The following is a 60,554-nucleotide window of genomic DNA, read 5'->3' on the forward strand; positions in this document are numbered from 1 at the left end:
TTATTATATTGTATGACACAGCAAACAAGATAGATATGCTGGATTTCGTATCACAAAATCACATGTCGAACACTTCCCAAGTGTCTAGGACTGTGTGATGATATTATTATTATTATTATTATTATTATTATTATTATTATTATTATTATATTGTATGACACAGCAAACAAGATAGATATGCTGGATTTCGTATCACAAAATCACATGTCGAACACTTCCCAAGTGTCTAGGACTGTGTGATGATATTATTATTATTATTATTATTATTATTATTATTATTATTATTATATTGTATGACACAGCAAACAAGATAGATATGCTGGATTTCGTATCACAAAATCACAAGTCGAACACTTCCCAAGTGTCTAGGACTGTGTGATATTATTATTATTATTATTATTATTATTATTATTATTATTATTATTATTATATTGTATGACACATCAAACAAGATAGATATGCTGGATTTCGTATCACAAAATCACAAGTCGAACACTTCCCAAGTGTCTAGGACTGTGTGATGATATTATTATTATTATTATTATTATTATTATTATTATTATTATTATATTGTATGACACAGCAAACAAGATAGATATGCTGGATTTCGTATCACAAAATCACAAGTCGAACACTTCCCAAGTGTCTAGGACTGTGTGATGGTATTATTATTATTATTATTATTATTATATTGTATGACACAGCAAACAAGATAGATATGCTGGATTTCGTATCACAAAATCACAAGTCGAACACTTCCCAAGTGTCTAGGACTGTGTGATGGTATTATTATTATTATTATTATTATTATTATTATTATTATTATTATTATTATATTGTATGACACAGCAAACAAGATAGATATGCTGGATTTCGTATCACAAAATCACATGTCGAACACTTCCCAAGTGTCTAGGACTGTGTGATGATATTATTATTATTATTATTATTATTATTATTATTATTATTATATTGTATGACACAGCAAACAAGATAGATATGCTGGATTTCGTATCACAAAATCACAAGTCGAACACTTCCCAAGTGTCTAGGACTGTGTGATATTATTATTATTATTATTATTATTATTATTATTATTATTATTATTATTATTATATTGTATGACACATCAAACAAGATAGATATGCTGGATTTCGTATCACAAAATCACATGTCGAACACTTCCCAAGTGTCTAGGACTGTGTGATGATATTATTATTATTATTATTATTATTATTATTATTATTATTATATTGTATGACACAGCAAACAAGATAGATATGCTGGATTTCGTATCACAAAATCACAAGTCGAACACTTCCCAAGTGTCTAGGACTGTGTGATGATATTATTATTATTATTATTATTATTATTATTATTATTATTATTATTATTATATTGTATGACACAGCAAACAAGATAGATATGCTGGATTTCGTATCACAAAATCACATGTCGAACACTTCCCAAGTGTCTAGGACTGTGTGATGATATTATTATTATTATTATTATTATTATTATTATTATTATATTGTATGACACAGCAAACAAGATAGATATGCTGGATTTCGTATCACAAAATCACATGTCGAACACTTCCCAAGTGTCTAGGACTGTGTGATGATATTATTATTATTATTATTATTATTATTATTATTATTATATTGTATGACACAGCAAACAAGATAGATATGCTGGATTTCGTATCACAAAATCACAAGTCGAACACTTCCCAAGTGTCTAGGACTGTGTGATGATATTATTATTATTATTATTATTATTATTATTATTATTATTATTATTATATTGTATGACACAGCAAACAAGATAGATATGCTGGATTTCGTATCACAAAATCACAAGTCGAACACTTCCCAAGTGTCTAGGACTGTGTGATGATATTATTATTATTATTATTATTATTATTATTATTATTATTATTATTATATTGTATGACACAGCAAACAAGATAGATATGCTGGATTTCGTATCACAAAATCACATGTCGAACACTTCCCAAGTGTCTAGGACTGTGTGATGATATTATTATTATTATTATTATTATTATTATTATTATTATTATATTGTATGACACAGCAAACAAGATAGATATGCTGGATTTCGTATCACAAAATCACATGTCGAACACTTCCCAAGTGTCTAGGACTGTGTGATGATATTATTATTATTATTATTATTATTATTATTATTATTATTATTATTATATTGTATGACACAGCAAACAAGATAGATATGCTGGATTTCGTATCACAAAATCACAAGTCGAACACTTCCCAAGTGTCTAGGACTGTGTGATATTATTATTATTATTATTATTATTATTATTATTATTATTATTATATTGTATGACACATCAAACAAGATAGATATGCTGGATTTCGTATCACAAAATCACAAGTCGAACACTTCCCAAGTGTCTAGGACTGTGTGATGATATTATTATTATTATTATTATTATTATTATTATTATTATTATATTGTATGACACAGCAAACAAGATAGATATGCTGGATTTCGTATCACAAAATCACAAGTCGAACACTTCCCAAGTGTCTAGGACTGTGTGATGGTATTATTATTATTATTATTATTATTATATTGTATGACACAGCAAACAAGATAGATATGCTGGATTTCGTATCACAAAATCACAAGTCGAACACTTCCCAAGTGTCTAGGACTGTGTGATGGTATTATTATTATTATTATTATTATTATATTGTATGACACAGCAAACAAGATAGATATGCTGGATTTCGTATCACAAAATCACAAGTCGAACACTTCCCAAGTGTCTAGGACTGTGTGATGGTATTATTATTATTATTATTATTATTATTATTATTATTATTATTATTATTATATTGTATGACACAGCAAACAAGATAGATATGCTGGATTTCGTATCACAAAATCACATGTCGAACACTTCCCAAGTGTCTAGGACTGTGTGATGATATTATTATTATTATTATTATTATTATTATTATTATTATTATTATATTGTATGACACAGCAAACAAGATAGATATGCTGGATTTCGTATCACAAAATCACAAGTCGAACACTTCCCAAGTGTCTAGGACTGTGTGATATTATTATTATTATTATTATTATTATTATTATTATTATTATTATTATATTGTATGACACATCAAACAAGATAGATATGCTGGATTTCGTATCACAAAATCACAAGTCGAACACTTCCCAAGTGTCTAGGACTGTGTGATGATATTATTATTATTATTATTATTATTATTATTATTATTATTATTATATTGTATGACACAGCAAACAAGATAGATATGCTGGATTTCGTATCACAAAATCACAAGTCGAACACTTCCCAAGTGTCTAGGACTGTGTGATGATATTATTATTATTATTATTATTATTATTATTATTATTATTATATTGTATGACACAGCAAACAAGATAGATATGCTGGATTTCGTATCACAAAATCACATGTCGAACACTTCCCAAGTGTCTAGGACTGTGTGATGATATTATTATTATTATTATTATTATTATTATTATTATTATTATTATTATTATTATTATTATTATATTGTATGACACAGCAAACAAGATAGATATGCTGGATTTCGTATCACAAAATCACAAGTCGAACACTTCCCAAGTGTCTAGGACTGTGTGATGATATTATTATTATTATTATTATTATTATTATTATTATATTGTATGACACAGCAAACAAGATAGATATGCTGGATTTCGTATCACAAAATCACAAGTCGAACACTTCCCAAGTGTCTAGGACTGTGTGATGATATTATTATTATTATTATTATTATTATTATTATTATTATTATTATTATTATTATATTGTATGACACAGCAAACAAGATAGATATGCTGGATTTCGTATCACAAAATCACATGTCGAACACTTCCCAAGTGTCTAGGACTGTGTGATGATATTATTATTATTATTATTATTATTATTATTATTATTATTATTATATTGTATGACACAGCAAACAAGATAGATATGCTGGATTTCGTATCACAAAATCACATGTCGAACACTTCCCAAGTGTCTAGGACTGTGTGATGATATTATTATTATTATTATTATTATTATTATTATTATTATATTGTATGACACAGCAAACAAGATAGATATGCTGGATTTCGTATCACAAAATCACAAGTCGAACACTTCCCAAGTGTCTAGGACTGTGTGATATTATTATTATTATTATTATTATTATTATTATTATTATTATTATTATATGTATGACACATCAAACAAGATAGATATGCTGGATTTCGTATCACAAAATCACAAGTCGAACACTTCCCAAGTGTCTAGGACTGTGTGATGATATTATTATTATTATTATTATTATTATTATTATTATTATTATTATTATTATTATTATATTGTATGACACAGCAAACAAGATAGATATGCTGGATTTCGTATCACAAAATCACATGTCGAACACTTCCCAAGTGTCTAGGACTGTGTGATGATATTATTATTATTATTATTATTATTATATTGTATGACACAGCAAACAAGATAGATATGCTGGATTTCGTATCACAAAATCACAAGTCGAACACTTCCCAAGTGTCTAGGACTGTGTGATGGTATTATTATTATTATTATTATTATTATTATTATTATTATTATTATTATATTGTATGACACAGCAAACAAGATAGATATGCTGGATTTCGTATCACAAAATCACATGTCGAACACTTCCCAAGTGTCTAGGACTGTGTGATGATATTATTATTATTATTATTATTATTATTATTATTATTATTATTATTATTATTATATTGTATGACACAGCAAACAAGATAGATATGCTCGATTTCGTATCACAAAATCACAAGTCGAACACTTCCCAAGTGTCTAGGACTGTGTGATATTATTATTATTATTATTATTATTATTATTATTATTATTATTATATTGTATGACACAGCAAACAAGATAGATATGCTGGATTTCGTATCACAAAATCACAAGTCGAACACTTCCCAAGTGTCTAGGACTCTGTGATGATATTATTATTATTATTATTATTATTATTATTATTATTATATTGTATGACATAGCAAACAAGATAGATATGCTGGATTTCGTATCACAAAATCACATGTCGAACACTTCCCAAGTGTCTAGGACTGTGTGATGATATTATTATTATTATTATTATTATTATTATTATTATTATTATTATATTGTATGACACAGCAAACAAGATAGATATGCTGGATTTCGTATCACAAAATCACAAGTCGAACACTTCCCAAGTGTCTAGGACTGTGTGATATTATTATTATTATTATTATTATTATTATTATTATTATTATATTGTATGACATAGCAAACAAGATAGATATGCTGGATTTCGTATCACAAAATCACAAGTCGAACACTTCCCAAGTGTCTAGGACTGTGTGATATTATTATTATTATTATTATTATTATTATTATTATTATTATTATTATTATATTGTATGACATAGCAAACAAGATAGATATGCTCGATTTCGTATCACAAAATCACAAGTCGAACACTTCCCAAGTGTCTAGGACTGTGTGATGTATTTTCGGATGATGCGTGCAGATCCCAGTAGGGTGGCCTTATTATTATTATTATTATTATTATTAATAATAATAATAATAGATTTCTATCCCGCTTTTCTCCAATGGGTGGGATTCAAAGCGGCGTACAACATATAAAATTCATACAAATACACCAGACAGCAAGACATAATCAGTTAAAACATCAGAATGATGAAAAAAACACAGAATTATAGAATCACAGAACCATATAACAAAATAATCAGAATTGTAGAATGAAAGAAATATAGAACCACAGAATGAATAGAGAATCAAAGGAATCTAGAATGGTAGAACCAGAGAATCTTAGAATTAGAAGAGATCATAACGGCTTCCCTTAGACACTAGACTCCTATGGATGCAGCCTAGAATCGTATTGGCTCTTTTCGCTGCTGCACCACACCCTTGGCACATGTTCAATTCTTTTCACGTGGACTGTTTTCAAGCCAGATCGAGGCATAGCTGTAATGATATTGGTCATAATAATCTTGCCCCTTCCAGTAAGGGGCAGTAGAGGTGAGCAAGAAAAGCAACCCTCCTTGAATTGCATCTCAAAGGTTTAATTAAGCAGTAATTGCTTGCCAAATGCTCTTTGATGAGAACCATCCGTCCCTGAGGAGCACTTAATTTTATTCCAGAAGACAAGACGGTAAATAAGACTTGTCTTTGGGCTCCCAAAGATAAATAATAGGCATCACGGTTGTTATCCCTGACTTGAAATAATTAAAGGCCATAAATCTTGTGTGGCAAAGGATTTCCTTCCCCCTCCCTTTTGGCCAATTTCCCTCCCTTTGGATATTATTTAATTCCCGGCTGATTAAGGAGTAATTATTGCCCATTTACTGCTTGAGATGCAAGAAATATTTCACCCATCGGACAAAAAAGACATGCACTGGCTGCATTTTGAACTCAATTTGCCGCAATTGAAGCAATGGGCGAGAGAGAAGCCGGGACATTTTAAACAAAGCTGGAAATGTGGGATGGCAGAGAATTACTAGGAGCTTCAAAATCTTCTCTACCTATCTGGGGAGAGAGGTGGTCTAGAAATAAAGTTTTATTATTATTACCGTATATACTCGAGTATAAGCCGACCCGAATATAAGCCGAGGCACCTGATTTTACCACAAGAAAAACTGGGAAAACATTGACTCCAGTATAAGCTGAGATACCAATGAAATTACATTAATTGAGGCCTCAGTAGTTTAAATGTTTTTGAATATTTACACAAAGCTCAAATTTAAAATAAGACTGTCCAACTCTGATCAAATCATTATTTTATTCTTCTTCAATGTAAATGTGCTTATGTATCCTTTTAATAATAATAGAGTAAAATAATACATGTAATAATAATAATCTATATATATAAAAGAGTGATGGAATCCTGGCGACCGACAAAACAACAAAACTAAACACCCCACAACCTCGAAAATTGATAGCACAACCCCTCATCCATACCTCTAGGTTGATACAACAAAAAGAAAAGAAAAATAAAGTCCCAATTAGAGGGAGAGGAATAATTCCTTTCATCCAGTTCCTGCCTGTTAGAAGGCACTTGGTCTCCTAGCAACCCACTCAGCCCAGGGGACAGGCAGAGTTAGGCCTCACTTGGGCCTCTTCCACACTACCTATAAAATACAGATTATCTGATTTCCCATACCACCATACTTCGCCACAGCAACGCGTGGCCGGGCACAGCTAGTATATTATAATTATAATAATAATATTATTATTATAAGCCAACCCGAATATAAGCTGAGGCACCTGATTTTACCACAAGAAAAACTGGGAAAACATTGACTCCAGTATAAGCCGAGATACCAATAAAACTACATTAATTGAGGCCTCAGTAGTTTTTGAATCTTTACACCAAACTGTAATTTAAGATATGACTGTTCAACTCTGATCAAATCATTATTTTCATCTTCTTCGTTTTTTTAATATATATATTTTATTGAAGTTTTACCTTATAAGATAGAGTAAATTAACATCGAAAGAGTGAGAACATTTGATTGTATAGAAAGTGGGAAAACTGAGATTTAAAAAGGATCAAAAAGGGAGAGAGAAAAAAAAACCAAAAACAAAGCTTAAATGTCCATATTTATATAAAAAAGAAAAAAAATCTGAACAAATGGCGATATAAAAATGCAAAGTACTTGGCAAATGTAAATGTGCTTATGTATCCTTTTAATAATAATAGAGCAAAATAATAAATGTAATAATACTAATACTAATACTAATAATAATAATAATAAAGAATCAGTACAAGAAAACCGCACTACAAACTAGAGCTGACAGCTGGCACAAGAACACATTGCATGGAAAACAACAGGAAAAACTCAGAAACCAGTGCAGGTGGTCCCGGTGGTGATGGGCACACTGGGTGCCATGCCAAAAGATCTCAGCCGGCTTTTGGAAACAATAGACATTGACAAAATTACGATCTGCCAACTGCAAAAGGCCACCCGACTGGGATCTGCGCGCATCATCCGAAAATACATCACACAGTCCTAGACACTTGGGAAGTGTTCGACTTGTGATTTTGTGATACGAAATCCAGCATATTTATCTTGTCTGCTGTGTCATAATAAAATAATAATAATAATAATAATAATAATAATAATAATAATAATAATAATAATACATCACACAGTCCTAGACACTTGGGAAGTGCTCGACTTGTGATTTTGTGATACGAAATCCAGCATATTTATCTTGTCTGCTGTGTCATAATAAAATAATAATAATAATAATAATAATAATAATAATAATAATAATACATCACACAGTCCTAGACACTTGGGAAGTGCTCGACTTGTGATTTTGTGATACGAAATCCAGCATATCTATCTTGTTTGCTGTGTCATAATAAAATAAAAATAATAAATGTAGTGAAATAATAAACGTAATACAGTAGTGTCTCACTTATCCAACATAAACGGGTTGGCAGAATGTAGGATAAAGCAAATATGTTGGATAATAAGGAGGGATTACGAAAAAGCCTATTAAACATCAAATTAGGTTATGATTTTACAAATTAAGCACCAAAACATCATGTTTTACAATAAATTGAAAGAAAAAGCAATTCAATACACAGCAATGTTATGTAGTAATTAGGGTATTTACGAATTTATCACCAAAACATCTCAATGTATTGAAAACATTGACTATTAAAAGGCAGACTGCGTTGGATAATCCAGAATGTTGGATAAATGAATGTTGGATAAGTGAGACTCTACTGTAATAGAGTAAAAAATAAATGTATTAATAATAAAAATAGAGTAAAATAAATGTAAAAGTAACAATAGAGTAAAATAATAAATGTAATAATAATAATTAATAGAGTTAAATAATAAACGTAACAATACCAATAATAATAGAGAAAAATAATAAATATACCATATATATTTGGTCCTGATACATCAGGGTTGCAACATTCCCACTTGCCACCAACAGACAAGAGTTCTTTCTCCCATTTTGGACATTCCACAGATATATAATCCTCATTTGCCTAGATAATAATAATAATAATAATAATAATAATAATAATAATAATAATAATCTTTATTTATATACTGCTCTGTCTCCTCAAGGAAGTCAGGGCGGCTTCCAGCATGATAAAAACAATACAATGCAATACAATACACATAACTAAAACCATACAAAAATATAAAATAATACAAATAAAAACAAAAATGCATGACATACAATCCAAGATATAAAAGTAAAAACTGATAACAAAACTCCCCTGATTGGCCAGTTAGTTTCCAACAGACCTCACAACCTCTGAGGATGCCTGTCATAGATGTGGGCGAAATGTCAGGATAGAATGCTTTTGGAAAATGGCCATACAGCCCAGAAAACTCACAGCAACGCAGTGATTCCAGCCATGAAAGACTTTGACAATACAATATAGATCCAGCCTAAAACATTTCAAAGGGTAACAGCGACCTCTGCCGGACATAAAGACAGAAAATTGAAAGAAAAAATAAAATCCAAGGATCATAAAACCAGAGTTAAAATGGGGCATTAGTCCAAGCGTCTTTCATTGTACTGTTGTTTGTGTTGTTTTGCCAGATCAGTGATTAAATAGCAGTCTCTTGCACAAAGCTAAAAGTAGAAACCTTAAGTTAGCACTATTTGTTTGTTTATGTATTTATTTATTAGTGACATTTACTGTATATACTCGAGTATAAGCCTAGTTTTTCAGCCCTTTTTTTAGGACTAAAAAAGCCCCCCTTGGCTTATACTCGGGTGAGGATCCTGTTTGGCTTATATTTGGGTCAGCTTATACTCGAGAATATATGGTACATTTATTATTTTTCTCTATTATTATTGGTATTATTACATTTATTATTTTACTCTACTATTGTTGCTACTATTACAAAATCACAAGTCGAACACTTCCCAAGCTTTTAGGACTGTGTGATGTATTATTATTATTATTATTATTATTATTATTATTATTATTAAAACATTTATTATTTCACTCTGATATTATTTTATTGTATGACACAGCAAGATAGAATAAAATAATAATATCAGAGTGAAATAATAAATGTTTTAATAATAATAATAATAATACATCACGCAGTCCTAAACGCTTGGGAAGTGTTCGACTTGTGATTTTGTGATATGAAATCCAGCATGTCTATCTTGTTTGCTGTGTCATACAATAAAATAAAATAAAATAATTAAATAAATAATAATAATAATAAACGTTATTTATATTTATTATTTCACTCTGATATTATTATTATTATTATTATTATTATTATTGCATTTATTATTACTCTATTCATTATTACATGTATTATTTTCCTGTATTTATTATTATTATTATTATTATTATTATTATTATTATTATTTTACTCTATTATTATTAAAAGGATACATAAGCACATTTACATTGAAGAAGGTGAGAATAATGATTTGATCAGAGTTGGACAGTCTTATCTTAAATTTGAGCTTTATGTAAATATTCAAAAACATTTAAACTACTAATGCCTCAATTAATGTAATTTTATTGGTATCTATTTTTTTCTGAAATTTAACATCCTTGGCTTATAATGGAATCAATGTTTTCCCAGTTTTTGTGGTAAAATTAGGTGCCTTGGCTTATATTCAGGTCGGCTTATATTCGAGTCTGTTCTTACTCTTGCTACTTGGTCGTTATACAGATCCCTCAAGAGATAGACAAGGTGACTTGGTTTCCCCATACCACCAAGAACTTGCCACAGTGTATTACGATCCACACAGTTAAAGGCTTTAGAATAGTCAATAAAATAAATATTTTTCTGAAACTCTCTACCTTTCTCCATTATCCAGTGGATATCGGCAATTTGGTCTCCTGTTCCTCTGCCTTTTCTAAACATAGAGTCTACATCTGGCATCTTAGGGGTTGTGAAGTTTGTTGAAAACTAGGCAAGTGGGGTTATATATCTGGAATCTGTGGCAAAAGGAGGCAATTTTTCTGTTATCACCAACAGCAAATGGTTCTGGAACATGGCCATACAGCTCAGAAAACTAACAGCAGCCCAATGCTGCATTGATGTGGATAGAAATTTAATTTATTTATTTATTAGCAACATTTATATCCCGTCCTTCTCACCCCGAAAGGGACTCAGGGCAACTTACAAGTTATATTTAAATACAATATATTATATTATTAGCATAGTACTATATAAGCATTGCTATATTGTACTATAACAGTATATTGTAATATTATTAGTAATATTACATGTAATATAAATATATAATGATAATATATAATGAGGCCAGAGTGAAGAAGGAGGGGGTCAAGAAGACATCATACCAACCTGAGAGCAACATGCTATGCTAATTTATATATATATATAAATTTATAATAATTTATATATATAATATATAGTATATACATATAATATTGATAATATTATAATGGAATACAGTATTATACCACTAATAATACAATATAATAATATTAGTTATATATTATATATTAAATGTAATATTACTAATAATATTACCATATAATGATATAGTACAATATAGTAATTTAATGCTTATATTGTGCTATGCTAATAATATATTGTATGTTCATTTGATTTGTAAGCCGCTCTGAGTCCCCTTCGGGTGAGAAGAGTGGAATAGAAATGTAGTAAATAAATAAATAATTATAATTGTGTATTATTAAATTGTATTACATCATAATATTATTATAAATATTATATGTATATACATTATATTATATTATTAGTATATCATAATATGAGTACAATAGAGTCCTAATTATCCAAGCCTCGCTTATCCAAGCTTCTGGATTATCCGTCATTTTTGTAGTCAGTTTTCAATATATCGTGATATTTTGGTGCTAAATTCGTAAATACAGTAATTACTACATTGCATTACTGCGTATTGAACTACTTTTTCTGTCAAATTTGTTGTATAACATGATGTTTTGGTGCTTAATTTGTAAAATCATAACCTAATTTGATGTTTAATAGGCTTTTCCTTAATCCCTCCTTATTATCCAGCATATTCGCTTATCCAATGTTCTGCTGGCCCGTTTATGTTGGATAAGTGAGACTCTACTGTATATATAATTTATAATAATTTATAAATATATAATATATTGTATATACATATATTGATAATATTATAAAGGAATACAATATTATACCACTAATAATACAATATAATATTACTTATATATTATATATTAAATGTAATATTACTAATAATATTACCATATAATGATATAGTACAATATAGTAATTTAATGCTTATATTGTGCTTTGATTTGTAAGCCGCTCTGAGTCCCCTTCGGGTGAGAAGAGCAGGATATAAATGTAGTAAATAAATAAATAATAAATAAATAAATATAATAGTGTATTAGTATTATATTGTATTACATAATAATATTATTATAAATATTACATGGATATACAATATATTATATTATTAGTATATCATAATACGAGTACGTGGGAGCCCCGGTGGCAAAGTGTGTTAAAGCGGTGAGCTGCTGAACTTGCAAACCGAAAGATCCCAGGTTCAAATCCCGGGAGCGGAGTGAGCGCCCGCTGTTAGCTCCAGCTCCTGCCAACCTAGCAGTTCGAAAACATGCCAATGTGAGATCAATAGGTACCGCTCAGGCAGGAAGGTAACGGCGCTCCATGCAGTCATGCCAGTGGCCACATGACCTTGGAGGTGTCTATGGACAACGCCGGCTCTTCGGCTTAGAAATGGAGATGAGCACCAACCCCCAGAGTCGGACACGACTGGACTTAACGTCAGGGGAAAAGCTTTACCTTTTCAATATGAGCACAGTAGAGTATCACTTATCCAATTTGATGTTTAATAGGCTTTTCCTTAACCCCTCCTTATTATCCAAGATATTCGCTTATCCAAGGTTCTGCCGGCCCGTTTAGCTTGGATAAGTTAGACTCTACTGCATAATGTGATATTATATTATATCACTATATTGCAAGTCACTCCTGGTGTGAGAGAATTATGTATATATATCTATATATATCTATATATATATATATATATAGATTACATGAATATTACAATATACTACAATGTCAATTATATATATGTATTACATGATATTCTAATCTATATATATTGTATGTGATAATATTTCATACTGTAATATATATAATACAATATCATCATATAATTGGTTGCGATATTAAAACATATAGTAGAGTCCCACTTATCCAAGGCTCGCTTATGTATGTAAATTTAATTTGTAAGCCGCTCTTGAGTCCCCTTCGGGGTGAGAAGGGTGGGATATAAATGTAGTAAATAAATAAATAAATAAATAAATAAATAAAATGCTTATATTGTGCTATATTAATATGTACAGTAGTCTCTCACTTATCCAAGCTTCGCTTATCCAAGCTTCTGGATTATCCAAGCCATTTTTGTAGTCAATGTTTTCAATATATCGTGATAATTTGGTGCTAAATTCGTAAATACAGTAATGACAACATAGCATTACTGCGTATTGAACTACTTTTCCTGTCAAATTTGTTGTATAGCATAATGTTTTGGTGCTTAATTTGTAAAATCATAACCTAATTTGATGTTTAATAGGCTTTTCCTTAATCTTTCCTTATTATCTAACATATTTGCTTATCCAACGTTCTGCCGGCCCGTTTACGTTGGATGAGACTCTACTGTATATATATAATATATCATATCATGATGTTGTAATATATATAATTTATTATTATATCACTATATTGCAATATACTGTAGAGTCTCACTTATCCAACATAAACGGGATGCTTTTAACTAATAGTGGTTGTTTATATCCAAGGTGTTCCCTGCTTAATTTTTAATAATGTTGTACTTACTTGGTTTTATCTTGTTTTTAATTATGTTGGTGCTAATCTATGAAATATGTAATATTTGAAGGGCATATTCTGACATTGATATTTGCAGCATTTTAATGTTTTATATAGGGTTTTAATGGCATGTTTTAAATTGTATTTGATGGTCTGGCTTTCGTGTATTTGTTTGTTTGTCTTGCATGCGAAAGACCTATGGTCTAAGCATTAAATAAATTTGGATTTGGATAATTACTGTATTTACGAATTTAGCACCAAAATATCACGATTGGAAACACTGACTACAAAAATGTGTTGGATAATCCAGAACGTTGGATAAATGAGTGTTGGATAAGTGAGACTCTACTGTATGTATGTATATATATATATATATATATATATATATATATATATATATGTTATAATATTATATCATGATGTAATTTTTTTGTGTATATGACTGAAAAAGCCCCCCTCGGCTTATACTCGGGTGAGGCCCGTTTAAGTTGGATAAGTGAGACTCTACTGTATTATATAAAATTGCTTCCTTTTGTCACAGATTCCAGATATATAAACCCCACTTGCCTAGTTTCCAACAGACCTCACAACGCCTAAAATTGCTGACATAGATGTGGGCGAAAAGTCAGGAGAGAATGCTTCTGGAACATGCCTATACAGCCCGGAAAAACTCACAACAAGCCAATGTACAATATAGTAATTTATTGCCAGCCTTGTGCTATGCTAATAATATATAATTGTATGTAAATTTAATTTGTAAGCCGCTCTTGAGTCTCCTTCGGGGTGAGAAGGGCGGGATATACAGTAGAGTACTGTATTGTACTATAACAGTATATTGTAATATTATTAGTAATATTACACGTAATATATATAATTATTCCAGTCATGTCTGACTCTGTGTATTATTATTACATTGTATTACATCATAATATTATTATAAATATATGTATATATACATTATATTATTAGTATATCATAATATGAGTACAGTAGAGTCTCGCTTATCCAATGTTCTGGATAAGTGAGACTCTACTGTATTATATAAAACTAGCAGTGCCCGGCCACGCGTTGCTGTGGCGAAGTATGGTGGTATGGGAAATAAATATTGAGGAATTGGTGATAGTTAAGGTAAAGGGTAAAGGTTTTCCCCTGACATTAAGTCCATTATAAATGGGTTATATAGCTGTGTGGAAGGGCCTTGAGTCTACACTGCCATATAATCCAATTAAAATCAAATAATCTGTATTTTATAGGCAGTGTGGAGGAGGCCTAATTGAGGCCTAAGTCTGCCTGTCCCCTGGGCTGAGTGGGTTGCTAGGAGACCAAGTGGGCGGAGCTTAGCCTTCTAACTGGCACTAATTGGATAAAAAATTTTTTCCTCTCCCTCTAATTAGGACTTTATTTTTCTTTTCTTTTTGTTGTATGAACGTAGAGGCATGGATGAGGGGTTATGCTGCCAAGTTTAGTGTTTCTGGGATGTGTAGTTTTGTTGTTTTGTCCGAGGCCGAAATTTCATTACCCTTTTATATATATAGATTGCCTCCTTTTGCCAGATTCCAGATATATAAACCCCACTTGCCTAGTTTCCAACAGACCTCACAACCCCTAAGATTCCTGACATAGATGTGGGCGAAACGTCAGGAGAGAATGCTTCAGCCCGGAAAACTCACAGCAAGCCAATGCTGCATTGATGTGGATAGAAATTACCTCAAGTCTCAGTAGAAGTGCAAAAAACTAAACAACTGTCTCAATTTGTTGGATAGCTCGATTAATTAGGCGGGAAATAAGGATAAGGCCTGTGAGGTCTCTCAGCCTGAAATGACAGTAGTTGACTAGGCCTCTTGGAGGTGTCTCATCCATAAACCTGCAAAACAATGAAGCCTGAGCTCTCCTTCGAAGCCAAAAGGACGCAATTGACTCTATAATATTTTGGATACATCAGGAGTCTTTCAAAATCCACCTAATGTCACGGAGCTGGGCCTCGCTCTTTCTTTCTCTCTCTCTCGCTGCCTCAAGTTCCTCACAGTGGCCAGAGTCGCCACGGCGCATGCGCGCTCCAACCTCCGTCCCCTCCCCTCCCTCAGCAACACGCGCCCTGCCAACGCCGAAAGTCCCCGCCTCTCCCCGCGCTCTGATTGGCCGCGCTGCCTCCCTCGCGCCCAATCCCGCCCCTGCGTCAGAGCTCGCGCTGGGCCCCGCCCCCTTTTTTTTTTGGTTTGAGCCACCCCCCTCTTTTCTTTTCCTGAGGGGAGAGGCGGGGCTTGTTCGCCGTCAGCCAACCCGCGCCGCCCAGGGCGCCTCGCGCTCGCCGCCCCATTGGCCGAGGCCGCCGCCCGTCCGCGGGTTCGAGAGTGAGTGTGTGTTGTGAGGAGGCGAAGGCGGCGTCGGCGAGGCTCGGTCGGCGGCGCTGGGGGCTGCGTGAGGCGGCGGGGCCGAGCAGGCGAGGCCGAGGCCTGGGGCGAGGCCTAGTCCGTTTCTCCTGGCCTGCCTTCCTCCCTCCCTCCCGCCGCTGCCGCCGCCGCCGCCATGACGCTGGAGTCCATGATGGCCTGTTGCCTCAGCGACGAGGTGAAGGAGTCGAAGCGCATCAACGCCGAGATCGAGAAGCAGCTGCGGAGGGACAAGCGCGACGCCCGGCGGGAGCTCAAGCTCCTCTTGCTCGGTGAGGCCGCCTCTCAGGCGGGTGGGAAGGAAGGAATTTATATTTGTATAAATTTATATAAAATACATTTAAGGATATAAATGGATTAAATAAATAAATAATTATAAATAAGGAAGGAAGGCCCCAAGTACGTTGCCAGATCTGACATTTTATATAATATAATATATATCTGTATGTTTTAATATCGCAACCAATTGCATGATATATATTATAATATGATATATTATCTCATATTATATATAGAGAGATTGGAATAGAATATCATGTAATATATGTATATAATTGTCATTGTAGTATAATATTGTACTATTCATCATGTAATATATATATATATATAGAGAGAGAGATTATCTCATAATTTTCTCACACCAGAAGCGACTTGCAGTTTCTTATATGATGATAATGTATTATATATATTATAATATGATATATGAAGGTTGCCAGATCAGACATAATACACATACACACATATATATGTATGTTTTACTATCGCAACTAATTATATGATGCTATTGTATTATATATATATTACAATATAAGATATTATCTCATATTATACATATAGATTAGATAGAATATCATGTAATAGATGTATTGTCATTGTAGTATAATATTGTAATATCCATCATATAATCTATCTATCTATATAATTATATAGATATTATATATACAGTAGAGTCTCACTAATCCAAGCTAAACGGGCCGGCAGAAGCTTGGATAAGCGAATATCTTGGATAATAAGGAGGGATTAAGGAAAAGCCTATTAAACATCAAATTAGGTTATGATTTTACAAATTAAGCACCAAAACATCATGTTAGACAACAAATTTGACAGAAAAAGTAGTTCATTACACATTAATGCTATGTAGTAATTACTGTATTTATGAATTTAGCACCAAAATATCACGATATATTGAAAACATTGACTACAAAAATGGCTTGGATAATCCAGAACGTTGGATAAGCATGTGTTGGATAAGTGAGACTCTATTGTATTACAATACGATATATTATCTCATATTATATATATAGATTAGAATATCATGTAATAGATGTATATAATTGTCATTGTAGTATAATATTGTAATATTCATCATATATCTCTCACACCAGAAGCAACTTGCAGTTTCTTAAGTCACTCCTGACACAAAAAATTACATCATAATATAATATAACATATATATATATATATATATATATATATATATATATATATTTTGCAATAATGATATAATATCACATTATATATATTACAACATCATGCTGTAATATATCATATATATGATATATTCGGCCCCTCAACAATCTGAGGGACCATGAACCTATATACTGTATGTATGTTTTAATATCTCAACCAATTATATGATGATATTGTATTATATATATATTACAATATGATATACTATCTCATCTTGTATATATAGATTAGAATAGAATATCATGTAATAGCTGTATATAATTGTCATTATAGTATAATATTGTAATATTCATCATGTAATCTCTCTCTCTCTCTCTCTATATATATATAGTAGAGTCTCACTTATCCAAGTTAAAAGGGGCCGGAAGAAGCTTGGATAAGCGAATATCTTGGATAATAAGGAGGGATTAAGGAAAAACCTATTAAACATCAAATTAGGTTATGATTTTACAAATTAAGCACCAAAACATCATGTTATACAACAAATTTGACAGAAAAAGTAGTTCAATACGCAGTAATGTTATGTTGTAATTACTGTATTTATGAATTTAGCACCAAAATATCATGATATATTGGAAACATTGACTACAAAAATGGCTTGGATTATCCAGAGGCTTGGACAAGCGAGGCTTGGATTAGTGAGACTCTACTGTATAAATATATATAGATTAGAATATCATGTAATAGATGTATATAATTGTCACTGTAGTATAATATTGTAATATCCATCATGTAATCTATATATATAATCATATAGATATTATATCTATAAATATATATAGATTAGAATATCATGTAATAGATGTATATAATTGTCATTGTAGTATAATGTTGTAATATCCATCATGTAATCTATCTGTATATATAATTCTCTCACACCAGAAGCGACTTGCTGTTTCTTAAATGATGATATTGTATTATATATATTACAATATGATATATTATCTCATATTATATATAGATAAGATTAGAATATCATGTAATAGATGTATATAATTGTCATTGTAGTATAATATTGTAATATTCATCATGTAATCTATATCGATAGATTCATAATTCTCTCACACCAGAAGCGACTTACAGTTTCTTAAGTCACTCCTGACACAAAAAAATTACATTATATTAATATTATATTAATATTATATACAGTAGAGTCTCACTTATCCAAGGTCCTGGATTATTTTTTCAATATATTTTTGGTGCTAAATTTGTAAATACAGTAATTACTACATAGCATTACTGTGTATTGAACTACCTTTTCTGTCAAATGTGTGTGTGTGTGTATATATATATATATATATATAGAGAGAGAGAGTCTCACTTATCCCAACACTTATCCAACGTTCTGGATTATCCAACACATTTTTGTAGTCAATGTTTTCAATACATCGTGATATTTTGGTGCTAAATTCGTAAATACAGTAATTACTACATAGCATTACTGCGTATTGCACTACTTTTTCTGTCAAATTTGTTGTATAACATGATGTTTTGGTGTGTAATTTGTAAAATCATAACCTAATTTGATGTTTAATAGGCTTTTTCTTAATCCCTCCTTATTATCCAAGATATTCGCTTATCCAACGTTCTGCCGGCCTGTTTACGTTGGATAAGCGAGACTCTACTGTATTACAATATGATATACTATCTCATATTATATATATAGATTAGAATAGAATATCACGTAATTGCTGTATATAATTGTCATTGTAGTATAATATTGTAATATTCATCATGTAATCTCTCTCTTTCTCTCTCTCTCTATATATATACAGTAGAGTCTCACTTATCCAACATATACGGGCCGGCAGAACGTTGGATAAGTGAATATGTTGGATAATGAGAGATTAAGGAAAAGCATATTAAACATCAAATTAGGTTATGATTTTACAAATTAAGCTCCAATACATCATGTTTTACAACAAATTTGACAGAAAAAGCAGTTCAATACGCAGTCATGTTATGTTGTAGTTACTGTATTTACAAATTTAGCACCAAAATATCACAATATATTGAAAACATTGACTACAAAAATGGCTTGGATAATCCAGAACCTTGGATAAGCGAGGCTTGGATAAGTGAGACTCCATTGTATATAGATTAGAATAGAATATCATGTAATAGATATATATAATTGTCATTGTCATGTATATAATTGTCATATTACAATGTAATACAATATTATACTACTAATAATATAATAATATTAATTATATATTATATATTAAATGTAATATTACTAATAACATCTATATATATAAAAGGGTAATGAAATTTCGGCCTAGGACAAAACAACAAAACTACACATCCCAGAAACACTAAACTTGGCAGCACAACCCCTCATCCATGCCTCTATGTTCATACAACAAAAAGAAAAGAAAGATAAAGGCCCAATTAGAGGGAGAGGAATAATTGTTTTTATCCAATTGCTGCCAGTTAGAAGGCTAAGCTCTGCCCACTTGGTCTCCTAGCAACCCACTCAGCCCAGGGGACAGGCAGAGTTAGGCCTCACTTAGGCCTCTTCCACACTGCCTATAAAATACAGATTATCTGATTTTAACTGGATTATATGGCAGTGTAGACTCAAGGCCCTTCCACACAGCTATAGAACCCATTTATAATGGACTTAATGTCAGGGGAAAACCTTTACACTTTACCTTAACTACCACCAATTCCTCAATACTTTATTTCCCATACCACCATACTTCGCCACAGCAACGCGTGGCCGGGCACAGCTAGTTACCATATAATGATATACAGTAGTACAATATAGTAATTTAATGCTTATATTGTGCTATGCTAATAATATATTGTGTGTACATTTGACAATGTGATTGCTGTTGCCCACTTCTGGTCTAAAACTATTTTGTTGTTTGTGATTTCTTTATTTTATCGCTTTTAAACTTATTTATTATGCAATGCTTTTGACACGAAATAAATAAATAAATTTGATTTCTAAGCCGCTCTGAGTCCCCTCTGGGATGAGAAGAGCAGGATATAAATGTAGTACATAAATAAATAAATTGTAGTATAATATTGTAATAATCATCATGTAATCTATATATAATTCTCTCACACCAGAAGCGACTTGCAGTTTATTAAGTCACTCCTGACACAAAAAAATTACATTATGATATAATATTATAAGACATATATGTATTGCAATATAGTGATACAATAACACATAATATATATTACAACATCATGGCATAATATATCATATATATATTACCGTATCATGATAAAATATTATATCATATACATATAACAGTATCATGATATTTTTATATATATATATATATATATATATATATCATGATATACTGTTATGTACAGTATGTATGTTTTAATATCGCAACCAGTTATATGATGATATTGTATTATATATATTACAATATGATATATTATCTCATATTATATATATATATAGATTAGAATATCATGTAATAGATGTATATAATTGTCATTGTAGTATAATATTGTGAATATTCATCATATAATAGATAGATAGATTCTCTCATAATTCTCTCAAACCAGAAGCGACTTGCAGTTTCTTAAGTCACTCCTGACACACAAAAATTACATCATGATATAATATTATATACAGTAGAGTCTCACTTATCCAAGACTCGCTTATCCAAGGTTCTGGATTATCCAAGGCATTTTTGTAGTCAGTGTTTTCAATATATCGTGATATTTTGGTGCTAAATTCATAAATACAGTAATTACAACATAACATTACTGCATATTGACTTTTCTGTCAAATTTGTTGTATAACGTGATGTTTTGGTGCATAATTTGTAAAATAATAACCTAATTTGATGTTTAATAGGCTTTTTCTTAATCTCTCCTTATTATCCAACATATTCACTTATCCAACGTTCTGCCGGCCCGTTTATGTTGGATAAGTGAGACTCTACTGTATATATATTACCGTATCATGATAGATTATATCATATTATATATATACACATACATGTAGAGTCTCGCTTATCCGAGCCTCGCTTAACCAAGGTTCTGGATTATCCAACGCATTTTTGTAGTCAATGTTTTCAATACATTGTGATATTTTGGTGCTAAATTCGTAAATACACTAATTACTACATAGCATTACTGCGTACTGAACTACTTTTTCTGTCAAATTTGTTGTTAAATGTACATATATTACCGTATCATGATATAATATATCATATGCATATAACAGTATCATGATATAATATTATATATATATATATCAATATCATGATATAACGTTATGTACAGTATGTATGTTTCAATATCGCAATCAATTATATGATGATATTGTATTATATATATTACAATATGATATATTATCTCATTATGTATATATAGATTAGAATATCATGTAATAGATGTATATAATTGTCATTGTAGTATAATATTGTAATATTCATCATGCAATCTATCTATCTATCTAATTCTCTCACACCAGAAGCAACTTGCAGTTTCTTATAAGATGATATTTGTTTATTATATATATTATAATATGATATATTATCTCATATACAGTAGAGTCTCACTTATCCAAGCCCCACTTATCCAAGCTTCTGGATTATCCAAGCCATTTTTGTAGTCAATGTTTTCAATATATCGTGATATTTTGGTGTTCAATTCGTAAATACAGTAATTACAACATAACATTACTGCATATTGAACTACTTTTTTGTCAAATGTCTCGTATAACATGATGTGTTGGTGTTTCATTTGTAAAATCATAACCTAATTTGATGTTTAATAGGCTTTTTCTTAATCCCTCCTTATTATCCAAGATATTCGCTTATCCAAGCTTCTGCCGGCCCGTTTAGCTTGGATAAGTGAGACTCTACTGTATATAGATTAGAATATCATGTAATAGATGTATATAATTGGCATTGTAGTATAATATTGTAATATTCATCATGCAATCTATCTACCTAATTCTCTCATACCAGAAGCGACTTGCAGTTTCTTATAAGATGATATTTGTTCATTATATATATTATAATATGATATATTATCTCATATATATAGATTAGAATATCATGTAATAGATGTATATAATTGTCATTGTAGTATAATATTGTAATATGCATCATGTAATATATATATATATATATATATATATATATATATAAAATTCTCTCACACCAGAAGCGACTTGCATTTCTTAAGTCACTCCTGACACAAAAAAATTAATAATAATATACAGTAGAGTCTCACTTATCCAACGCTCACTTATCCAATGTTTTGGATTATCCAACGCATTTTTGTAGTCAATGTTTGAAATATATTGTGATATTTTGGTGCTAAATTCATAAATACAGTAATTTCTACGTAGCATTACTGCGTATTGAACTACTTTTTCTGCCAAATTTGTTGTCTAACATGATGTTTTGGTGCATCATTTGTAAAATCATAACCTAATTTGATATTTAATAGGCTTTTCCTTAATGCCTCCTTATTATCCAACATATTCGCTTATCCAACATTCTGCCGGCCTGTTTATGTTGGATAAGTGAGACTCTACTGTAATATTATGACATATATATTGCAATATAGTGATATAATATAATATCACATTATATATATTACAACATAATGATATATATATATATATATATATATATATATATATATATATATATATATATCTCACCACATCATGATAGAATATTATATCATATACATGTATTACCGTAACATGATAGAATATTATGCCGAAAGACCTTGGCCAGCACTTAAAAACCATCGGTGCTGACAAAATTATCATTTGTCAGTTACAAATGGCTCACGGGGAGATAGGGCGGGATATAAATAAAGTTTTATTATTATTATTCCTTTTTAAAAAGCCAGTTTTGGACAAATGGGTCCTAATTCCAGAAGGATGCAATTAATCATTTACATTGTGGTAAACAAAGACAATTATTTGAATATTATAGGAGGATATATACTTACATAGCACACATATAGCAATTACCCACGTCTCTATAGATGCTTTCCAAAACCATTTAGAGTTGACCATTTAGGATATATATTGTTTGAATGCTATGGCAAAGAACTTCAGTTTCTGCCTTTGTCAGCTGATCAGAGTGAACCTTTGCTTTTCTTTTGATTTTATTAAGAGTAGCTAAAGAAGGCAGAAACTGAAACATCTTGTCATAATATTTACAGGACTTGGGGTTTTCAGTAATTAAATATATGCATATGTATAGCTCTTTCACACATATATATTCTGTCTTTTTCTTATGCTTTCATATTTCCTTGTTCATATGTTTTCCATTTAGTTCCTATATGGGTGTGTCTCTTTTTATCCTTGTATGTTAAATAAATACATGCCTGCTTTTGCATTGAATGATATTTTCCTCATTGATTCCTGTGCCATGTTTTCTTATGTTTCCTGCTTACATTATACATTTATGTAGCTGTTTCTTATTTATGTATCTTTTTATTTGCTTGTCTATTTACATATGCCTTTGTTGTTTATTTATGAGAGATGCTTGCTTTCCTATTAACCAGTGTTCCTCATCTATTGCTATTAGCTATTTCCTTGCTTTTCCTAATTCCATTATATATGCCTAAATCCAATTATTAAGTCCAATTAGAGTAAATTCATTGGATTAAAGAGATTTACATTCAGGACTTATTCCAATTCAGCAGTTGATTCAGTGTAATTACTTTCGTTGCGAAAAGCGCTTGGATATACAGTAGAGTCTTGCTTATCCAAGCTTGGCTTATCCAAGGTTCTGTATTATCCAACGCAGTTTGCCTTTTAGTAGTCAATGTTTTTGTAGTCAATTTTTCATTAAATTGCGAAATTTTGGTGTTAAATTCATATATACAGTAATTATTACATAACGTTATCGTGTATCATGTTGTAAAGCATGATGTTTTGGTGCTTAATTTCTAAAATCATTAACATACTGTATATACTCAAGTATAAGCCTAGTTTTACAGCCTTTTTTTTTAAGACTGAAAAAGCCCCCCTCGGCTTATACTCGGGTGAGGGTCTTGGTTGGCTTATATTTGGGTCAGCTTATACTTGAGAATATATGGTACATTTATTATTTTTCTCTATTATTATTGGTATTATTACATTTATTATTTTTCTCTATTATTGTTGCCACTACATTGAATGGTCTTGTAGCTTCCAAGCCTGGCTGCTTCCTGCATGAGGGAATCCTTTGTTGGGAGGTGTTAGCTGGGCCTGGTTGTTTCCTGTGTGGAATTCCCCTGTGTTCTGAGTGTTGTTGTTTATTTAGTGTCGTGATTTTAGAGATTATATTGTTGTGTATTGTTATTAGAGCACAGTAATTATTATACATGATATTGATAATGTTATATGATTTGCCTGGAACAGGATTATATGAGGCCCCTTCTACACAATGGTTTAAAATTCACACTAAAGTGGTGTTTTTTGGGGTTTTTTTGTTTTTTGGTTTTTTTGTTTTGTTTTTTTGCTGTGGCCTAGGAGGCAGCCTGGCTTTGAAGCTGCAAGGCTGTTTAGTGTCAATCAAGGTGCGTCACAAAGGGGTGCATCCCGGTTTTTTTGGGGGGGGGTTGGCCCCATGGAGGTTAGGGATGTGTAGTTTGTTTGTAAGAACGTAGAGACATGGATGAGGGGTTGTGTTGTCAATTTTCTAGGTTGGGGGGCCTTTAGTTTTGTTGTTTTGCCCGGTGGAGCGATGCCATTCTCCTTTTATATATACAGTAGAGTCTCACTTATCCAAGCTTCACTTATCCAAGCTTCTGGATAATCCAAGCCATTTTTGTAGTCAATGTTTTCAATAAATCATGATATTTTGGTGCTAAATTCATAAATACAGTAATTACAACATAACATTACTGCGTATTGAACTACTTTTTCTGTCAAATTTGTTGTATAACATGATGTTTTGGCTCTTAATTTGTAAAATCATAACCTAATTTGATGTTTAATAGGCTTTTCCTTAATCCCTCCTTATTATCCAACATATTCGCTTATCCAAGCTTCTGCTGGCCCGTTTAGCTTGGATAATTGAGACTCTACTGTATATATATATATATATATATAGAGAGAGAGAGAGAGAGAGAGAGAAACTGGGAATTGGTTGATCATATTGGAGTGTTTCATAGTGAAGGGGGTGTTTTGGGGAGAAAAGGACAAATCTAGGGGAAAACGGCTCATTGGCTAAGGAGCAGATCATAAATCTCATTCACGGCTGTTACATAATTCAACTATTCTAGGATGCATGTTCTCCTCCCTGGCCAATAGGACTGCCAAGGGAGCTCTTCTTCTTCTTGAGAACTGACCTCCTTCCCTTCTTTCCGTGGCCACATCATAGGGGGGGAGGCACCCCTTTTTCCCCAGGCATAGAATTTAACGTGTTGACCTGCTTATAGAAAACTTCGTTCAACGGAGCTTGCAGGCTATTGCTTGCAATATGTGATCTATTTCTCTCTTCTTCTCCCTTATCAGCGTGTTTACTTTTGCAAAGCCCCCCTCACTCTTAATTAAGGGAATGTTTTGAAAAGAGAGACACCCTTGCAAGTTAGGAAGAAGAAAAATATATATTCATTCATCTTATGAAAGCATTTTCCCTTGAAATATTTGTTAAACTCTCCTATAGATATATAGGCATTAACCCCTTGCCAGCTTTTGCAATTTCTATGTACCTTTATATGTGTATCTAGCTATATACATTAATTTTATATATGAATTTCCCCTCATATGTTTGCAGGTCTTTGCAAATCCTTTATACATATAGATCCATGTACCTCTGTAGCCATACATATACATTATTTTTATATATGAATTTACTCCCACATGTTTGGAAGTCTCTGCAAATATCTATATAGAGATGTCTGGATAGATATGAATATATTCTTACCTACCTATATATAGGGCTTGCAAATATTGTAGGGGAAATACACACACACACACACACAGAGGGATTTGCAAACGTTTCAGGGGGAAATGCATATGTGAAATTAGTATATATAATTATAGATCTATATCTAGCTCTGCATTGTTTATATAAGCATTGAATGTTTGCCTGTTACTATGTTGGAAGCTGGCCTGAGTCCCCATGGGGAGATAGGGTGGGATCCTAATGAAGTTTTTATTGTTATTATTAGGTTATTGTTGATACCATTTTGTTTTCGTTGCCCCTACTCTTCCACTTATTGAGCTAGTTTATTGCTTTTCTTTGAAATACGGTAAATATTCAAAAACATTTAACCTACTGATGCCTCGATTCATGACATTTTATTGGGACCTATTTTTATTTTGAAATTGACCCGTAGCTGCTGCATTTCCCACCCTCGGCTTATACTCGAGTCAATAAGTTATCACAGTTTTCTGTGATAAAATTAGGTGCCTCAGCTTATATTCGGGTCAGCTTATACTCGAGTATATATGGTAATCTCTTAGTGGCTCTTCTTCCTGCCAGTCGTCTCTGTGCGAAAGATACCTCCTTACTTTTCGACGGGCCTCTGTCTCTGTGTGGAAAACGTAGTGGCCTTTACTACCATTCTCTCCCGGCCTGTCTACTTTTAAACGTGTCCCTCCCTCCTACATAGGACTTCCGGGTTGCAGCTATAATTCCTTTTGTGAGCTGCCATAATCTCCTGATTATCTTCAGGCAGGGAAAGTGGGTTCTTTCCGGTGTTAAACTGCAACTCCCATGAACCCTTCCTTTCTGGGCTGCAGCTGATGGGACTTGCGGGTTAGTGATGCCTTGGAGGCTGTATGTTTTCCTTGTTGTTTAGACCGACCCCCATTTGTTGCTTGTTTTGGTCCCATGTGCATTCATAGAGGGTGTTTCGAGTGTTCTTAAGGTTTTTTTTTTTCGTGTCAGGAGCAATCGGAGTTGCTTCTGGAGCGAGAGAATTGGCCGTCTGCAAGGACGTTGCCCAGGGGACGCCCGGATGTTTTGATGTTTTACCATCTTTGTGGGAGGCTTCTCTCATGTCTCCGCATGGAGCTGGAGCTGATAGAGGGAGCTCATCCGCGCTCTTCCCGGGTGGGATTCGAACCTGGCAGCCTTCAGGTCAGCAACCCAACTTTCAAGTCACAAGGCCACCATAGGCTCCAGTGTTCTTAAGTTGAATTTGTTAGTAAGTCGTAAAATGTACATTTTAAATTGTAATTCCAGCTAAATATATGCATATTTATTAGCTTTGGATCCATAGGGAAGGGTGAACACCCCTTTGTTTGGTTTGCTATCTGCCCCCCTGTTCAGAAGATTCAACCTACATATATATATGTATACACAAATACATATATACATACAGTAGAGTCTCACTTATCCAAGCTAAACGGGCCGGCAGAATCTTGGATAAGCGAATATGTTGGATAATAAGGAGAAATTAAGGAAAAGCCTATTAAACATTAAATTAGGTTATGATTTTACAAATTAAGCACCAAAACATCATGTTATACAACAAATTTGACAGAAAATGTAGTTCAGTACAAAGTAATGCTATGTAGTAACTACTGTATTTACAAATTTAGCACCAAAATATCACAATGCATTGAAAACATTGACTACAAAAATGGCTTGGATTATCCAGAAGCTTGGATAAGCGAGGCTTGGATAAGTGAGACTCTACCGTGTGTATATCCAACATATACACAATATAATTTACAATAATATATAATAATTATAACATATTGTATATACATATAATACAGTAGAGTCTCACTTATCCAGCACTCGCTTATCCAACGTTCTGGATTATCCAACACATTTTTGTAGTCAATGTTTTCAATATATCATGATATTTTGGTGCTAAATTCATAAATACAGTAATTACTACATAGCATTACTGTGTATTGAACTACTTTTTCTGTCAAATTTGTTGTATAACATGATGTTTTGGTGCTTAATTTGTAAAATCATAACCTAATTTGATGTTTAATAGGCTTTTCCTTAATCTCTCCTTATTATCCAACATATTCACTTATCCAACGTTCTGCCGGCCCGTTTACATTGGCTAAGTGAGACTCTACTGTATATACAATATATTTTACAATAATATATAATATTATAATATACTAGCTGTGCCCGGCCACGCGTTGCTGTGGCAAAGTGGTGGTGGTATTGGTTAAAATTGTTGTGTAATTTTTATTTGACGTTATTTGCAATTTTTTTATTAATTTTATTGTAAGTTATATTTTTATTTATTATATTTTATTATTTTCTTGTATTATTTTTAGTTATTTTCTGTTATTATAGTATTTTATTGTATTAATTTTTAGTGTTTTTTTATTGTTTTTTATTGGGTTGCTAGGAGACCAAGTTGGAGGAGCTTAGCCTTCTAACTGGCAGCAATTGGATAAAAGCAATTATTCCTCTCTCTCTAATTAGGACTTTATTTTTCTTTTCTTTTTGTTGTATCAACCTAGAGGCGTGGATGATGGGTTGTGTTGTCAAATTTCGAGGTTGGGGGGCCTGTAGTTTTGTTGTTTTGTGGGTCGCCCTGATGCCATCACTCTTTTATATATATAGATTGTATATTCATATAATATTAATAATATTATTTTATAATACAATATAATAATATTAATTATATATTATATATTACATGTAATATTATTAATAATATTACAATATATAGATATAGTCCAATATGGTAATTTATTGCCAGTATTGCGCTATGCTAATAATATAATATTGTATGTAAATTTTATATGTAAGCCACTCTGAGTCCCCTTTGGGGTGAGACGGGCAAGCTATACATGTATTAAATAAATAATCTCACTTTCTGTCCCGGTGATGATTGGATTTTGAATAAATTGGCTTGTTGTGGAAACAAAGATTGGTGATAAAGCTACATTGGAGACATCCTTTTGCCATGAGAACTTTCAGGAGTGGATTTTCCTTCTCAGGGGTAGATTTTTCTCACTTCTTGTTGTCCCATTCTTAACTATGTGTCATTTGTAAGTCAGATGTTTGTAACTGCGGTTTATTTGACATATCCTGGCTCTGCTTTCTAGGTTTGCCTCCTCTCCGCTCTGCTCTCGACCCATTTATTCACCTGAAATAACCCCGCTGTAAGAAAGAGTGCCGTGTCAGTATCTCCCTGGGTTTGTAGCTCTCTGTTCTCCCGAGGAGGACTGTGTTAGCAGAGCATAGAACATATTTAAGGCATCTAGTAAATAAAGCATGACTTCTTGCTCAATTTTGAAAATAAGAACCTTCTTTTTTGTCCAGGAGGCCTTGTTTCCCATCCGTGACCATGCAGTGTGCTTAAGAAAAGCTTGTCTAGGAGCAAAGTGTTATTGTTCCATGTGAATATACCATATTCGCATTGTATGCTTCATGTTGATTTTAATGATTGTTTTTTACTGATGATGATGTTTTTATTGGGATAATTGTGTTATTGCTTTGTTGTTGATATTTGATTGTTGTATCGGGAAAGGCCCCATGTAAGCCGCCCGAGTCCCTTCGGGGAGATGGGGCAGGGTATAAAAATAAAGTTATTATTATTATTATTATTATTATTATTATTATTATTATTATATATTCGAGCATAAGCCGACACGAATATAAGCCGAGGCACCTAATTTTACCACAAAAAACTTGGAAAACATTGACTCCAGTATAAGCCGTGAGTGGTAAATTTCAGAATAGATACCAATAAAATTACATGAATTGTGGCATCAGTAGGTTAAATGTTTTTGAATATTTACATCAAGCTCAAATTTAAGATAAGACTGCCCAACTCTGATCAAATCAGTATTCTCATCTTCTTCAATGTATATGTGCTTATGTATCCTTCTCTCTCTCTCTCTCTCTCTCTCTCTCTCTCTCTCTCTCTCTCTCTCTCTCTCTCTCTCTATATATATATATATATATAAAAGAGTGATGGCATCACGACAGCGGACAAAACAACAAAAGTAAACACCCCACAACCTCGAAAATTGACAGAACAACCCCTCATCCATGCCTCTAGGTTGATATAACAAAAAGAAAAGAAAAATGAAATCCTAATTAGAAGAAGAGGAATAATTGTTTTTATCCAATTGCTGCCAGTTAGAAGGCTAAGCTCCGCTCACTTGGTCTCCTAGCAACCCACTCAGCCCAGGGGACTCTTTACCTTAACTACCACCAATTCCTCAATACTTTATTTCCCATGCCACCATACTTCACCACAGCAACCCGTGGCCGGGCACAGCTAGTTTGATAATAGAGTAAAATAATACATGTAATAATAATAAATACAGGAAAATAATACAAGTAATAATAGAGTAAAATAATACATGTAATAATAAATACAGGAAAATAATACAAGTAATAATAGAGTAAAATAATAAATGCAATAATAATAATAAGATCAGAGTGAAATAATAAATGTATTAATAATAATAATAAAAATAGAATAAAATAAATGTAATAGTAGCGACAATAATAGAGAAAAATAATAAATGTAATACAGTAGAGCCTCGCGTATCCAAGTTTCTGGATTATCCAAGTCATTTTTGCAGTCAATGTTTTCAACATATGATATTTTGGTGCTAAATTAGTAAATACAGAAATTACAACATAACATTACTGAGTATTGAACTACTTTTTCTGTCAAATTTGTTGTATAACATGATGTTTTGGTGCTTAATTTGTAAAATCATAACCTAATTTGATGTTTAATCCTTATTATCCAACATATTTGCTTATCCAACATTCTGCCGGCCCGTTTATGTTGGATAAGTGAGACTCTACTGTATATTAATACATCATTTGTCATTTATAAAATGCATTTTCTTCCTTAAAAACACAACAAAAAATTTGGAAGGGGGGAGCTGGAATGGATTAATAGCACTTCAGTGGGGAAATTCACTTTGAGATAAGAACAATTTGAGTTAAGAGCTCCATCATGTGAGCTAAGAGCTCCATCAAATATGTGTAACTACAAAACTAATAGACAGGAAAAATAAAACATAAGGACCATATCCAGAGCTCTGGAAGTAACAAGGACATTAAAGCAACTGTATACATGTATATCCCAAGCTGTTGTTGTGGGTCTTTTTGTTTCTGTTTCTGTTTTTTGTTTTTTTAATTTTATTTGTTTTTTTTGTTTTTTGTTGTTGTTTCAATATTGTCATTCACCTTTTATGTCAATGTTTCCCTTTATGTCGAAGTTACCTACCCTTTCCCCCCCCCCTCCCCTCCTATATCCTGACTTCATGTATGTTTTTTATTATATGGGGGAAAAAAGAATTATTATTGTAACAAGAAATGTACGAGTTGCTTACAAACTGCACAATAAAAAATATATACAAAAAAAAGAGCTCCATCATGGAATGAACTAAACTCTTAACTGAAGGTATCACTGCAAATCCCATGTTTCTCTCGATGGTAGCCAGGGTAGTTGTTTATTTTTATTTATTTATTACCTTTTTATCCCGCTCTTCTCACCCCGAGCGGCTTACAAATCAAATGTACATACAATATATTATTAGCATAGCACATTATAAGCATTACATTACTATATTGTACTATATTGTTATATGGTAATATTATTAGTAACTAGCTGTGCCCGGCCACACGTTGCTGTGGCAAAGTGGTGGTGGTATTGGTTAAAAATTGTTGTGTAATTTTTATTTGACGTTATTTGTATTTTTTTAAATTAATTTTATTGTAAGTTATCTTTTTATTTATTATATTTTATTATTTTCTTGTATTATTTTTAGTTATTTTCTGTTATTATAGTATTTTATTGTATTAATTTTTAGTGTTTTTAATTGTTTTTATTGGGTTGCTAGGAGACCAAGTTGGAGGAGCTTAGCCTTCTAACTGGCAGCAATTGGCTAAAAGCAATTATTCCTCTCTCTCTAATTAGGACTTTATTTTTCTTTTCTTTTTGTTGTATCAACCTAGAGGCGTGGATGATGGGTTGTGTTGTCAAATTTCGAGGTTGGGGGGCCTGTAGTTTTGTTGTTTTGTGGGTCGCCGTGATGCCATCACTCTTTTATATATATAGATATATAGATTACAGTGGTATAGAAGGAATTCACAATCTTTCGTTTACATAGGTCAAGAGAATCAAAGTCCTGTCTTTCTTGCCTCCTCACCTTGTTTATTTATTTACAGCATATATATTGTTCCCACTCTTTGCTTTTCAGGCACAGGAGAGAGTGGGAAGAGCACCTTCATCAAGCAGATGCGGATAATCCACGGCTCGGGCTACTCGGAGGAAGACAAGAAGGGTTTCACCAAGCTGGTGTACCAGAATATCTTCACTGCCATGCAGTCAATGATCAGGGCCATGGAAACCTTAAAGATCTTGTACAAGTATGAACAGAACAAGGTAGGGCTCCTAATGCACACTTCCATCTCCATCCTCTACATACCGTATATACTCGAAGATAAACCAAGTTTTTCAGCCCTTATGTTTGCAAGTCTTTGCAAATATCTATATAGAGATGTCTGGATAGATATGAATATATTCTTACTTACCTATATATAGGGCTTGGAAATATTACAGGGGGAAATGCACACACAAATATATATAGACATGTCTAGATAGATACGAATATATATGGCTTGCAAATATTGTAGGAGAAATGCACACACACAGAGGGATTTGCATTTGGATCCCACCCTATCTCCCCTTGGGGACTCAGGCCGGCTTCCAACATAGTAACAGGCAAACATTCATTGTTTATATAAACAATGCAGAGCTAGATATAGATCTATAATTATAGATACTAATTTCCCCCTGAAATGTTTGCAAATCCCCTTTCTCCCTATGTGTGTTTGTGTGCATTTCCCCTACAATAATTGCAAGCTATATATTCATATCTCTCTAGACATGTCTATATATATTTGTGTGTTCATTTCCCTCCTGTAATATTTGCAAGCCCTATATATAGGTAGGTAAGAATATATTCATATCTATCCAGACATCTCTCTTTATATAGATATTTGCAGAGAGTTGCAAACATATGAGGATAAATTCATATATAAAAATAATGTATATGTATGGCTACAGGTACACAGGTACATGGATCTATATGTATAAAGGATTTGCAAAGACCTGCAAACATATGAGGGGAAAGTTCATATATAAAATTAATGTATATTAATTTTATATATGAACTTTCCCCTCATATGGCCCGGGGCTGTGGTGCAGACGGGAGAGCAGACGGGAGAGCAAGCCAGTGCAATTAACTGCGATGAATCACTGACCAGGAGGTCATAAGTTCGAGGCCCGCTCGGAGCTATGTTGTTGTTTGTCTTTGTCCTATGTTAAAAGGCATTGAATGTTTGCCTAATATGTGTAATGTGATCCGCCCTGAGTCCCCTTCGGGGTGAGAAGGGCGGAATATAAATGCTGTAAATAAATAAATAAATAGATACAACTATAAAGGTACATAGAGATTGCAAAAGCTTGCAAGGGGTTAATGCCTATATATCTGTAGGAGAGTTTAACAAACATTTCAGGGGAAAATGCTTTCATAAGATTAATGAATATATATTTTTCTTCTTCCTGACTTGCAAGGGTGTCTTTCTCTTTTTAAAACATTCCCTTGATTAAGAGCGAGGGAGGCTTTGCAAAAGAAAACACACTCATACGGGAGGGTAAGAGAGAAATAGATCATATATTGCAAGCAATGGCCTGCAGGCTCCCGATTATAAGCCGGGGAGGCTTTTTCAGCTCATAAATAAGGGCTCGAGTATATACGGTATATCCTAACTGATGGCAATAAGAACTGGATCTTGAGCTGTTTCTACTACCAATCAAAGGAATAGTGGAATGGGACCGGAAAAGGATATTCTGGTTAGCCTCTCAACCACGTTCTTCTCTTTCCACCCTAAATTACAGGCAAACGCACTGCTGGTCCGGGAAGTGGATGTCGAAAAGGTCTGCACCTTCGAGCAACCCTACGTAAATGCAGTCAAAACATTGTGGAATGACCCGGGAATCCAAGAGTGTTACGACCGGCGGCGAGAGTATCAGCTCTCCGACTCAACTAAATAGTAAGCGGATGTAACCTCTGGGTTGTGTTACTGGATACAGGTGTTTTTGCAATGGCACTTGTCTTGCTGGGCTTCTGGGGAAGGATTGGTGCTATTATTTAATCTTTAGATTTATCAGTATATTTATTGTATTTGTTTTATGATTTGTTTTATTGTTGATTGGCTTGTTTTATTGCTATGTTTTTATATTGTCTGATGTCTGGGCTTGGCCCCATGTAAAAAATAAAAATAAAATTATTATCATTATTATTATTATTTCCTTGAGATGCGTTAATGAAAGCGGTTAGTTGTTGTCCTTATTGATAGGTCCCTACTGCCACCACTTTGAGGCAAATGGGACCGTTGTAGAAGTGTTTTGTGTGCTCTTTGCTGCCTTTGCATTTCTGGTTGTGCTCCTTGAGCGGAAGTAATGTACCCTTGCTTTTGTATCTTGCTCCCTCGCTGAACTTTCAGAACGGCTGTGCCATGAGACGAAGCATTAAACACAGGGAGCTTGGAGGAAGATAGCCTGGTATTGTTGGCGAACCTTGCAATAGAATTGTTAGTTTTGGGTCTGGGATGGCTTTCCCAGTGTAGACTAGAACTCCCATCGTCCCTGTTAGCAGGAGGACCACATGTGTTAGATTGTTAGAGGGACCGGAGAAATGACTCTACAAGGTTTGCAGAGCTGGAGAGAAAGTTGGCGTGGTTTTTGATCAAAGCTTCGTGAAATTTACACACAAATTTATTTATTTAATACATTTATATCCCGCCCTTCTCGCCCTGAAGGGGATTCAGAGCGGCTTACAAATTAAATTTACATACAATATTATATCATTAGCATAGCACAATACTGGAAATAAATTACCATATTGTACTATATCTATATAATGTAATATTATGAATTATATAATATATAATATATAATATATAATTAATATTATATTGTATTATTAGTGTTATATATTTTATCCCCTAGGACACCGGAGGCTCCTATATTAATATATATGTTATATTAGGAGCCTCCGGTGGCCTAGGGGATAAAAGCCTCGTGACTTGAAGGTTGGGTTGCTGACCTGAAAGCTGCCAGGTTCGAATCCCACCCGGGGAGAGTGCGGATGAGCTCCCTCTATCAGCTCCAGCTCCATGCGGGGACATGAGAGAAGCATCCCACAAGGATAATAAAACATCAAAAAAAAATCCAGCCGTCCCCTGGGCAACGTCCTTGCAGACGGCCAATTCTCTCACTCCGGAAGCAACTCTGGTTGCTCCTGACACGAAAAAAAAGTGTTATATTGTGTTACAAAATAATATTATATGCATATACAATATATTATATATTATTGTAAATTATATTGTATATATGTATACATGCATGTGTGTATGCATATACAGTAGAGTCTCACTTATCCAACACTCACTTATCCAATGTTCTGGATTATCCAACACATTTTTGCAGTCAATGTTTTCAATACATCGTGATATTTTGGTGCTAAATTCGTAAATACAGTAATTACTACATAGAATGACTGCATATTGAACTATTTTTTTCTAACAAATTTGTTGTATAACATGATGTTTTGGTGCTTAATTTGTAAAATCATAACCTAATTTGATGTTTAATAGGCTTTTCCTTGACTCCTCCTTATTATCCAACATATTCGCTTATCCAACGTTCTGCCAGCCCGTTTACGTTGGATAAGCGAGACTTTACTGTAATGCTATGTAGTAATTACTGTATTTACTAATTTAGCACCAAAATATCACAATGTATTAAAAACATGAACTACAAAAATGTGTTGGATAATCAGGAACATTGGATAAGCGAGTGTTAGATAAGTGAGACTCTACTGTACTTTTAATAATAAAAGAGTAAAATAATGCATATAATAATAATAATAATAATAATAATTACAGGAAAATAATACATGTAGAAATAAATAGAGTATAATAATAATAATAATAATAATAATAATAATACAGTAGAGTCTCACTTATCCAACACTCGCTTATCCAACGTTCTGGATTATCCAACGCATTTTTGTAGTCAATGTTTTCAAAACATCATGATATTTTGGTGCTAAATTCGTAAATACAGTAGTTACTACATAGCATTACTGCGTATTGAACTACTTTTACTGTCAAATTTGTTGTATAACATGATGTTTTGGTGCTTAATTTGTAAAATCATAACCTAATTTGATGTTTAATAGGCTTTTCCTTAATCCCTCCTTATTATCCAACATATTCACTTATCCAACATTCTGCCGGCCTGTTTATGTTGGATAAGTGAGACTCTACTGTAATACCAATAATAATATAGTAAAATAATAAATATAATAATAATAATAATAATAATAATAAGATCAGAGTGAAATAATAAATGTATTATTATTAATAATAAAAATAGAGTAAAATAAATGTAATAGCAGCAACAATAATAGAGAAAAATAATAAATGTAATAATACCAATAATAATAGAGAAAAATAATAAATGTACCATATATTCTCGAGTATAAGCTGACCCAAATATAAGCCAACCGGGACCCTCACCCGAGTATAAGCCGAGAGTGGCTTTTTCAGTCTGAAAAACTAGGCTTATACTTGAGTATATACAGTATATATACACACATATACACACATACATATATAATTAGCAAAGCATGTTACTGGGATGCAAAAAAAAAGTGAGAAAATTTTTTATCAAATTAAAATGCATGATTTGGTTGAAAGAATGAAGCTCAGAGTCTCAGCAAGCACTATGTGGAGTCCTTCATTTCTCCCCACTCTCTGGTGTCTCGCAGAAGTAGAGGCGGTGGTTGTCAAATGTGGAGGTCCGTGTTGCAAAATCGTCCTGTAGTGGACCTGGCTACTCACGCTTTCCACGTCTTTCCCTCCCTCTCCCTTCCTGCCCATGCTTTTTGCAGCTACCTTACGGATGTGGACCGTATTGCCACGCCAGGGTACCTCCCCACCCAACAAGACGTCCTGCGGGTCAGAGTCCCCACAACTGGGATCATCGAGTACCCCTTTGACCTAGAGAACATTATTTTCAGGTAAGGAACTGGGAGCACCTTGTCTGTCATGAACACTTTGGTTCACTTCCACTGAATGAAAAGACTTTCTGGAAACAATGGATTTGAGCAGGGGCCTGAAGGTTTGGTTTAGAGCAATGATGGGCAAGCTTTTGCGCTTGGTGTGTCAAAATTCACCAAAAAACCTAGCATGACTTGGGTGGTGTGTCACTTTGAGAAAAAACCCATAATTTCACAATATATACAGTTTAAATAACAAAAATGTATAATCTATATATATAAAAGAGTGATGGCATCACGGCAGCGGACAAAACAACAAAAGTAAACACCCCACAACCTCGAAAATTGACATCACAACCCCTCATCCATGCCTCTAGGTTGATACAACAAAAAGAAAAGAAAAATAAAGTCCTAATTAGAGGGAGAGGAATAATTGTTTTTATCCAATTGCTGCCAGTTACAAGGCTAAGCTCCGCCCACTTGGTCTCCTAGCAACCCACTCAGCCCAGTGTTAATAAAATAATGATAAAAAAATAAATACAAATAATACAATAAAAATTATGAAAAACACTAAAATAATTAATACAATAAAATACTATAACAAAATGACTAAAAATAATACAACAAAATAATAAAATATAATAAATAAAAAAGATAAGTGACAATAAAATTAATTTAAAAAAATACAAATAACGTCAAATAAAAATTCCACAACAAGTTTTAACCGATACCACCACCACTTTGCCACAGCAACGCGTGGCCGGGCACAGCTAGTCTATATATATAAAAGAGTGATGGCATCACGGCGACCCACAAAACAACAAAACTACAGGCCCCCCAACCTTGAAATTTGACAACACAACCCATCATCCATGCCTCTAGGTTGATAAAACAAAAATAAAATAAAAATAAAGTCCTAATTAGAGAGAGAGGAATAATTGCTTTTATCCAATTGCTGCCAGTTAGAAGGCTAAGCTCCTCCAACTCGGTCTCCTAGCAACCCAATAAAAAATAATAAAAAACACTAAAAATTAATACAATAAAATACTATAACAGAAAATAACTAAAAATAATACCAAAACACTAAAAAATTAATACAATAAAATACTATAACAGAAAATAACTAAAAATAATACAAGAAAATAATAAAATATAATAAATAAAAAGATAACTTACAATAAAATTAATAAAAAAATGCAAATAACGTCAAATAAAAATTACACAACAATTTTTAACCAATAACACCACCACTTTGCCACAGCAACGCGTGGCCGGGCACAGCTAGTTTTAATATATAACTGTATTTAATAAATCAAAAACTATTTACTACCATTATTTCCATGTACAACAATCTATGGTACCTCTTGCCGTTTCCACGTTGATTTCTCTTGGTTGTAGTTTCAATGTAGTCATGAATAATGAATAATATAATAATAATATAATAGTAATAATATAAAGGTTTTTAAGGTTTCCCCTGACGTTAAGTCCAGTCATGTCTGACTCTGGGGGTTGGTGCTCATCTCCATTTCTAAGCCAAAGAGCCGGTGTTGTCCGTAGACACCTCCAAGGTCATCTTGCCATTGCCATGACTGCATGGAGCGCCATTACCTTCCCGCTGGAGCGGTACCTATTTATCTACTCACATTGGCATGTGTTTCGAACTGCTAGGTTGGCAGGAGCTGGAGCTAACAGCGGCCGCTCCCGCCGCTCCCAGGGACCTTTTGGTCTGCAAGTTCAGCAGCTCAGTGCTTTAACACACTTCACCACCGAAGTAATACATTATAATATTGTTATCAATATTAAATGTATATTATTATATATTATTGTATATTATATATAGAATCCCGTTCTTTTCCAATTGATGTTTCATTGCATTATTTCAATCCCGCGGTTGCAACCCCAGGACCGCAAGTTTGTGTTTCTCCGGCACCTTTGCATTATCCCATTAATGCCCATGCGGCTCAAACCTCCAGTTAGACCAGTGATTCCCAAAGTGGGCAATGCAGCAATCCAGGGGCCAGTGATGGCACCTATTAGGGCACGGGGGCGGGGCCTCTTCCCAAGAGCCTGAGACAGGGCTGAGAATCTATACTTCTCCTGAGGCTCTTGTTGGGACGCCGAGGGCGGAGCTAGGGAAGGGGGCGGGGCCTCCTTCCAAGAGCCAGAGACAGGGCTGAGCCTCTATACCTCTCCTGAGAGGCCTTTTAAGACTAAAGGGCGGGGCTAGGGATGGGGGCGGGGCCTCCTTTCAAGAGCCTGAGACAGGGCTGAGCCTCTATATTTCTCCTGAGAGGCCTTTTAGGACTAAAGGGCGGGGCTAGGGATGGGGGCGGGGCCTCCTTTCAAGAGCCCGAGACAGGGCTGAGCCTCTATATTTCTCCTGAGAGGCCTTTTAGGACTAAAGGGTGGGGCTAGGGATGGGGGCGGGGCCTCCTTTCAAGAGCCTGAGACAGGGCTGAGCCTCTATATTTCTCCTGAGAGGCCTTTTAGGACTAAAGGGTGGGGCTAGGGATGGGGGCGGGGCCTCCTTTCAAGAGCCCGAGACAGGGCTGAGCCTCTATATTTCTCCTGAGATGCCTTTTAGGACTAAAGGGCGGGGCTAGGGATGGGGGCGGGGCCTCCTTTCAAGAGCCTGAGACAGGGCTGAGCCTCTATATTTCTCCTGAGAGGCCTTTTAGGACTAAAGGGCGGGGCTAGGGATGGGGGCGGGGCCTCCTTTCAAGAGCCTGAGACAGGGCTGAGCCTCTATATTTCTCCTGAGAGGCCTTTTAGGACTAAAGGGCGGGGCTAGGGATGGGGGCGGGGCCCTCCTTTCAAGAGCCTGAGACAGGGCTGAGCCTCTATATTTCTCCTGAGAGGCCTTTTAGGACTAAAGGGTGGGGCTAGGGATGGGGGCGGGGCCTCCTTTCAAGAGCCCGAGACAGGGCTGAGCCTCTATATTTCTCCTGAGATGCCTTTTAGGACTAAAGGGTGGGGCTAGGGATGGGGGCGGGGCCTCCTTTCAAGAGCCTGAGACAGGGCTGAGCCTCTATATTTCTCCTGAGATGCCTTTTAGGACTAAAGGGTGGGGCTAGGGATGGGGGCGGGGCCTCCTTCCAAGAGCCTGAGACAGGGCTGAGCCTCTATATTTCTCCTGAGATGCCTTTTAGGACTAAAGGGTGGGGCTAGGGATGGGGGCGGGGCCTCCTTCCAAGAGCCTGAGACAGGGCTGAGCCTCTATATTTCTCCTGAGATGCCTTTTAGGACTAAAGGGTGGGGCTAGGGATGGGGGCGGGGCCTCCTTTCAAGAGCCTGAGACAGGGCTGAGCCTCTATATTTCTCCTGAGATGCCTTTTAGGACTAAAGGGTGGGGCTAGGGATGGGGGCGGGGCCTCCTTCCAAGAGCCTGAGACAGGGCTGAGCCTCTATACCTCCTGAGGTGCTTGTTTGAACACGGGGGGCGGGGTATAGAGGTTCAGCCCTGTCAGGCACTCGGGAAGAGACCCCACCCCCTCCTCTAGCCCCGCCTCCTGTGTCCTGGCAGGCGCCGCAGGACAGGGATAGAAGCTCAGCCCTATCTCAGAGCTCGTAACTCCACCCATCCCAGTCCTGGCTATGTGTTAAATAAGTGATCCCTGAGTTGAAATGTCACCAAATAAATACCGAATTTGCCATGACCTTCCTTCTCCTTCCCCCAATTCAGAATGGTGGATGTTGGAGGCCAGAGGTCAGAACGGAGGAAATGGATACACTGCTTTGAAAACGTGACCTCCATCATGTTCTTAGTAGCCCTTAGCGAATACGACCAAGTCCTGGTGGAGTCGGATAATGAGGTAAGGCGTGGGAGACGGCATGAGGATTATCACTCATTAATATAATTTAACCTGCAGTGAGTTGCTCTTTGTGTAACAGAATTACATGCATGTTAAAGGTTGTGAATTACGTCGAGAAATTAAATCTTTGCAGCAAGACAAGGGCGCCTTAGCATAGGACTCGGTTTGTGAACTGTTTTGTAAAACTCATTTGGGAGGCTTTAAAAAAAGAAATGGGTCAGGAAGCCTTTTGGGACCGTTTCTTCTCCAAAGTATGGACTTTGGAGAGCTGGCAGAAGGATCCAGGCCTTCTCAGGATAAGCGTGAGAGCAGATTTGACGCCTCCGCTGCCTGCATCTCCTTCCTGTGCGCAGAAGTGTTCATTTGATGTATGCATTCTGTGCTGCTTTTTCTTTTCCACAACTGTGATGTCTGGTGTGTTGTGTTCCAGAACTTTGTCAGTCTGGATTCGCAAGTCCCACAGTATCTTTGCGTGCTCATTTTCCAATACTTTTGCAGGTTTGTGATCCCACCAGTTCTGTGCTGCTGGGAGGTGGTACTTGAGGCATAAGTTCCAATGAATCATTTGGGCCACGTAGTTGTGCCTCTGTTTGTAGTCTGCCTGTGCAATTTTCTTACAGCAGCTGAGGATATGATCCATGGTTTCGTCGGTTTCCTTGCACAGTCTGCATTTTGGGTCATCAGCTGATTTTTCGATCTTGGCCTGAATTGCCTTTGTTCTGTTGCCTTGCTCCTGGGCTGCAAGGATCAGGCCTTCCGTCTCCTTCTTCAGGGTCTCATTCGTGAGCCACAGCCAGGTCTTCTCCTTTTCAGCTTTTCCTTCAATTTTGTCAAGGAACTTTCCATGCAATGTTTTGTTGAGCCAGCTGTCAGCAATAGTTTGTAGTGCGGTTTTCTTGTACCGATTCTGCTCTAGTTTGTAGTGCGGGTTTCTTGTACTGATTTTGCTCTAGTTTGTAGTGCGATTTTCTTGTACTGATTCTGCTCTAGTTTGTAGTGCGGTTTTCTTGTACTGATTCTTTGTCTGCTGTGCTTTGAGGAGTTTCTGATTTTTGATTTCAGTCAAAGCAGGTTCTTCCCTTTGCTTTACATATTCTGCCAGGGCATGTTCTTCTTCTTTGACGGCTTGTTTTACTTGCAAGAGTTCTCTGCCCCCTGATCTTCTAGGCAGATATAGCCGGTCAACATCACTGCGAGGGTGCAGGGAATGATGAATGGTCATGAGTTTTCTTGTTTTTCTGTCCAAATTGTCTAGTTCCACCCATGTCCAGTTTATGACGCCAGCAGTATATCTTATGACAGGTATGGCCCAGGTGTTTATGGCCTTGATGGTGTTGCCTCCATTGAGCTTGCTTTTGAGAATTTTTCTGACCCTTTGTGTGTATTTTCACATGTTCATGCTTGATGTTGTCCAGCTGTATTATGCCCAGATATTTATAGGCCTCTGGCTGGTGACACTTTATCGTTTGGCCATTCGGCATATTTATGCCCTCACTTTCAATGATTTTTCCCTTCTTCAATGCCACTGTCGAACATTTGTCCAAACCAAACTCCATGCTGATATCAGTGCTAAAAATTCGGACACTGTTACTCAGACTGGATTTCAGTTTCCGTTTTCCCATATAGCTTCAGGTCATCCATGTACATCAGATGCAAAATTTTGTGAGATTTTTTAAATGTTTGATAGCCGAGGTTTATTTTTTGTAAGATTGTTGACAGAGGGATCATGGCAATAATGAAAAGCAGAGGGGACAATGTCGTTAGCTTTCATTTCCAACAAACAGTTCAGTTTTCCAGTGCTCCATCATGTTTTCAATAAAGGTGCCAACTTTTTTACTAATCCCGATGGCATCCAGGCACTTGATGATCCAGCTGTGTGTGAGTGAGTCAAAGGCTTTTTTGTAGTCAATCCAATAATTATTATTTTTATTATCATTATTAATATTATTATTATTATGGCCATGTACCAGAAGCATTCTCTCCTGATGTTTCACCCACATCAGGGGAAACATCAGGAGATAATGGCCATACAGGCCAGAAAACTCACAGCATCCTAGTGATTCCAGCCATGAAAGCCTTCGACAACATTGAATTTTAACCTCTTTGTTGTCTAGTCTTAATTGGGAAAATAAGGACTAGAAATAAAAGAGGGCACTGCACATCAACACTGTCATTTTTTTCTTTTTGATAGAATCGAATGGAGGAGAGCAAAGCCCTTTTCCGGACCATCATCACCTACCCCTGGTTCCAGAACTCCTCTGTCATCCTCTTCCTGAATAAGAAGGACCTGTTGGAAGACAAGATCATGTATTCTCACCTTGTGGATTACTTCCCAGAGTTTGATGGTAAGCAACTGCTTAAATTTTTTTTTTTAACGTAGCTGACAGTGGGAAAATTGTATCCGAGTTTTGTTTCAAGCTGGCCTTTCCATCCAAAGCTTTCCTTCCTCTTGTCCCCAGGCCCTCAGAGGGATGCCCAAGCCGCCCGGGAGTTCATCCTCAAGATGTTTGTGGATCTCAACCCCGACAGCGACAAAATTATCTACTCTCACTTCACATGTGCCACAGATACGGAGAACATCCGGTTTGTCTTTGCTGCCGTCAAGGACACGATCCTGCAGCTCAACTTGAAGGAATATAACCTAGTCTGACCTTGATCGGCTCCGGGTTGTGTTTTTGTTTTTTTGTCATCCTTCTCCTTCTTCCCCTTTTTCCTCTTCCTCTCCAAATTTTTTTTTTTTTTGGTTGTGAAGAAAGTAAGGCAAGAGAACCCCATGAATATAAAAACTAAAAAAAATTGTACAGGAAATCTTAATTTTTAATGATGTAATGATTGCAAATTGTCTGATCTGTGAAGTGGCAAGGGGTTTTTGTTGGGGGGGGAGGGTTATGAGACTATATACATACACACGTATGTATGTATGTATTCTCTCACTGTTCTTTTGGAGTCTCATGTCTGCCCCACGAAATAAGTGAATGTTTTTTTTTTAAGGAAACAAATTTGCATAAAAAATAGTTTCCAATTGCAATGGGGGGATGTGTTAGCTTTCTCCTTTCTCTCTCTCGTTTTCTTGTTCCAATTCAAGATGGCTTCCTCTTGTGTTTGCTTTCCCAATTTGGATCCCGACGGATGCCCGGGCTTCCCGGGCTCCAAAACAGGGCTATGGAAGTATGGGGATGCTACTCGTAAACTCTTTGCCGTGTGCCGTATGATGCCTCTGGTGTAAATGGCTTGCGCCGGTTCGCCTTCGCCCCCCGGTATAGTTATCACTGCGCATCTCTGCTTCAAGGTGCATTCACCTGCATTGGCCTCTTGGGAGAATCAAGTGCCCTCTTTGACGAAGATTGCGCCCACCGAGCCACCTAACCATTCCTCTGTTTCTTTGTGCCATTTTTAGTCGATATAAATATAAATATATATATATATTTTCCTTATCAATTATTATGAAAGTTATATTGAGACTGTGATTTTTTTTTAAATTATTGTCCTATATATAAGTTTGCTACATATGCCGTACTTTTGTTTTTGTTTTTGTTCATAGACTACCAACCAAGCAATAGCTAACACGCCTGGGGGAAGTGCCTGATTGTGCTGTTGTATTGTGTTTAGGGTGTTGTTGTTGTTGTTGTTTTCAAGGGTTGTTCGCTTTAGAGAGCGTGAGGGATTTTTCCCAGTATTGCGTCTAAATCAGTTATTCCCAAAGTGGGCGCAGGAGCATTTGGGGGTGGGGCCAGGGGAGGGGCGGGGCCTCCTTCCAACAGCCCGAGACAGGGCTGAGCCTCTATATCTCTCCTGAGAGGCCTTTTAGGACTAAAGGGCGGGGCTGGGAGTGTGGGCGGGGCCTCTTCCCAAGAGCACAAGACAGGGATGAGCCTCTGTATACCTCCCCTGAGGCGCTTGTTTGAACCCGAGAGCGGGGTATAGAGGTTCAGCCCTGTCAGGCACTTGGGAAGAGGCCCCGCCCTCTCCTCTAGCCCCGCCCCCTGTGTCCTGGCAGGAGCCGCAGGACAGGGATAGATGCTCAGCCCTATCTCAGAGCTCGTAACCGCCCATCCCAGTCCTGGCCGGGATGTTGGGACACAGGCGCTTGTTGGGACACAGAGGGTGGAGCTAGGGAAGGGGGCGGGGCCTCCTTCCAAGAGCCAGAGACAGGGCTGAGCCTCTATACCTCGCCTGAGGCACTTGTTTGAACACGGGGACGGGGTATAGAGGTTCAGCCCCGTCAGGCACTCAGGAAAAGGCCCCGCCCCGTCCTCTAGCTCCGCCCCCTGTGTCCTGGCAGGCGTTGCAGGACAGGGATAGATGCTCAGCCCTATCTCAGAGCTCGTAACTACGCCCAGTCCTGGCGGCCCATTTGTGGCCCCGCCCACCTCCCCCTCCCAGCCCTGCATCTTGGACTAGGGGAGAGGCTCAGCCCCGCCCTCTTGAGCAGGAGCCACGCCCACCCTCTAAGCCACGCCCACCCTTTCCAGGGGCGGCAGGCCAAATAAGTTTGGGAACCACTGGTCTAAACCCTGGAGGGCGATGTTTGGCTCCTGCAGGAAGACGTGAGGTTCTAGTCCGTTTCTCCCAAATCCCTTTGTGTGTGTGTGCTTTTGTGAGTGTGTTTTTCCATCGTTGCCCCATTTAGTTTGGTACAAACCCACCCAAATGGGGAAATCCTTGAGGAAGGAGACCCCGTGGTGCACAGAAGGAAGCTTCTAAAAATACGCCGGTGAAGGCGTTGCAACTGTGTTGAAACCGTGTTGCCAAGGCTCCTGCGAATTTATATTTGAAAGGCTTTTAGAAAACAAAGAACGGAAGCATTTGCACAAGTATTTAGCGACAGGGTGAGCTTCTGTGAAAGACCAAAACCAGAACCGAGAGATTAAAATTGGTCAAGAAAGGAGCTTGCCGGGATCTGGATCCGAAGTGCCAAAACGGGTTCCTGCTCAAAGCCAATGGGAGATGTTGCCAAAAATGGGCCTTGTCTGGAAGGGGTTGTTTATTTGTATTTGTGTTGTTGTTGTTTTGGATGTGTGAACAACACTAACCTGGCTTCAGAACCTGCAAGTTTGGGATTGGACAGCTTGTGGGTTTTCTCTGGTCCTCGTCACTGAACACTACAAAACGGAGAGCACAAGAAAAGGGCTGCCACGTTTCCGGGACACTGTTAGTAGTAGAAATAGTGGGAAGGCGGGAGTTGGGAGTTGCGCGGGTCACTGATGTCCAAATTAACCAACATTCCTTGTATCTGTCTAGATGGTTTTCTTTGCATGAATGTTCAAAGGGTGGCAGGAAGGAGGGCCAAATGGTCCAGGAGAAGGCCCGTTCTCACTTACGTGCCACGAGTACCTTTTTACTAAACCGATCTTCTCCCACCCTTGTTTTTGCACAGCAGGCTCGTAGTCCTGGAAAGAAGGGCCGTTGTGATGGCGTGCTTTCTTTTTTGCAAACCCAGGTTTCGTGGGAATTGCGCATCTTTCTTGCAAACCCAAGTTTTGTAGAAGTGGTGCCATTGGTTCGAGTGGTACGTTTGTGGAAATGACGCACTTTCTTGCAGACGACCACGCTAGTTGGCCTTATAGAAGGCCGGGTTTTGTATAAATGATGCGCTTTCTTTCTTGCAAACCCAGGTTCGGTGTAAATTTCATGCTTTCTTTCTTGCAAACCCAGGTTTCGTGGAAATTGCACGCTTTCTTGCAAACCTAGGTTCGGTGGAAATTACACATCTTTCTTGCAAACCCAAGTTTCGTAGAAGTGGTGCGCTTTCTTTCTTGCAAACCCAGGTTTCGTGGAAATTGAACGTTTTCTTGCAAATCCAGGTTCCGTGGAAATTGCACATTTTCTTGCAAATCCAGGTTCCGTGGAAATTGCACGCTTTCTTTCTTGCAAACCCAGGTTTTGTAGAAGTGGTGCACTTTCTTGCAAACCAGGTTTCGTGGAAATTGCACACTTTCTTTCTTGCAAACCCAGGTTTCGTGGAAATTGCACGCTTTCTTTCTTGCAAACCCAGGTTTCGTAGAAGTGGTGCACTTTCTTGCAAACCAGGTTTCGTGGAAATTGCACACTTTCTTTCTTGCAAACCAGGTTTCGTGGAAATTGCACGCTTTCTTTTTTGCAAACCCAGGTTTTGTAGAAGTGGTGCGCTTTCTTTCTTGCAAACCCAGGTTTTGTGGAAATGGTGCATTTTCTTTCTGGCAAACCTTGGTTTGCAGGAAACAATGTGCCTTTCTCGCAAACCCAGATGTTCTGGAAACAACATGCTTCCTTTCCTGCAAACCTGGGTTTTCAGGAGACTGTGCAAACCTGGTTTCCGTGGAAGTGGCGTGCTTTCTTTCTCCCAAACCTGGATTTCATGGAAATGACTTGCTTGTTTATTTTCTTCCAAACCCGGGTTTCATGGAAACAACACGCTTCCTCTCCTCCAAACCCAGGTTTCCTGGAAAAGATGCACTTGCTTTCTTGCAAACCCTGGTGTCGTGGAAATGACGCTGCTTGCAGACCTGCCGTGCCCTTGCAGACGTGGTTTTATGTGCCAAACTCACCCGGCCATTTTTCCTTTCCTTCGTCTCCCCAAGTTGTCTTGATGGGAGCCTCTCAGAGATTTCGGGAATCTCTGTTTTGAGCTTTTTTCGGGAATCTCTGTTTTAAGCTTGAAAGGGGAGGCGAAGGAGCAGCCTGACCAAGCTCTGTTCCTGTTGCACTTTATATATGTACGTGTGTGTATGTGTGTATGTATATCTTAATCGTGTGTAGGAAGGGGGAGTTGTAAAACACATCATTCCATTTCCTTCTAGATATGATTAACTTTAATCCCCTCCTCTTCTTATTTTTTCCCTCCGGCCTGGTCTTCTCTTTCCCTCCTTTCATTCGTTGTGTTTTTTCCCCCTGAACATCTTTTATAACTACTTCGAAGTGTGCTTCTCCATTCTCTGCCATTCATTGTATTGCGCTTCCCCCCCCCCCCAAAAAAAAAACAACCAAAACAAACAACAACGAAGGTGGTTTGAGTCCCTTGGGAGTCATAAGTTGTTCTTTCCGTGTATGTATGTATGTGCGTGTATGTGATATTTCATTTTTTTTTAAAGAAGCGTTATCTGGTTTGTGCCAATGTCCCATTTCTTTCTTTTTCTTCAATGCCAGAGACTCTTTTTACAAGTACCAGTGTGGTGAAAAAAAATAATTATTTGGTTATATACTTGTATATTATAATAAAAGATGCAGATTTTGTGGGGGGTGGGCGGGAAGGAAGGGGGTAAAGAAGAGAAGAAATGTTTAAACGTTATCCTATTTAAGAGAGAGAACACAACATGACTATATAAACACTGTCTTTTTTTAAAAAAACGAAAACTCTTTTTGTCATTTTGAAAATTGCATGTGGTGTTTTAATGTATGAGGGCGGGCGGGACGGGGAGGGGATTTGGAATTACGTGGCCTGGGACGGATTATTATTACTACTACTCTTATTACTATTATTATTATTACTATTATTATTTGGCCCATGTTCTCGTCTCTCTTTTTAGTCTGTGAGGCAGAAATGTGGGGTGGGGTTGGGGGGGGGGTTCTCAGAACAACTCGCGTTCTCTCGTCGTCTGGGTGCTAACCCTCAATGTTTAGAAAATACCTGATGAAAGGAAACAAAACAAAAGACAACATTGATTTTCATATCTTTCTCCTGAAATAAATTGTTTGAAATTCGAATAAAATTCGTTCCTTTAAAAAGAACGGTCTGGTTTGGGCTTTTCTTTTCCTACTTCCCGCACAGACTACTATTTGTTTCCTAATCCCTAACCCCTTTTAATACATGTCCTCACCAAAATTCAAAATGGAGAGAGATGAAGGAAAAGAAATTACAAGGAACTCAAGGGAGGAAAGACTCATTAACGGAGGAGTTTAACACGAAAGACATTATGAGAGAGATTTTGAAAATACAAGTAGAAGTACAAAAAATGCAAGAGAAGCAGGATAAGCAATCTATATATCTTATCTATATCTATATATATAAAAGAGTGATGGCATCACAGCGACCCACAAAACAACAAAACTACAGGCCCCCCAACCTCAAAATTTGACAACACAACCCATCATCCACGCCTCTAGGTTGATACAACAAAAAGAAAAGAAAAATAAAGTCCTAATTAGAGAGAGAGGAATAATTGCTTTTATCCAATTGCTGCCAGTTAGAAGGCTAAGCTCCTCCAACTTGGTCTCCTAGCAACCCAATAAAAAATAATAAAAAACACTAAAAAATAATACAATAAAATACTATAGTAACAGAAAATAACTAAAAATAATACAAGAAAATAATAAAATATAATAAATAAAAATATAACTTACAATAAAATTAATTAAAAAATGCATATAACGTCAAATAAAAATTACACAATTTTTAACCAATGCCACCACCACTTTGCCACAGCAACGCGTGGCCGGGCACAGCTAGTATATAATAAAAGTCAATGTTTGTATGTGGGTATGTATGTATGTGGGTATGTGGCAGCTTTCTGATTGGCCACCACTTCCACAGGCCACTGAGACCACCAGAAATGACGGATCTGGCCCAAACTTGACACATTTCACCCCCATGAGGCATTTTATGGCCTGGTGCCATTTGGGGGAGGATGGACCACAGATGATGGGATTTGCAGTACTTTCAAACACTTGAACTCCCACAGACTACTGCAATGCCCACCAATGATAGAAATGGACCAAACTTGGCACACAGAACCCCTGTGGCCCCCTTTACATCCTGATGTATATTGGGGCAGGATGGACCAAGGATGATGGAATTTGCAGTACCTTCCCTCACTTCTTGAGACCACAGCAACTGCCACAAATCACACAACTGAACCAAACCAGGCACACAGATCCCAAATGACACACTTCACATGCTGCAGCAGTTTGATGGAGGATGGACCAAGGATTATGGGATTTGCAGTACCTTCATCCAATTCACCTCCCACAAAGCACTGTGATGCCCATGAATGACAAAACTGTATCAAACTTGACACGCAGGTGCAGGGTAGCCCACTTTACATCCTGGTGCAGTTTCAGGGAGGAGGGACCTTGGATGAGGGGACTTGCACTATCTTCAGTCACTTCCTGAGACTAGTGTGACCCCCACCAATGACTGATCAAGACCAAACTTGGCACATAGAGCCACCATGGCCCACTCTACATCTTGGTGAGGTTTGAAAGAGCTTGGACCTTGGATGATGGGACTTGCAGCATGTTCACTCACTTCCCGAGACCACTGTCACCCCCATCAATGTCTCATCAAGACCAAACTTGACACAGACAATACCCAGGACTCAGTCTACACCCAGGTGCAGTTTGGAGGACGATGCACCATGGATGATGGGACTTCCAATACCTTCACTCAAATGACTGATCAAGACCAAACATGGTACATGGAGCCCTCATGACCTACTCTACATACTGGCTCTGTTTGGAGGGGGATGGACACTGGACGATGGGACTTGCATATGGGAGTTGGAGCTCACCCGCACCCACTGAACCCAGCTGACATTGGATATAGGCTACACTTGGAACACAGGCAAGCAATGCCTTTCTCAAATGACCCGGGAACTGCCAGGTCTCCAAGCTAGTATAATATAATTAAAGAGGAAATGAATGATATGAAGAGAGAATTAAAAGAAGAGTTACAGTCGACTATAGTAGAAGAACTTAGACTAGTTCATAAAGACATAGAAATGATAAAACAAGGAAATAAAGAATGTATCAAGGAAAACAAGATACTACTCAGGATGTGTTTTCATTCACTGGACCAAATTTGGCGCATACCCATTACGGCCAAATTTGAATACTGGTGGGGTTGGGCGGGATTGTGTCAGGGTGGGTTTTAGAAAACATTCAGCTCCGCAGCACCCTGTCAGACTGCTTGCTCCTTCGGAGAAGCAGTACAGACAAAACGACACCTCAGTCGTAAATCTGCTGAAGGCAGTGGTTCAAAGATTTATTCCATTTTTACAAAGCTATTTACAAGATACAGAGTCCATCGCTAGAAGCAGACATGCTTCTCTTCTTGCCGTTCAGCTCAGCACACACAGTCTACTGATAAGAAGCACATTCCACAGTCCGAAGGAAGAACATCCTCTCAGGCCGGAAGTCATGGCCTATAGGCAACAGCAGGCTGTCAATCAAACTGGCCTGCTGTTAACTGTTTCGTTGCTGGATCACACAGTTGCAAACAGCAAAAACACTTGATTCACATTTCATACTCACACAACAATACTCTAACAGATTGATTGTGTTATTTGGGAGTTGTAGTTGCTGGGATTTATAGTTCACCTACAATCATAGTTCCCCTTTGTGAAGGCTGTTTTTAATTAATTAACGACTGAGGTTCTTTCAGGCAAGGGGGAAAATCTAATTATTACTGCCATCAAATTGTAAAGGATCTTAATTAAGGCCTGCCACCAATTTGGGAAGATGCAACCACCAATAACTCAGGGAGGAGACCTTTTACTTTAACTTCTTTCTTCTACTTCACTTCAGATGGTAGCGTACTTCGTTTATAATATACTAGCTGTGCCCGGCCACGCGTTGCTGTGGCGAAGTCTGGTGGTATGGGAAATAAAGTATTGAGGAATTGGTGGTAGTTAAGGTCAAGGGTAAAGGTTTTCCCCTGACGTTAAGTCCATTATAAATGGGTTACATACCTTGAGTCTACACTGCCATATAATCCAATTAAAATCAGATAATCTGTATTTTATAGGCAGTGTGGAAGAGGCCTAAGTGAGGCCTAACTCTGCCTGTCCCCTGGGCTGAGTGGGTTGCTAGGAGACCAAGTGGGTGGAGCTTAGCCTTCTAACTGGTAGCAATTGGATAAAAACAATTATTCCTCTCCCTCTAATGAGGACTTTGTCTTTCCTTTTTGTTGTATGAACGTAGAGGCATGGATGACGGGTTGTGCTGCCAAGTTTAGTGTTTCTGGGATGTGCAGTTTTGTTGTTTTGTCCTAGGCTGAAATTTCATTACCCTTTTATATAAAATGTATATTTATATAAAATATATCTATATATATATATAGATATATCAGAGGCTTTGATGTTGGAAGAAACAAGAACAAGTTTATTCAGGCACAGAGCTTAGTGGTTACAGTATTGTTTCTCACGTAGAGGTTTCTTTATTAACAGTTACAATTCCAGAATAAGATTAATCAACTCTCTAAAATATTACTTCTTTTACTTAAGGTGGTTAAATAATCATCAAATTATTCCTCTTCCACTTTTATACCACAGTCACTCCTGTGATAAGCTACCACAGACTCTCTGTTCCCTACCAAATAAGTCACCAAACTTATTTTAAACTGACTCAAAATAACCATTTGAGTCTCCCTTGATGCTTTCAACCAGGATCAATCTTCCCTGTGCCTCATCAGAGCACAGACTGACTCTCTTTTAAACTCTGCACTTCTTCAGCGAAACAGCAGTTTGCTCCACCCACTTCTCCATGGCAACCAGCCTCTGAGTGCTGAGATGCAGCAACTGTAATACTTACCCCTTTAAAACACAAACCCACAATTAAACAGAACACACACACACACACACACACACATATATATAGTCAATATTTGTATGCGGCGGGCAGTGTATGTATGTATGTATGTGTGTATGTGGCAGCTTTCTGATTGGCCACCACTATCGCAGGCCACTGTGACCATCAGGAACAATGGACCTGGCCCAAACTTGATACACTTAACCCCCATGACACACTTTATGTCCTGGTGCCGTTTGCGGGATGATGGACCATGGGTGATGGGATATGTAGTACTTTCAATTGCGATGACTCCCACAGGCCACTGCGATGCCCACCAGTGACATAACTAAACCAAACTTGGCAGACAGAACCCTCATGACCTCCTTTACTCCCTGGTGCAGTTTGGGGGAGGATATACCATGGATGATGGGACTTGCAATACCTTCACTGGCTTCCTTACAGCACTGTGACTCCCACCGACGATGAATCAGTACCAAACTTGCCACACAGTGGCCCCATTACCCACTCTACATCATGGTGTGAATTGGAAGAGTTTGGACCATGGATGATGGGAACTGCAGTATCTTCACTCACTTCCTGAGACCACTGCAACCCCCACCAATGTCTGATCAAGACCAAACTTGACACATACAGTCCCCATGACCTACTATACATCCTGGCGCTGTTTGGAGTGGGATGGACCATGGATGATGGGACTTGCATTGGGAGTTGTAGTTCACCTGCACCCACTGAACCCCACTGACCCTGGATCTAGACTAAACTTGGAACACAGGTAAACAATGCCTTTCTCAAATGACCCGGGCACCGCCGGGGCCCCAAGCTAGTATATATATATATATATATATATATATATATATATATATATATATATATATAAATTCGTACTTCATTACACCCTTGAACCCCACCAACAATACAATTGGGATTTCTGGGAGTTGTAGGCCAGAACACCTGGGGATGCATAGGTTGAGAACCACTGCTCTATAGCCGCTGGTTCATCACAAACATAGTTGTCAACAGATTTGGAGTCCAGTGGAGTCTCCATCTCTGGAGGTTACTGAACTGAGTTTGGTTGGCTGTCTGTCGGGAGGGCTTTGACTGTGTCTTCCAGTCTGGAAAACTCTGCTGTGTGCAGGGAAATCGTAGCCACTTCAGACCGGCCACTAGATGTCACCCGAGAACATGAAGTGTTCGAATTTCTTCGAGATTGACCTCATTTGATGTCTGTGGGTGTGGGTGAATGTATTGGGGAAGATGGACCATGGATGATGGGATTTGCAGTACCTTCACCCGATTTGGCTCCCACAGGCCACAGCGACTTTCACGAATGATGGACCTGGACCATATTTGGCACACAGATGCCCCACGACCCCACTTTATGCTTGGTTCAGACTGGGGAAGGATAGACCACGGATGATGGGATTTGCAGTGCCTTCACCTGATTCAGCTCCAACTTCAACAGACCACTGAGACCCTCACGAATGACGGACCTGGACCAAACTTGCCACACAGGACCCCCCACATGACCCACCTCACGTCCTGGTGCAGTTTGAGGGAAGATGGACCATGGATGATGGGATTTGCAGTACCTTTATCCGATTCGGCTCCCACAGGCCACAGCGACTCTCACGAATGATGGACCTGGACCATATTTGGCACCCAGATGCCCCACGAAACCACTTTATGCTTGGTTCAGATTGGGGAAGGAGAGACCACGGATGATGGGATTTGCAGTACCTTCACCCGATTTGGTTCTCACGAGCCACAGTGACTCTCACAAATGAAGGACCTGGACTATATTTGGCACACCGATGCCCCATGAACCCACTTTACGCTTGGTTCAGATTGGGGAAGGAGAGACCACGGATGATGGGATTTGCAGTACCTTCACCCGATTCGGCTCCCACAGGCCACAGCGACTCTCACGAATGATGGACCTGGACCATATTTGGCACACAGTTGCCCCACGAACTCACTTTATGCTTGGTGACGATTGGGGAAGGAGAGACCACGGATGATGGGATTTGCAGTACCTTCACCTGATTCAGCTCCAACTTCAACAGACCATCGAGACCCCCACGAATGACGGACTTTGACGAAACTTGGCAAGCAGACTCCCCATGACCAAGAGAACATACTGGAGAAGTTTGGGGGACACTGGAATTGCTTTACGGGAGTTATAGTTCACCTGCATCCAGAGAAACTGTGACCCTCACCGACAATGGACCGGAGAGCAGTTGACCCAACCGAAGTCGGATCTGGACCAAACTTGGCACATGGATCCAACATGCCCAACTGTGCATACAGATGGAGTTTGGGAGAGATTGACATTGGATCTGGGAGTTGTAGTTCACCCGTGCATCCAGAGATATTACCAACCTTCCAAGTTTAGAAGTCTACCACGATGTGTTTCAAATCCAAATATTATTGGAAATACAGTATACTAAAAAAAAGGGGCAAATATGGAGAAGATAACAAATAACACTAAAGAAAAAGAAATAATATTTAGGGAATGGAGTAGGAGAGAAGAAGCAGAATTTAAGGAACCTTTTAAAGGAACAATAAAAGTGTGGAAAAAAGCAAGAAGAAGCTAAGTCCAGGCAATGAGAATAAGATGGCAACTATAGGGCAAATTAATTACAATAATAACGAAATCATAGGCAGAACATTGAGATCAATTGAAAGTAGAGGGAAAAGGTTAGTGGAGGATTTGTATACAGAACAAAAGGAAATTCAGAATTGGATAGGATCAGGGAATTGGATTCAAAGCTGGGCTATAAGACAGGACATTTTTAGACTTGAGGGAAAAAATTAGAGAACAAGTCTATTTCAGAAAGTGATTAGGAAATGTTTGAGAGAGGAAAAGAAGGTGGCAGGAGATCCGTACGAACAAATTATAAAAGAAGAAATAATAGAGGAAATTTTCCAAACATGGAGAAATTGAGAGGGAAGATATACAAAGAGAAATAAGTAATACAGCAAAAGAAAAGTGCAATGTATTAAGGGAAGCAAGAAGGAAAATGGTACAAAAATGGTACAAAACTCCTGCACAACTTTCACATTTTTTACCAGGGAAAGATAGTTATTGCCCCGGTTGTGAACAAAGAGGGGTGCAAGAATACTGGAGAAATCAATAGAATGCTAAATCTTCAAATCTATATATATAAAAGGGTAATGGAATCACGGCACCGGACAAAACATCTAAACTAAATGCCCCACAACCTCGAAAATTGACAGCACAACCCCTCATCCACGCCTCTACGTTCATACAACAAAAAAGAAAAGAAAAATAAAGTCCTAGCACAGCAACGCGTGGCCGGGCACAGGTAGTGTGTGTGTATATATATATATATATATATATATATATATATATATATATATATATAAGGGTAATGGAATCACGGCACCGGACAAAAGAACTAAACTAAACGCCCCACAACCTCGAAAATTGACAGCACAACCTCTCACCCACACCTCTACGGTCATACAACAAAAAGAAAAGAAAAATAAAGTCCTAGCACAGCAACATGTGGCCGGGCACAGCTAGTGTATGTGTGTGTGTGTATATATATATATATATGGGTAATGGAATCACAGCACTGGACAAAACAACTAAACTAAATGCCCCACAACCTCGAAAATTGACAGCACAACCTCTCATCCATGCCTCTACGTTCATACAACAAAAAGAAAAGAAAAATAAAGTCCTAGAACAGCAACGCGTGGCTGGGCACAGGTAGTATATCTATATATATAAAAGGGTAATGGAATCACGGCACCGGACAAAACAACTAAACTAAACGTCCACAACCTCGAAAATTGACAGCACAACCTCTCATCCACGCCTCTACGTTCATACAACAAAAAGAAAAGAAAAATAAAGTCCGCCACAGCAACGCGTGGCCGGGCACAGCTAGTAGTTAATAGAAATGTACTACATGCAAGGATAACGGAAGTGAAGAATATACAAAAAGAAAAAAAAAATGATTGACAAATTAATAGCATGTGCACAAATTGTTTTAGTGAAGGGTTGGAAAGATAAAACAAATTGGACTCTGATGAATTGGTATAAGTATATAGTTGATATGTTAAATGTAGAAATCAGAAATTGCAAATGGAATCATATAGATAAAATGGAAAAGATGGCAATAATTAAGGGGAACCAGTTAAGAACTATTTAGAGAACGTACTAAGATGTGGAGTGGAAAAATTAAGATTGAGGTTGATATTTCAAATGTAACTTCTGTAGTTTGTTGTATAAAGTGTATGTACAAGGAGGGGACAAAACAACAATAATAAAAAATACCAACCTTCCCAAAACAAACAAGGCCTCGATGCGGATTTCGAAGCCGTAATCCTGGACATATAGGGCCAAAAAACGAGAAGCGGGCCCAACCGCGTTGGGAAACCAAGGATTCGTGGAAAGTTTTGGAGACAGTCATTATGAATGGTATATATATACAAAGATAATGCTTCTTTCCTGGGAGAAGAGAGCGGGTTTCTTGCAGGCCAATAATCTGGGTGGCCTCAGTGTTTTGCCTTCTGTCCCAGGAATCCGGGAGCTTGGAGGGTGACGGATGGCGAGGTCTGGATTGTTTCTTCTCTCTCTTGGCTGTCAAGCGAGTCCGGCCGTTGTCTAAACACAGAGAATTTCTTATAAACAACTCCGGTTGCAGAGGAGCCAAGGCCGGGCTGCTCGTTCATCTCCCGTCCATAGGAAACAGTTATTCTTCCCTCTGAGGAAACGGCTTTGTCTCCGTATGGATCGCAAAAGGGGCCGGGATGGTTTTTGGGGTGTTTTCTTACCCATCAAGCTGACTTAGGCTCCTGTCCATACCTCCTATCAGCTTCACACCCATATAGTCCATACTCATCGATTATAATAACTAGCTTGGGTAGCTGCCATTGCCCGGGTTATTGGAAAAAGTCAATGCATATGGTTGAGGATTAACTACAACTGACATCATGCCAGGTTAACCCCGAGAAACTGTTGGGGCTTCACTGTGCTCTCTGGCCTTTTGATTTTATATGTTTACTAGCTTGGGGACCTGGCGGTGCCCGGGTTATTAGAAGAAGGCACTGTTTGTTTTGGGATGTGAGGAAATATCACTTTAGTTTGGTCCAGATCTGTTGTTGTCTGGGTCCAGTGCAGTCTGGATAAGGGTGAACTACAACTTCCAGATTCCCAGGACAATCACCCCCAACATAGGCCTGTATGCACAATTGGCCATGTTGGGCCTGTGCCCCAAATATAGTCCACATCTGATGTCAGCAGGGTTCAGTACGTTCTGGATGCAAGTGAACTATAACTCCCAAAATCAAGGTCCATTCCTCTAAACCCCTGCAGTATGTTTAGTTGGTCATGGGGCTCCTCTGTGGCAAGTTTGGTCCAGATCCATTGGTGTTTGGGTTCACAGTGCTCTCGAACTTTGGTGAACTACAACTCCCGCAAATCGAGGTGAATCTCCCCCAAAGACCTCCAGTATTTTTTGCTGGTTGTGGGGATTCTGTGTGCCAAGTTTGGTCCAGTTCCATCTTTGGTGGAGTTCAGAGTGCCCATGGATTGAAGATGAACTATACATCCCAGGACCTACAACTCCGAAATGTCCAGGCCAATTCCCATCAAAATTGACCAGTATTCAAATTTGGGCTTATCAGGTATGTATGCCAAGTTTGGTCCAGATCCATCATTCTTTGGCTTCATAGTTTGGGTCTGGATATAGGTGAACTACAACTCCCAGATAGAGAGAGAGATAGGATAGATTGATGTATTCGGACTGTTGTTTATATGATAATAATGTTGTATGACACAGCAAACAAGATAGTCATGCTGGATTTCATTTCAAAAAAATCACAAGTCGAACACTTCCCAAGTGTCTAGGACTGTGTGATGTATTTTTGGATGATGCTGCAGATCCCAGTAGGGTGGCCTTTTGCAGTTGGCAGATCGTAATTTTGTCAATGTCTATTGTTTCCAAATGCCGGCTGAGATCTTTTGATGTGCCCATCACCACCGGGACCACCTGCACTGGTTTCTGCCAGAGTCTTTGAAGTTCAATCTTGAGGTCCTGATAGCGGCTGAGTTTTTCCTGTTGTTTTTCGTCAATGCGACTGTCACCTGGGATGGCGACATCAATGATCCAAACCTTTTTCTTTTTCACAACTGTGATGTCTGGTGTGTTGTGTTCCAGAACTTTGTCAGTCTGGATTTGGAAGTCTCACAGTATCTTTGCGTGTTCATTTTCCAATACTTTTGCAGGTTTGTGATCCCACCAGTTCTTTGCTGCTGGCAGGTGGGACTTGAGGCATACGTTCCAATGAATCATTTGGGCCACAGAGTTGTGCCTCTGTTTGTAGTCTGTCTGTGCAATTTTCTTACAGCAGCTGAGGATATGATCCATGGTTTCATCGGTTTCCTTGCACAGTCTGCATTTTGGGTCATCAGCTGATTTTTCGATCTTGGCCTGAATGGCCTTTGTCCTGATGTCTTGCTCCTGGGCTGCAAGGATCAGGCCTTCTGTCTCCTTCTTCAGGATCCCATTCGTGAGCCAAAGTCAGGTCTTCTATTATTATTATTATTATTATTATTATTATTATTATTATTATTATTATTATTATTAATGGCCTTTGTCCTGATGTCTTGCTCCTGGGCTGCAAGGATCAGGCCTTCTGTCTCCTTCTTCAGGGTCCCATTCGTGAGCATATGATAATATATGATAATATATTATTATTATTATTATTATTATTATTATTATTATTATTATTATTTTATTGTATGACACAGCAAACAAGATAGATATGCTGGATTTCGTATTATTATTATTATTATTATTATTATTATTATTATTATTATTATTATTATTATTGAAAGAATCCTAGAGTAAGGCCACCCAACCCAGCCCCATTCTGCTACATAGGAAAAGCATAGTCAAAGCACTCCTGACAGATGGCCATCCAGCACTACAAGATAGATATGCTGGATTTCGTATTGTTATTATTATTATTACTATTATTATTATTGAAAGAATCCTAAAGTAAGGCCACCCAAGCCAGCCCCATTCTGCTACATAGGAAAAGCACAGTCAAAGCACTCCCGACAGATGGCCATCCAGCACTACAAGATAGATATGCTGGATTTCGTATTATTATTATTATTATTATTATTATTATTGAAAGAATCCTAAAGTAAGGCCACCCAACCCAGCCCCATTCTGCTACAAAGGAAAAGGACAGTCAAAGCACTCCCGACAGAAGGCCATCCAGCACTACAAGATAGATATGCTGGATTTCGTATTATTATTATTATTATTGAAAGAATCCTAAAGTAAGGCCACCCAACCCAGCCCCATTCTGCTACAAAGGAAAAGGACAGTCAAAGCACTCCCGACAGAAGGCCATCCAGCACTACAAGATAGATATGCTGGATTT

The 60,554-nt window shown here is 36.9% G+C and overlaps 1 protein-coding gene across 2 annotated transcripts; it reads left to right on the forward strand.

The window, feature by feature from the left end:
* Nucleotides 1-16,293: 16,293 nt before the first annotated feature.
* Nucleotides 16,294-49,328, forward strand: gna11 (G protein subunit alpha 11). 2 transcript variants are annotated; one of them, XR_010000298.1, is made up of 8 exons: nt 16,294-16,636; nt 32,938-33,122; nt 34,641-34,795; nt 37,702-37,830; nt 41,492-41,621; nt 43,813-43,966; nt 44,081-47,576; nt 47,617-49,328. XR_010000298.1 is itself a non-coding variant. In XM_062960447.1 (7 exons), exons 1-7 carry the CDS (start codon nt 16,501-16,503, stop codon nt 44,269-44,271), a joined length of 1,080 nt encoding a protein of 359 aa, XP_062816517.1. In that variant the 5' UTR covers nt 16,294-16,500; the 3' UTR covers nt 44,272-49,328. The 2 variants fall into 2 exon arrangements, 1 of the variants encoding a protein (XP_062816517.1); XM_062960447.1 differs by having other exon boundaries at nt 44,081-49,328.
* The last annotated feature ends 11,226 nt before the right edge of the window (nt 49,329-60,554 follow it).

This window comes from Anolis carolinensis, unplaced genomic scaffold, assembly GCF_035594765.1.
Source record: "Anolis carolinensis isolate JA03-04 unplaced genomic scaffold, rAnoCar3.1.pri scaffold_7, whole genome shotgun sequence".
Lineage (NCBI taxonomy): Eukaryota > Metazoa > Chordata > Lepidosauria > Squamata > Dactyloidae > Anolis > Anolis carolinensis.

Coding starts and splice junctions, on each gene's coding strand:
- gna11 (XM_062960447.1), top strand. CDS start 16,501: ATGACGCTGGAGTCCATGATGGCCTGTTGCCTCAGCGACGAGGTGAAG. Junction 33,123..34,640: donor ACAAGTATGAACAGAACAAG/GTAGGGCTCCTA, acceptor CCTAAATTACAG/GCAAACGCACTGCTGGTCCG. Junction 34,796..37,701: donor CTCTCCGACTCAACTAAATA/GTAAGCGGATGT, acceptor TGCTTTTTGCAG/CTACCTTACGGATGTGGACC.